Here is a 64,317-nt window from a genome sequence, read left to right on the forward strand (position 1 = left end):
TATTGCTTTTATGTGTATACTTATGTATTTTGAAGACTTTCAATTGATAATATATAGATTGTTGTGCCTTTGCTGTTATGATACTAACCTTTGCTTCGTACATAACATATTTTACAAGCAGTTATTGTTCAAGAGGCAATGTTTCCTCAATCGACAATTACACCTGTTCAACTTAATGTTTTGTTTTTGTTTGATTGTCTAGAGTTTTTTGCTTAATTTAATCGATTAATTATTGTTATATTGTATCCATATAACTGTAGGAGATTTTATATTTATTTGTGTTAAATATTTAACGCAGAATCTCATCTTTTTTAAACGTTTTTCTAAAAATAACTAACAAATGTACACTAGAAATATAATAATTATAAATCATCATTAGTTAAACCACACTGTTATATTTAACAAAAAGTTAATCAAGTGAGACAAAATGGACTTTTACTTTTAATAGTAAATCAAACGAAGCTTACCACATAATCAAATTCCTTTTGTGTACATTAACTTGGCTTAAACAAGTTTATCAAAACATTTTCCGTTTTTATAGGGTCATAACAATTTTCACATTAATGATACTAAACAAAGAGATGCAGTATTTTCCATACGTTTTTATTTTTATCAAATTCTCGCTAATTGCATAGTTTTTTGCAGCATTTGTTATTGATTTTGAAATTTGAACATTTCTTCTCGTTTAATAAGTTTCGAAACATTTTCTTTGAATCTTGTCTTAAAATGACATGCAGTTTGACCTATGTAGATCCTTTGACAGGAACTGTTCAGTTTTGTCCAAACCGAGATCCCATTGCAACTCCATTTACCTGGCTATATTAAATACTATCCCATTTAGGTTGAATTTAACCTTACTCTTTGCAATTCGTAGCATATTTATGAAAAAAAAAGTTCCTGATTGTTAGCTTTCGCAACCTGTATAACATATTCGTATTAAATCATGGAACCTCTTTGTATGATTTTTAGCGCCACCTATAAAATTGTTTTTAAAACAAAACATTTGCCATTGTTTTGTATTTCAATGACTAAGTAGCTCACAGTTATTTAAAAAAAAAAAAATTCAATGCTCAATATTTCTAAAAGTATTAAGTTAAATAAAAAACTGTGCATAGTAATAATGCAGATTAATTAGTTCTGTGTGGATTTTTAAACATTTTTTTTAGTTCTATATTTATTGAGATATACCATAATATACTGAAAACAGTAAATTGACGATATCTTTATAAATAATTTGTTTTATAAAAAATCGTACAAAGCGAATGAGCAGTATCTTTCGCACTGTGTAGGTACTTGGTCTGATGGACCAGTTTAATTGCGCTGCAAAGAGTGGGTTGGGTCAATGGGCCGTTTGACAACGCCTGCTTCTTTTAGCCGTTTACTCTCTCGAGTCTTAGAGTCGATGGCCTTACTTAAAACAGCTTGCATGTTCTCTCTAGAGAACATGTTGTCATTGGGCTCCTTACTATTCTTAGACTTGGTATTCTTACTCATTATACTATCTAAGTGAGAAGTTACTAAATCTATACAACTAATATCTTAATGTTTGAGTATCTGAATGTCTGACCAGTGAATAATGCCTCTCTTTTGGTTAACAACTATTTCATTAAGTTAATTTATGATTAAGTGATAAGTATTTATAAAAGGTATATAAGCTGCTTGCTGTTCTTAATAAGTTTTAACAACAATGCTTAATTTATTAAAACTTATACAAAACCAAGTGTGCAAATGAAATATATTAAAACTTGTACAAAACTAAAAACTGTAAATGAAATCTATTGAAACTTATACAAAACCAAGTGTGTAAATGAAACCTATTAAAACTTAAACAAAACAAAAAACTGTAAATAAAATCTATTAAAACTTATACAAAACCAAGTGTTTAAATGAAATCTATTAAAACTTATACAAAACCAAGTGTATAAATGAAATTCTTAAGCTCTAGTAGCTTTCACCACAAACTTATTTATCCAAACTTGTGTAAGCAAATACAATAATTCACACTCAATTTATTAATATACAATCTATTTAAGAAAAACAGAATTAAATTGCAAAAGTATAAATAATACTTACGTATTCAACATATAGCATAAGGCGAAGCTGATAACACCAACTCTCTTTCCCGCTAAAACAGTTCTAGATGTAAACAAAATAGAAAAAAAAAACATATTATTTATAGCCAGAGGAGTTACAGCAGATTATAGTTTTATGTGTATAATAAAAGTTTCAAGGAAAAACTATTTGATTTTCGTTTTCGACAGAAAAACTGAAAAAAGCCATAATGTACCACTTTTTCTATGGGATACAGCACCATTCATACTAACCCAATAAAAAAAAAAAGGATTTATTCAAAAACTAGATACTCTAAGCTAAAAGATGATGTATGAAACATTATTGTAGAAGTAACAACAAAGATGCAAGTAAGCGTGAAAACTAAAGAACTTTAGTAAAAACTGTAAAAGTTGTACCGTAAATGGAATGACGCTCGTCTTTAAGTAAACGAAATGAACTTTTTAGTTAATTGTAAACATTTTTCAAGCTTTTACTTTAAATAATTTTGAACAGTATGCAGACTTAGTGTGTCTTATACCTTTTAATGATTTATTTAGTGACTTAACAATCCTTTAAGTTTTTGCTTAATTTCATGTACACTTTGACTAATGTTTTAAGATATTATCACAATAAACAAACCGAAGATCTGTTCTTTTTAACAGAGTAGTGAAAAATTGTATTTGAAAACTTTTTGTAATACTAATATTTATTAGTTTATATTTCAAATCAAGCACAAAAAACTGGTCAACAAAAATACAGTTGATAAGTATACTCTAAGCCCTAAGAAATATAAAAATAGCTTAACTTATGGGGTGATGTTTAAGATAACAAAAATAATATGAAAAAGAAAATCTGCACTTGAAATAAAGTCAAATCATAAGAGCTCTTTTTAGGATACAGAAACATGAATAACTGTAATTCTTTGCAGAACTTAAGTCTTTCAATAAATTCTGAGCTGTATACGATTTTTCATTGTATTATCAGTTAATATGCCTATAGCTTTTTTTTGACAATTAAAAAAAACAATTTTTATTCTTATTTCTAAATGTACAGAGGTCCACTTAATATAGCTGTTTGCGCAGTAGCATTTTAGTTATTAAAACACACAACAAGACATTAAAAAAAATTTTTACTTAAATAAATTATACTATGCTTTTATCAGTTTTTAGCAACTTTATTCTAATTATTACTAAACGAAATTAGTAATCAAAGCTTCCGAACTTTCAAAATGAGTGATTTGTTTATAAACTTTAAAAAAAAGCACATTATTCTTAATAAACAAAGTTGTTTTAGTTAAATAAAGTTTGTGAATTTAAAGATTTTTTCATCTGCTATCAAAAAAAAATTGTTAGACTAAAAAGAATTTTAGTTATGTTCATTTTTATTATGTAAAATTTACTTCATGTACATAACTACTGACTAATTTCATTAAAATTAACTTAATACTAATAAACGTAATACTTCATATTAAAAATAAAAGGACACTCTAAAAATTTTCTTGTTAAATTGTAATTGTTAACTACCTTCTTCTTTTTAACATTAATTTTCTTATGCTCTTTTATTGGGTTTTCTGGTGTGTCTTTTTGATTATTTTTACGTACTTATAAATATAAGCCATTCTGTAATTGAATATCTTTCTATTTCTTGTACTAAATCCCATCCCTAATAAAAAGTAAAAAGTTTCATTGGCTGTACAAATAAATATTTTTCCCGCGTCTGCATTCACTAGAGATTTTGTTTTAGCTTATGATTTTCATTACATAATCTTTTTAGATGTTTATTTATATATGATTAAAATTGTAATATTTAAACGTAAAAAGATAAAATATCGCTATCCAACACGTAGACTAAAACAACTAAATATATACACTTAAAAGTTTTTTATTACTTTTATCACAGTCTATAAGTCTAAAAATTTATTCATTTGTTATTAAAGTGATTTAAACTCAGTCAACAAAGTAATTGATTACACAATTTTGATTAAGAATTTTATTATGTAAATTTCTAACTTTGGGTCTAAAATATGATACCATATTTGCCATTAACTTAAATAGCTTATCGTCACACTGTAATGAAATTTTAAAGCTGGGCTGTTTAAGATCAATTTTCTCTTATCTAGAGATCGATTTTTTTTTTACTTTTGCACTTAAGTTGTTAAAACAAATTAAATTTACAACAAACAGTTTAAGTGTAATAAGTAAATCAAACACAACCGCTAGATTTAATAAAACTGTTAGTCTGATTTTTTACATTCACTGAAAAATTTCACACGACAAATATATGTTTATAGTGTTGTACTGTAAAAAAAAAATATCAATAATCCATTTTTGTTTTAGTTGATTTTTTTACGAGCATAAAGTTATTGTTATAGGAAAATTTATTAATTTTTCAAAAAACATAAAACTTTAATGTCAATTATTTTCCTTATCTTAAAAGCTATCTAAAATTTTTTTTTTTTATTTTAGAGAACGCACTTTTGCCTTTAATTTAAAAAAAAAATTATTTAATTTGGGGTTGGAATTATTTCATGGGGTCCCTCAAAAAATAAAGGTTTTTTTTCGTTTTTTTTCATCAAATGGTATTAGAACCAATAATAAATTTTTTTTTAATTTTTTTTTTTGATTTCCCTTATTTTGCATGTTATAAAAACTCGTAAATAGTTATTTTATAAATAATGTTAATATCTTTTACGATTTGGCCCAAAATCAAAATGTAGTATATTACACTATCATTTGCCTTGGCCATTTCCTAGATAAAAAATTGATAAAAGGAAAAAAAAAGTTAATAAGAATGTGAATTACATCAAACTAAATTAAAATAAAATAATTCAAATAAATTTGTTGTATATTCACATTATTATTAACTTTTTTTTTCCTTTTATCAATTTTTTATCTAGGAAATGGCCAAGGCAAATGATAGTGTAATATACTACATTTTGATTTTGGGCCAAATCGTAAAAGATATTAACATTATTTATAAAATAACTATTTACGAGTTTTTATAACATGCAAACTAAGGGAAATCAAAAAAAAAATTAAAAAAAAATATTTATTATTGGTTCTAATACCATTTGATGAAAAAAAACGAAAAAAAACTTTTATTTTTTGAGGGACCCCATGAAATAATTCCAACCCCAAATTAAATAATTTTTTTTTTAAATTAAAGGCAAAGGTGCGTTCTCTAAAATAAAAATAAAAAATTTTAGATAGCTTTTAAGATAAGGAAAATAATTGACATTAAAGTTTTATGTTTTTTGAAAAATTAATAAATTTTCCTATAACAATAACTTTATGCTCGTGATTTTTTTTTGGTTTTAGACATGTTTATATAATGATTTTGTTTAAGTACATCCCCTAATAAGAAACATTTTAAGTTGTTATCCAAATTTAATAAATGATTGAGTAACTTTGATTCAATTTTGATCACTTTTAGTATAAAGAATTCATAACATAGAACATTAGCCTTTCAATTTTGAAATTATTCAAAAGTATGGATTCAATAAAATTTCATTTGAAATGTCAATATTGTTAAGAGTTGAATAGAAACTTAAGCTAATTGTTATAGAAACATACAGTAATTTAAGCAATAGGAAGCATATATATTGCGATATCTTTGGGCCATATTACGTTGTATTTGAGTATTTTTTTCTATTTAAAATTGATAAATTGTAGATGAAGTTATGTTGTACATACTTGTGACAAATGGGATTCAACTTCTAGAATAACTATTTATTTCCAATAAAAAGCATCCTAATGGTATTTAGTTTATTATTTAGACACTTTTTTCATATAAACTCATGATTTATTTATTAATTTTAATAAAGTTCAATAGTAGAGGTTTACCATTTGTCAAAGCATGTTACTTTAAAATGAAGCAAACAAGTTACTTTTAGCTTAGCATTAGCATTTTAAGAAAAGTTTTTGTATAAAAACAAAAACAAACTCACAAAACTAAAGACCATTAAGAGTCTTTGATATGTTTTATATTGGAAATAAATAGTAATTGTAAAAGTTTAATCCCATTTGACACAGGTGTGTTTCTTTTACAAAGGACAGACATGTTGATTTTGGCCAAACTTTAGATTGAAAAAAGTTTTTTAAAGTTTTTCTGATAAGAACAAAAACAAACTTAGAAAATTACAGACCATTAAGAAAGAGTCTGTTGATATGTTTTAATTGCAAATAAATAGCTATTGTAGAAGTTTAATTGCATTAGTCACAAATGTGTTTATTTTACAAAGGACGTATAAATGTTAGTTTTAGTCAAACTTTAGCTTAAGAAAAAGTATTTAAAGTTTTTATGATAAAAACAAAAATAAACTTAGAAAACTACTGACCATTAAGAGTCTGTAGATAGGTTTTCAATTTGAAATAAATAGTTATTGTAGAAGTTTAATCACATTTGCACAAGTGTGTACAACATTAATTTATCTACAACTTATGATTTAAATGGAAAAATTACTTGAGCAGAATTTAATATGCTCGTTTTTGCTTAATCTTAGCCTAAAAATCTTAGTCCAAACGGATCGCAATAAGCATGTATAAGCAGTAACACTTTTAATTAGATTAAAAAAGGGTTGAAATGACACTATCTTAAAATGTAATTTGAAGATTTACCAAAGTTTGTAGCTAAAATGGGTTCAGTAATATTTCTGTTTGTTATAATTTTTTTAAACAAAAACTAACTTTTGCCCTTCTATAAAAGCAAAAAATATATACTATTAAATACTTTTAACAAAAAAGTATTTATGGTATATTGTCAGTTGTGTAAACAGTTTTTGAAACAAAAAAGTTATCATGGTTGCCACAAGCTCAAGATACTCTAGATCAGGGGTCGGCAAACTGCGGCCTGCGGGCCACTTTAATTTTTTTTAAACTAGTTTAATATACTAATTATCAAAAACAAAAATTAAGTTTTAGTGTTATCTTTAAAGGATAATCTATTGCCTAGATATTTTCTGTTAAAAAAAATTGTCTATAACTATGTTTTTTTGAAGCACATAAAAAACGTTCCTTTTTTAACCTGCCAACCCCTACTCTAGATATTAAATAGATTTTGGAAATCTCAGGATGACTCAGAACTCAAAAAATTGTGTTTTTTTCTAACTCAGGATAGTTTTTTTTTTTAATAAATAGCTTTTTGGATAGGTCTTCACTCCTCTTTGTGTTCACTATTTTTAATTAGAATGAGTAAGAACAACTTAAAAGCGTAAAAGAATAAAAATTTTATACAGTAACCTCTCGCTTATTTACGCACATTGTGTCCACAGAAAAAGTGCGTAAAGATATGAGAGATCGTAAAGAAACGAGAGGTACCAAATATACTCACTATAATTGCTGTTTTTTAATATTGCTTCTAGTTAAAAGCAGACTGGGCACTTTCCCACTTTTAACTATTTGTTTACTTAATTTATAAATATGAAAACAACAGATAAAACTATAAATATATTAAAAAAAAGGATTTGAATTTCTATAAAATAATAATACGAGTAGAAATAGTTTTACTATTTTAATAATAAGTAAAAATTATCTTTATCTTTATTTATATGTGACATTTATATACTTTTCTACTTAGCAAACTCAATTTATAATTAAGCAGTTCTTTACAATTATAAAATGGTGTTTTTTAATATATAGGGCAAGACTGCTGTGATATTTCTTTGTGTTTTAAACTCTCATTATTTTATCATACTTTCATTACTAAACACAGTCATGTTTATTTAAGAATTTTTATTTAATCTCTTATTGTTAACAAAATTTCTGATATACTGAGGTATAACTAAATGTTTATCAATTAGTCAAGGAACATAAATTTACAAAGTCTAAAGATGGAAGTCTAAAGAGGTGTGTTAGCATTCAAAAACATATTTTAATTCAAAAATATAAATTAAACCTAATTTGTGCAATATTAAAAAAAATGAAAGTTTTTATTTTCTGAATTTTATAGAATTCTAAAATGCGTAACTAAACCAGAGTGCGTAAAGATCCGAGAGGTTACTGTATTAGATTACATCGTTTCAGATTTTTAATATTGAAGTTGTTAATGAAAAATTATGCTTTAAGTTTCTTAAACTTATTTCTATTTATCATGTGTTTTGAAAGTATTTTTTTATAAATCTCAAATGATTTAAAACATAAAGATTTAATTTGCAAAAACACTATTTCTCATTAGTTTAGTAAGCACCTAATGTAGAGCATATATATGGCTTTTTTTAATGTTTGAAGAAAAATTAACATGAGGTAATAAGTAGTTTGCGAAGAAGTGAAATTTTTAAGAGCATTTAAAAACACTTTGGATTACTCAGTTTAGTTTAAAGTCACTCTAGACAGTTTTTGGTCATTCAAAATCGGAACATTTTTTTTCTAACTCAAAGAATACAGCCCTCAAGTATTAAAATTTTTTACATAAAAGATCTAACTTTTAAGTACTAAAGTTGTTGCTGTATCTTTTTTTTTCCTATGATATGAAATCTTTCATTGTTATTTCTCTTACAATTTTGAAGAATTTACTATAAATCCATGTTTGCCTAGATTTATTGATCAATTAACTTCAAATTTTTTAAGTGATTTATAAAAGTAAAAATAATCCACTGAAACAAATTTAAAATAGCTAAATTTTATTCCAAATTTAAAATATATAATCAATATATTTTTAAATGTTTTTACTCAAAAAAAATCCTGCAATTGGATATCAAGTTTACCTGACTTTTTTAAACAAATAAAAATTAAACCAGGCACGTAGCTTGGTACGTTTCTGCAGAAACGTATACTTTTGTGTAAAAAAAGCTTTCTTAGCTTTTAGTATTCATTTATACTTAGTTATGCACTCCTGAAAGATAATTTAGATATTGAAATATATGTACTCTTTAGCACTTTTAGCGTCATAAAAACTAAACAAGTTAAAAACATCTTAATTGTATACATTTAGCGCATTAAAGATTTAATATGTTAAAAAGCTGTATTGCAAAATTGATTCTAATGAAAGCTGTAGCTTGTTCTTCAAAATCATACAACTTTATGTTACAAAAATTTGCATAATTTGATATTGTATCTATTGACTGTATTAAATATTTGATTTTGAAAACAATATAAATTTTTTGATTTATATTGTGATTTTCTTATACTTATTTTCAATGAAAGTTTTATTGGGTTTACTCAAGTGGCAACACATAAAGAGTCATAGGGGACGTGGAGTAAAATAAATTGCATTGTATACAGTTATCACTCATACTTCAACATTCCATTTTTGAAGTATTTATATAACTGCATATTTTCATATTAAACTCAATAACATAAGAGGTAGTTTAAATTGCTGTGTTCCCGCCAGGATGTTATCACGCATCATTTCAGATGTTTAAATTTTTGCAGATTTGTAACTTTTTTGAGCTACCTACGTCCCTGGTATGCAAAATAAACTTTAGGGTTGTTTCAAAGTCAGGATATACAAACAAAAAAAGACAAAAGTCAGGAAAAATAGGGATTCTTAGAAAAATATCAGAAACTTTGATATACACATGCTCTTTATGTAAGTAAGAAAGTTTATCATCACCATAAACTGTATTTTGCTAATGTTATTTTCTGAAAAAAAATGTTTGCAATCCATCTTTTTTAAGGTCTAATTGAATTTTTGGAATAAACTAAAAATTTTTGTGATCTTGCATGTGCATTTAGTATGTAGTAGAGATGAAGTTTTTTAGGTTTTAGGGGCATAGAGGGGGGTAAACACTTTTTTTTTTTGAAGTTTTATCTTATTTTATATAGTTTTTACTAAGCTACAAGATGCTTTTTACAGATTAAAAAAATTCAAAATAATTTTTGAGATATAGCCGGTCAAAGTTGGAGGCAACAATAAGTTCTTTATGGGAGGGGCAAACTAAAACGACAAAATTAGACTATTTCATTAAAAATTATCTTCTCCTACGTTTTTTGAGATAACTACCTCTAATTTTCAGAAAATGTTCCTTGATATATTTTGAACATTCTGTCGGAACAAAATAAAAAAAATAAAAATTTAATTTTAAAAAATAAACAAAAAAAACAGTTATTTTTTTTTGGTTATAATTTTTTTTTTAATTTTGTTCCGACAGAATTTTATAAATATTGCAAGGAACATTTTCTGAAAATTTGAGGTAGTTATCTCAAAAAACCTAGGTGGAGATATATTTCTAGTGATTTCTAGTTATTTGCTGTTTAGTTTGTGCCTCCCATAAGGATTCTATTGTTGCCTCCTACTTTGACAGACTATATCTCAAAAATTATTTTGAGTTTTTAAAATCTGTCAAAAGCATCTTGTAGCTTAGTAAAAAATTTATAAAATAAGATCAAAAATCAAAAAAGGGTGTTAACCCCCCTATGCCCTTAATTATAACTAAATCTCTTACAGAAAATTAATACTTAATATACTTAAAAAATTAAAACTTGCAAAAAATAATAAAAATTACATAAATTAGTAAGAAGCGCCTCCATAAAATTTTATTCAAACCATCTTAAATTGTTAGGGTTGTCACTTACCCAGAGTACTAAGGATAACTCAGGTTATTTTGAAACTCAGGATATTTTAAAAATTACAGGATAGCTCAAAAAATTTTGATCTTTTTTTAACTCAGGATGACTTAAGACAGTTTTGATTAAAAATTAATCTCAGGATAGTTTTACTTTTTTTTTAATCTCAGGACAGATTTTTTATAGAATGAGATTTAGTTTGTTCAACAACATGATTTTCATTGATTTTGAAGTGCTTATTTGAAATTTTTTATCCTTATGGCTAGCTCTTCACTATTCTTAGATATAATATTGTAGTTTTTGTTTTAAATCTGAAATTAATGTTTTAGTTGATTATATTTATATTATAACAGAAACAGTTTAGAGATATAAAAATTTAACTATGAATTAAAGAATTTTGATATACTTTATAATTTTAATTACTTATGCAGCTTTGTAAAGTTATATTCTTTTGTATGTATTAATTCATAGATAATTTTGTTTGTTATATTATAAGTTATAAATAAATACTTACTTATAGTAAAAAAACTAAACAATTAAAATAGACTAGTGTTGTCTAATCTTCAAAAACTGTATTTCTCATAGGTTTAACTAAAATCTAATGCAAAAGCATACACATACAACCTTCCTTTTAATTATTAAGAAAAAATTCAACATTAAGTATAAGTAGTTTGTACCAGAGGCAAAATTTGTTTTTCAACAATTTCAAACAAGTCACTCTAGACAGTTTTTTTGACTCAAAGAGTGGCAACTCTGCAATTCATGTGACAAAGGGAAAGAGTTTAGCAAACAGATGTATCTTGACAGTGCAATAGCACAGTTATGCTACATGGCCAGAACCAAATTGTCATGTATGATAAACTTGGGCCTTTGACCACATTTCCAAAACACCTTGGTAAAAACAATAAAACAAATCTAGGTGGTACAGTGCATCTTTTGATGAAAGTTACAATGACATCATTATTAAAGTCCAAATGGATTTTTTGGTTTGTTACAGTGTCATAACTGAGTGGTTTCACAATACTTAAATTTAGAATTTTTGTGTCACACCACCGCTAAGGACCTCAAAGAAAACCTTTTATTAGAGTTTTACAGCTACTAGATGAATAAAAACTGGTCCAAATAAGTATTGCCAGACCCAATTCAAATTGGTCCTTTTTATAGAAAAACAAGGTATCAGAGGAAACAAGAAGGACCTGATTGAGCTTATTAACATAAGTAGCTGCAGTCTCGCTCACACACCTTACACCACATTGCTCACAGAGCTTTTGAGCATAGAGCTAACACTACCAAATGGAAGCTAGATAACATTTTAAAAAGTCTCCATAAACTTCTCAAAAAAAATGGGGTAGGGTCAGGAAAAAGTTAGGAAAAGTCAGGAAATTTTTTTTAGCTCGATCTGTGGCAACCCTGAACTTTCATTATAGAAATTTTAAATTGTATTAAAAATGTTTCCCAAAAAGTTCTCTTTGCCTATGTGAAAAATTCACAAACAAAAATTAAAAAATGATATGTTATCTAATTTACTCAAATCAATGTAAGTATAAGGTATTTTTACTAGGCACAGACAAGTTGAATAAAGAAATCGTACATTAAATCAAATGCTTCACGTAAAAATTAGTTTTGTAGGTATCCGTTTGTTTTTATTAAATAGTTTTGTTATTTTCTCTAAGTTTTTAAATTAGAAACTGAGATTTTTCTCAACTTCTTTATGAATAAAAAAGTTTGAAAGAATTGAAAAAGTTATCAAATACTATAACTTAAATACTATATGCATTAGGGTGCTTATAAAGAAATGTGACCTTTGCATTTTCAGTTGAAAATTGTTTTATACATGTTAATTAACACAAAAAGACATTGTGCAAAATTTTAGCTGATTTTGAAAAACTTTCATAGAGCCTTTTTTTTGATTTTCTGAAAACAACTTCAATATAAACTGTATGGGACCCAACAAATTCCACCTTAGAGTTTTTAGCTGGTTTTCTTTTTTCCATGTGACAATCATCACATAAACTCATTGCACAGAATTTGAGATGATTCAAAAAAAGTTTCATGGATGATTTTTTTGATTTGTGATAATGTTTATCATTTTTTGTTATTATTAGTTATTTAAATTAAGAAATGCCAAGATAAAGTTTTTTTTAAATTAGCTTTAATTCTACACAATGTGATTTTGTAATAATTGCCACATATGAAACTAGTTTAAGCTCAAAAATCAAAGGTTGCATTTTTTAGGTCTCATACAGTTTACGTTGGGGTTACTTTCCAAAAATCAAAATACCCTTTATGAAGATTTTTCCGAATTAGCTAAGATTTTGTACAAGGTGTTTTTGTAATAAATGCCACATGTAATTCAAGTTTAAGCTGAAAACAAAGGATGCATTTTTTCAATCACCCTAATAGGCATTTAATAAAGTTAAGAGATATTTCTGCTTTATAAATAGTCATTACAACAATTTTAATAGTATTTTACAAAGATTACTTTAAATAAAAACAGAAGTATTGCTTTAAAATTTTAGATAAGTATATACTTTTGTTTAGTACTTTTGCATATTTAGTTACTTTAAGATGCTTTTGGGTTCTAAGATTTGATCACCAAATCAAAATAAATGTAGTTTTTTTAAGTTAAAATATTTATAAAAAAATTCCTATAGAAGTCTTCGAAATATAATTGAAACTTGTATTTTTTAAAAATACTTATTTAAAAATCTATAATTCATAATTGACGATTGTAAAAAAATTCAGTTTCTTTTTTTTTTGAGTGTTTTTGTTTTCTATGTATATTTGAAAAATATTATAATCTATAGAAGCCACCATACTATTGTTACATACTTATAAGCAACTTATAGTTATAATTTTGATAAAAATACAAAACTTTTAAACTCTTTCCATATAAATTGTTTTGATGATTTGCAGGTCAATGAAGTATAATGTCTAAAAATAGGTTTATGGACTCTGATGATGAAGATGAGTGGGATAAAAACAGCAGTGCTTTTTGGAAGGAACCAGAAGATTTAATGAATGAAAAAGTTGAGTTGGGTAGTGAACATGATGATTTACCAAGCTATGAAGAGTTGCAACCAGAAAGTATTATTATTTCTAGTGATGATTCGAATACATCCAAAGATGAATTTATATCACCAAATAATCATAATCAGCTTGCAAAAAATCAAAATATTTATACATCTAACTTTACTAAAGAATGTTCTAAAGATAGCTTGAAGTTTTCTTCAAAACAAGGTAGTTATCTGAATTATTAAAAAATATGTTTGCTTAATGCTCAAGTTAAATATAAAATGCTTAATAATCAAAAGTTATAATGTAGCTATTCAACTAATCTGTTGACTAATTTACCACAAGCTGTGTATACTTTGCGATAATATTTTAAATACCTTCTAGTTGAGGCGGCTGAACTTAAACAAATCTATGCTAGTTATTATTCAGGTTTTTTTCTAGTTTGAATAACTGAAGTATTGTTTACCATAAATAGTTTTAGCAAACATTTAAAAAATTATCAACTACCTAAATGTTGATTTAGTTTATGTTAGATACAAGTACACCATTTAAACTGATTTTTGTATCTCTATTGTCAAAGTCGTAACTTAATTGGTTAGTATTATGGTGTGACTATCATATAGATTTGTACAACATTAATTAATCAAAATTTTATTTGTAAAACTCAGTTTCACACTTTAAGGGATCTTCAGTTACAATTTAAATCTGAAAAATAAAAGTAAAACAAAACATGGAAGATACTAAAAAGTAAAACAAAACAAGTAAATTAGGATTTGTAAATTATGGTAATTAGAAAGTTTCGAGTCTTAAGCATGAAAATTGTATGTACTAGAATTACTTAATAAATTGAAAAGTTTAACTTAGGTATTTGTCTCCTTATTTCCAAATAAGTTGAGAACTGTATTTGTTCAATTTAGAACCCTAAATATAGATATATATATATGTTTGTAGTGACTATAGATATTTGTATAAAGAGTATGTGTATTTGTAATTTAGTTAGATACTTTTGTCAACAAATTTAAACTAGCAAAAGCTATTCACACCTCTAATATTTTTAGTATTTAAATGAACTAGTACAGTATTTTAATCAATATTACATTTGATGTGCTTTTTATAAAAAACTATTCATAAATATAAATTCTAGATTAGTCATGATAACCTAAAAAGAAATCACTCATACCAACTATACCCCAAAAGTTTTACTATAACGTTTATACAAAACAAATTCAGGAAATTTTAAAAGTAAAAATTTAAGTGGTTTTTCTGCTATAGTTTATAAAAATTTTATGTTGAAAAGGTAATCCCAAGTTCACAAAACTATACTTTAGTAGTTGTATACATTTTATAATGAATTTAGTAAAATTGCAGATGTATAAATAATAATTAGCAGAGTAATAAATTTAAGTTAAATATATTTTAGGTAATGTAAGCCGAAATAGGGAAGACTGTAGTGTGCCTGGTGATATAGATGATACCAATAGTAAAACAACAAATTTAGATTCTGATAATTCCTGTACAAAAACAAAAGAGGAACAATCCAAGATTCATGAACTTAAAATCAAGAATGTTGAAAATAAAAAGCTTAAAAACATGACAAAAAATACAAATGAAATTAGTAATGATTCTGCCAATACTATAAAGAAAACATGTTTAAATCTAACAAAGACTCAAACAAAAGAAGATATTCAATTCTATAAAAGTGAAGAACTTAATAAAGACTGTGAAGTAGCTTTTGAGTTATCATCTGGGTTATACCAAAAACACAATTTAAAAGATGAAAGCATAAAAAAAGAATGTAATGATATAGAAAATGAAGCTAAAGATGTAATGTTAGAGGTTGAAAATACAGTAAGTGCAGTGTCTAGCAGGAGCACTGGAATAGTTGAAGAAGTAGTTTCTCTTAATGATGATGCTCAACTTATTGATGAGTATAGTATTCTAGAGGCAGAAAATAAAGCACTTAACTCTCAAAATAAAATAATGTTTGATAATGTTAGTCATAAACCTGAGTTAAAAATGCCTTTTCCTAAACTCGAAAATCTTGAAAAAAGTTATAGTGATAGTCAGATAGCAAAGGTGCATGGTACTGAAAAATTTAACTCAAAACAGTATTCATTGCCACTTAACAAATGTAATAAGAAACAATTGAAACCAAAAGTACCTTTAATAAAACTAACAAAAATTGATAGCAGAGGTTGCTTTGATAATGGTTTAAACTCTCAAAATGAAGAAAGTTTAATTGAAAAAGTACGGGAGAACACTTTATCTTTACTAGACTACTTACCAAATGCTATGGATAATGCTAAGCATATCGCAATGTAAGTTTTTTTTTAATTTTAGAGTAAATAAGATCTACAAGTATTTAAATTTCTACTAAAATAGTATCTAAATTTTTAAATCATCACTTAGAAATTAGTTAGTATTTGTTTTTCAATTGAAACCTTAATTTTTTTTTCAGCAATATAAGTTATATTTCTTTTTTAGCTTGGTAACACAAGAGATAATCCATTTCACTAATTTTAAATTTTAATAATTTTTTTAATTTGTTAACTATTAAATTATATTTTTGCAACTTTTACAAGTTAAGAGAAAAAAAATCACAAAAAAAACTCTCGACATGCAATACTAGGACAATTTGAGGAACTAACATATTAAAATATTAGTATTGACTTTGTTATATAAATAAATATATACAAATATACCGCATAGCTTCCTTAAATTAATTGGTACTTATTAAAGTAATCAAGTTAAATCCATAGGAGTCCGTCTTGTTTTACAAGTTTATCGATTTTGATTAAATTTTTGCAGCTACCAGGCACTTTCTACCGCTTAACAAAATTCAAACTATCTTTAAGTATATAAAAGCTAAATTTGGTGAGGTTTAATAAGTTTCTTATATAAGTGCGCAAATTAAAGATACTGAAGAACTACTGTATAGTTAAATTATACTTTCTCCTATAATTTAATCAATCTTCTTTGAGTTTTTACTGCTTATTATCAAGTAGTTTTAATACATTTATGTTAAGATTTTTTTTAACTAAAAAAAAAATAATATCTTTTAAAAACTTAAATTATTATTTTTGAAAGTTTTCAATCAAAATTATTTTAAAATAAATAAACATCATTTACAAAATTATTTTCATCTTTCTAAATCTTCTGTGTATTCTAGATAATTACCATGCACAAAACTGTGCACAGGTTACACTGTTAGAACAACTAGTAGGTATTTTTTTTTACTTTATAAGTAAAGAGAATAAGTTTTTTTTAAATATACAAAATTTTAGCAACACCTTCAACCAACAACAAGAATCTAAAAAAAATTGTAATGAACATAATGGTCATGGAGGTCATCAAGTGTTCTCATCATCATTAGTTAGTAAATTGAACAAAATGTGGGATTTTTTACCATCTTGCCTTCAGATATACGACTCAGCTTTAACAAAAGCAAAGTATCCTCCTCCTGAACTTATTGGAAGTGTAATAATCAAAATCGTATTAGTAAGTTATTATAACTATTTAAGATAAAAAAAATTGTTACAAAAGAGCTAAGGTAAATTTATTAATTTATGATGAACTATTAGAAAACAAGTAAAGTAGAAAATATCAATTTTTAAAACTACAGGGTTGCCCAAAAACCTTGGAAAATCTGGAATTTTTAACAAAAATCACTAACAAATCTGGAGTTTAAAAAATTTTTTACATTTGATTTAATAAAGTTTTAATTAGAACTAAAAATCTATAATATTATACAACGATTTTTCTAATATCATTTAGAATTTTATTGATTCTATAACTCTTTTAAAGTAGCATTACAGTATCTCTTCATTATTTTATGCACCATTTATCACAGATTTTTAGTTTAATTCTAAACTAAAAATACACAAAAAAACTTGTACTTTTAAAAACGTGAACGAAATTAAGAAAACCTAGAAAAAAATTTCTAAAAACCTTTGGCAACCCTGATAAACAAGTTCTAGCTGTAGATAAAGTTTGAAAAATCACAGTGGACCAGCAGCTTGACAAAAAAAAGTTACTTAACACTGTTTATTAAAACTCAAAGTAATTTTTTATAGGTTCCTATAGGAGTCTTTGTTTAAAATAGAAACAATTATTTCATCAAAAATATACACTCGCCTACAATTTTTGAGCAGTTTTTTAGACTTTCAATCTAACTTATACACCTGAATAGTATTTTGAAAGATTTTTTTTTTGAAATAAACAAAAATTTATACTTTTTATAAATTTTTCTTTAAGTTTTTTTAATGTGTTCTGAAAATTCGTTTGTCTATTTGTCTTTATTTAAAAAAAAATTGTTTTACTTATAGTAATATTTTAAGTTTCTGAGAAAATTACAATGAATAAATTTTATTCCATATCATTGTTTCGAAATAATTTTGTCTCAAAAATTAGTATCCTATTAAGTTGACTAAAAGTGTTTTTTCTACTTCAATCTTTCGTATAAGAGCCAAAGTTGTTTAAAAAAAGACTTTTCTGTATTCATATGAAATATGCATTTATTTAGTTACTGTAAATATTCTTTGATAATTTTTTTTTTTATTATTATAAATTATTTATTTTTTGTTGCTTTGTAAATTTATTAGTCATTTAAAATTTTAGTTATATATAAAACCTTCGACATTTTATTTAAAAATATTTGTAAACATTTGTACGACTAAAGAAAATATTTTGTAATTTTCGTTTAAACTGTAAATTTAACTTTTATCCTACTATAAATTTTATCGTAAGTAAATATTAGTATTTCTAAATATAACTGTTAAAAAGATTTAAAAAATCCTAAGCAAGTAATTTTTTTTACTAATAATTTTCTCACTATGATTAGTACTATATAAGTTTTTAAATCTATTGTGAGTATACTTAAATAAAAATTTTAATACTTCAAATTTCAAGAAAGCTGAAGAAGAGCCAGTAGCACTACGTGCGTTAAATCTCCTCAATAAAACAATACTTTACCACCATCCGTCAGAGCCAAAAATAAAAAGTATCAATTTGTATTTAGAGGTAAACAATAAAATACTTTATAATGTTTGTAAACATGATTTTTTACAAGTTTTAAATAACTGACTCTTTTCTCATAACATAGTATAATTAGCTCTGTATCTCAGATTTGTTTATAATATTACCAAAAAATACTCTTTTTTTTAACTTTTATTTTAAAAAACAGACGATGAGATGTTTGAGCGACTTTGAGTTTGAAGGTTGCAAGTCTAGCGTTGATAAGAACAAGACCATTAATACAACTTTGAGAACACTTACAATGTCTGACACTTTAAGTACTCATGCTAACATACACATAAAGTTTTTTATGACTGTTTCCTGGTTAGTAAACATTTGATTAAAACAAATAAAATGTATTTTTTTAGATAACACTATTTAACGACAAGTGTTTCATCTTTGCGCGAGTTATGATTACACATGATTTGTGTTATAATTTCAATAATATGTATAAATATCTCAAATATACGTTGGTAGTATGTGCTTTTTTTATCAAAAACATTTAAAAATTTCATTATCAACATTTAATTTATTAAAAAAAAAGTTAAATACACTGATTGAGCTTATTTTGGTGATAGTTATATACAGTCTTATACAGAAACTAAAACTTTTTAGATTAGTAATTTTATTTTTTTTTAATGCTTGCATAAAATATATTCTATATAGTATGTTAATATATCTCAGATTTATTAAAAATAACCCTACAAAATTAGTGTGAAAAGCACCTTAATATCCTAAATTAAACTTTATACAGTGAAGCTCTAAAATCAGCAAGTTTTATTCAAGAAAGATGCGTACTTTTAATAACCAAATTTTTGTCACCTCTTATTTGTAAAGACGTAAAGCTACTACGTAAAATGCTTCTATGGAGAAAACATCTTGTAAAATACCGTCCACAGTGCACAAAAGAGTTGCAAAAGATGTGTTCGTTTTATAGAAGTTCACTTGAAAAATTAATTAGAGTAGAAACCCAAGGAAAAGTTTGTTACTAAAAATAGTTTGTTCATGCTAAAGGTAATAATTTAAAAATATATATAACGTGTAAATTAGATGACTCAATTTTCAAACTTCGTGATACGCTATTTGGCTAACAAGTATTTAGTTTATAAAGAAAAAATGCTTCAAATTATATTTTTTAAACTTTACAGAGTGAAGAAAAACAGCAGTCAAGTACAAATGTCAATATTTCAGGTATATTATTATCAACAAGTTGAACATTTCTAAACTGCTATATTAGTTTAACATTATTTCAAATTCAGCTTCGAATGGAAAAATAGTTTATAGGAGTTGCATCAATCTGTTTAAAAGCTATCGATCAATATTGCTTTCAATCATTAGCTTAGTAGAAAATAGTGATAAAGGTTTCATTTCGCGTTGTTTTAAGGATTTTTTTAGCAGTTTTTAAGCATTAAATAGTTTTCAAATTTATTAATCACAAGCAAGTATGTAAAAAGTATAGATTCGTATGTAATAATTTCCACTTTCATTAAAACAACTATTTCACATATAAATTGAAGATCAACAGAAGTACGAGGAGAGTCGCAAGCAAGGTCTGCAAGTGATAGCCAACATGCTCGTATCCGATCTGCTGTCGTCAGAAGCGCATTCTTCGGGCGAACCGAGCAATCCTCTGCTGATGCGCATGCTGGAAGATTTGCGACACACTCCTCTGCATCTTCCTCTCGCTTCTACGCTCTTCACCAGAATCAACTCGTCTCAATTGGACTCTCCAAACAGCAAAACCAGTAACATATGTTAGTTTGATTTGTATTTTTTTAAAAGTAACACTTAAAAAAAAAATTATAAGTTTGCTAACTAAGCACTAGACCGCACCACACGACTATCAACAACAATCTACGATACATTCTGCGACCTGGTGTGGTCCTTACTAGGGAGATTTACCCACGATCAGCTGTTGTACCAGTCTAACCAAACGTGCTTAAGTGAGTTAGCACTGACGCTTGTTGTTATTGTATTGACGCAAAAATATCTTAACTTATTTCGTGCTTAAGATAACCAAAATAATGCTACTAGTTTAATGATCAAAATAGCGTAAGCTATAATCTCACATTGAAAATAACAAAGCCTTAGACGTTGAGTTGTCAACGATTTAATTGCAATGTTTTTTACTTTACCAAGAAACGAAGGCATGAGGTCTAAAGTGTTAAAGTACGTTTGATTAGATTGTTAAAACGGTTAATCGTAGCTATGTTACTTGGTGAATCTCAATGAACGCTAAACCAGGTCACAGAGTTTTGTTGATGGCCGTGCAGTTTAGTGTTTTTTGTATGATAGCTAGCGATCTACCGAGTCCAAAAATTTCGGATTTGGCCGAATCCGAATCTTATTTTCTAAATAGAATTCGGCCGAATCTGAATCTCAATTTTGAAATTTGGATTTGTCCGAATCCGAGTCCGAATCCTATTATTTTAATTATTGAAATCGTAAATATTTAAGCTGCTGTAAATACAAAACAAGTTTATAAACAATTTATACTTATTATATTAATACTTATTTAATAATTAAGTTTGAACAACATTTTTAACGTATCAATAAACAAATACATTTTTATTTAAGAATAATTTATTTCAAAAGCGAACAAAAACAAGTGTCTTGCTGAAAATAAAAAAATAAGCTACATACACAAGAACTTAGTTTCAATATATTGATATCCATGCTAGCAACATTAACAATTAACTTGTATTTTTGTTATGCAAAATGAATAGATCATTGTCTTGAATAAATTCTTAAAGCAGAATACAAATCACAAACAAAGTTAAAACATTTTTCGTTTAACTTAAGAGTTAGTTTTTATTGTGACCATAAACGAATTAGAACATAAACTTTTGCAAGTGTTCATACTTATAAAACAAAGTGCAATTGAAAATAACATGGATCCGTAATAAAATAAAATTATTACCAACTATAGTAAATGCCTAACAAATAATAGGAATTACAATTGTTATAAGAGGATTTTAAATTCTAATTATGATTAGTTTTTAACCATTAAAAAATCTGAATATAAATTATAACATTAATAAAATAAATCATATGTTAAAAGTATAAAACGAGCTACAATTGCAAAAGATATCTTTTTTATTCTACAAAAAGACTTTTCTTGTTTTTTAAAGTTGTGATGGAAAAATAAAGTATTTCGCTGGTCTTTGTAAGCAATCAATTACGCTTTTCCTCGTACAAATTACCATTTTAGAAAATAATTTTTCTGAATACACAGAAAATGATAGTGCAGCAAAATATTTCCTTTCAAAGCTAGCAAGATGTGGGAATTTTGTCTTGTTCGAGTTTCACCATCTTAAGACTTTATCCTCTTCAGTTTCTGCATTCAAATTCTCTGTAGCAAAAAAAAACTTTATTTCTGCTTTAATTTCTTCATCAATAGAATCCCGTTGCTCGTCCTCCTGTGTAGCCGTGTTTGATTCTATTTCAAACAAGGAAAAGTAAGTTGAAAACTTCTTCTGACAAAATTTACAGAGGGTTGTGGTTTTGGTTTCTCTGGTGGCAATATAGGAAAATAACCTTTTTGATCAGCTTCGAAAGAAATATGCTTTTTAACATTAAATTTAGCTGCTCTTTAATATTATTTTTGAGGTAAGAAGGAAAAGCGGAAAGTCGATATCGTGGATCAACAGCTGTTTTGACTAGTAGTAATTTGTTGTCATTCATGTTTAAGTTGTCGTTATTGGTATAGAATAGGGGTGGGCAATGTACGGCCAACGGATCCGGCTTGCAGATGAAAATGACCGGTCCGCGATAGAAGTGTCTGGCCTGCGAAGTTCAACATTTCAAAAGTTTTATAAACTTTTTATCATATTTTACAAAACAAAATTGTAGGATTTTGACATAATACATGTTTAAAAATGGCTTTTCAAATTCATGTCTACTGATAAAAAATTTGTCCTAATATTTTGTGTTGTTCTAACTTAGTTAGAATATATTTTTGTTGAATTACCTAAAGCAAATTGTTTTTATAAATCTGATATTTTACATACCAACCTTTGTCAATTACCTCGTCAATTCTATGTGAAGTAATTACATAAACATCTGATATGTCTTAATCTACATCTTAAGTTGTCACGTTTGACAATTTTTTTGAATTAGATGGGTTTAGAAAAGTGATCAACCGTATCTACAAAATTAGATTCCGGCTAAATCCGAAACTTTTGTTCAAGTTGATTTAAAATTAGTTTCAATCAGATCCGGATACTGGATCTGGTAATTCACTAATTCAAAATGCTCGGCCTGCCAAAAACAAAAATTTTCCGGATCCGGCCCGGTAAAAACGTTGCCCACCTCCTAGTATAGAACCTTCTTTGGCAAGCCTCTCTTATATTTTTAGCTAAAGTTTTACAAGCACTTAATAGTTCTTCTGAATTTTCATTAGTTTTCACAAATTCGTCAGTGATCTTGCATGCGACATCGCGCTTGAGAACAATGCCTTGTTTTTACTACACATCTTAAGTTGCCATTCTTTAGCTGTAATAATCGAATCTTGATCGTTTTTATAATTAGCCACATAGTACCGGACACCTGATTTTACGTTTTAAGTATCTCTAGCATATGATACGTTGAGTCCTTGTATCCAAATCTTGAACAAGAATGATTTTGTTTGTGCTTTTTAATGTTTCTTACATTGTTTCAAAAAACGTGAACAAGATCCAAGGTAATATTCCAATTACTTAGCATATCCTGAAAGTAATCACAAATATTTTTGCCAGTGTGCTCACCCTCCATTTCTTGGCAATGCCAAACACGGTGTTTGCACCCAAAATTTTCATTAAACCAATGCACGGTTAAAGACATGTATGATTTGAAGATTAGTAACAATTAAAGGTTATCGGTTGCTAAAGAGAGTAATATAACTTCAATTATTTTAAGATTTTGTTTTCATAACAATCTTTAAGTCCAAAAAATTAAACATTAAATGAAATTAAAACTTATTAAAAGTTAATAATGTTTTTAGTATTAACAGATTATTTTTCTTTAGAACATTGTTTTGAAAATAAAATATTTAAATGTTTAAAGTTATAACATATATGTAACAATTTAAAGTTATCAATTAAATAAATAAAAAACATTATCATAAAAGTATATAGCTAAAAGTATGTTAACATCTGCTTTAATGATACATATTTAAGTTAAATAAATTATATTTCTTTATATAAATTATTGACTGTTATATTAAATCTCTCTCAAAAAAAAGCCTTTTTATAACTAAGATTTTTATTTCAACTACCAGGCTCTCCAAGAAAGACACAATAACATGATTTCTTTTTAAAATATTAGAAAAAAAGTAAAACAAAATATATAAGTCTAACAATCCTTGTCGCAAGTCATTTATGACTCAATTAAATAAATACTCAATAACATCTAAATAGAGACTAAAAACCATGTTAACCAAACAAAACATACTTTAAATAATTACATGGTCTTTGTAAACTAGGCCTTCCTACTGAAAACTGCATAAATTTATCCATAAAATGTATGTCATATGTTAAGATAACCTTAATGAAAGTGCTTGGAGAAAAATATCTTGGTAAGGCCAGAGCTATGCAGATAACATTTTACTGACCTGAGGAAAACCTTACTAAAATAAAATAAATTAAATTACGTACAAGTGTATTTATTTTTTATACTCTCGTAAGAGAAAAGCCAAAATTTTATTTGAACCGAAATAGATTCACGAGCCAACATAAAAAACTAAACATATGATGAATAAGTAAGAGCGGTTATCTAAAAGCTGAGACTAAACGCCTTAACTATGTATGTACTTAATTTCATTTGAGAACCTAAAAAAAAAACTAATCATAGTTTTTATACTTGGTGCAAAACTCAGTATAAAAATTAGCCTCAATTCTACGAAAAAGTTCTTTTTTTCTAAAAAGGTTCAAAAAATTTTTAGCTATGCAGAGTCAACCTGAGTTTTGTCAATAAACATTTCAAAAGTTCGAAATCGCCTTAGTGAATAACGTATTTTTCGTTTTGAAGCCTGTAGAAAATCTAAGTAAATAATTTTAACATTGAAAATAGTTTTGGATTTAAAAACAGTTAAACTGTGCTTTGCAGTACATAAAATAAACTAGTACTAATGTTTAAGATTTCTTCACCTAAGCTGAGAAGTTTCCGCTATCATTAGTGATCTAACGAATTCAAGATTCTGACTCGGGTTTGGCCCAATCCGAAAACTTGGATTCGGTAGACGTTTTTAAACTTTTAGAATTTTACTTAATTGATTGTCAAAAGTTAAATGAAATGTTAAACTAGTTAATGATTTCACGCTTGATGGGATAGAAAAATGGTTATTCACACTTATAAAAGCCTTATCAATTTTTCTGCTTAACTTATTTTAGTTTATACAATTTTTTTTTTAATCTAATCACCAAGTTATAGGAATATAATCATTAAGTTAGCACCACAGTTTAATCGCCATACTTGTAAATAATTATTAGAATTTTATATTTGTTTTGTACAAACTTTTATAACTCAAAAGTAGCAGCGAGCTGTATTTTGGCCATCACTGACATAAACAATAAAATTTAGGCTACTCAAACAGAAGAAAAGCAATAGAAATACGAAAGTGCTGGTTTTTAGTAATTTATAAAACACAAAATATTTATGCCTTAGTTTTTAAAGCACCTTATTTATTTTGGTATTAAAATTAAATAATCAAGATATTTTTCTTAAACTTGTAACTACCTTTTTTAAATAGATATTTTATAAACATTTTTATAACTCATCAACTCAGACTTGATTTTTTTACTTCAAATAGTGACAACCTTATTCATTAAAAGCATTGTGAGTATCAACCATAAGTGATACATCAATGTATGTGTCTTACTTAGTTAACCAGAAAATTACTACGTGTCTACAAACTAGATAAAATTAGCTCTTAGTGTACCAGTTTAATGTAATTCTGTAAAGTTGATAAGTTAAAGTTTGACTGTTTTAAAAACAATTTAGATATTGAACCTGTTCTCGAGGCAGACCTACTTAAACAAGTATCAGTATTTCTGAGCTATGTTCCCAAGTTGAATATGTATAAAAACGTTAAATCTCCTACAAAGAGTAGGTACGTGTCAACAAGTGATAGATTTGTAAAGATCTATGATTTTGTGTATTGTTTGAATAACTGTACATAAAAACTAGTAAACACAAAAAGAACTTTAAAACTTTGTAGTTAATGCATATATACATTTAAAAATAAATTAATCATAAAAAATGGTAATAATTCGTTAATTATTTTTTATATTAAATACTATCTGACTAAAAAATATAGCAGATATACTAGTACAAAGTTTTACTATTTAATGAAATTATGCCTTAAAAGTAAAATGTTTTATATAAAGGCATAACTAATATATAGAATTTATATTAAAATTTTTTGATTTAAATTATCTCTTTTTTTCAGAGGAACTTCAACTCAGAAGGTAAGTTATTTTTACTTATTGGTTTTTTTTTTTAATATCAGTTTGTTTTAAGTTTTCTTTTTAGCTTTTCTGTCTAAAAATAAGCAAATAAAATAAAAGGTACAACACTGAAGGTACAATTTATTGCAACCTTTGTTGTTATTGTTAACTAATTATTAATTATTTCTTTTTTCATATTGCAAGCAGTTTAACACTGTATTTGAAAACTCAGCAGTCGTCGCAAATGAGGCAGAAGCGAGGCGAGAGGAGCAGCCTGCCGATAAACAAAGTGAACATGAAAGGCGAAACCAACCTGCACAAGGCATGCATGAACAACAAGCCGCAACAAGTGGCGAGCTTGCTGAGAACCAGCGGCATAGACGTCAACTGCGTGGACAACCTTGGGTGGACCCCGCTGAGCGAGGCTTGCGCGAATGGGTACGTGCAGTGCGTTGAAGAGCTGCTCAAGCTGCCCAAAGGTAAAGCGGATCACGGTGTCAAAAGTAAGTTTGTTTAGGCAGTTTTTTGACAGGTGCGTTGATTTTTTAAGTTTTCTTCTTTTTTTTTAAGTAATTAATCTAGGTTGGAATAAAAACTATGTTTGGTGCTTTTAAGACATGTGAAAAATGTTTGTTCTATAATTTTAAATACAAATAATTATACTATTGCTACTTATCAAAATTTAGACGGAATACCAGCTTTGGTAATCGACTTGGAATTGTCACCACAATATGAAAACACACCACTTCACGATGCGGTATCTAACGGACATGTTGAAATAGTTAAAATGCTTTTACAGAAAGGTGGCCTAGCTTTGATGAACAGGCCGAAAACTATGCGTTCTGGCAAAAACAAAAAAGTTAGATAAGTATTGGATATAAATAGATAATGCATTCTACTTAACTTAAGTTACATTTCTTGAATCAACAGTTGTGCTATTATAACTTTTGTCATGCAAATTAAATTTTAAGTAGTTTTTTCAGCTGTTTTGGGTTACATGACAATTCAAGTTACGACAATTCACATTTCTATAAAAAAAACTTGAGGCCATATCTAAAATAGTAATTTAAATTAAAAAAAATGTTAATGTAGGCAGTGACGTCGCGTGGTCTTTTTGTTAGGGGGTGCTGCAGATTGAGTTTGTAAAATTTAAAAATCCCCTAGTTTGAAACATTGAGTTTAAAATCATAAAGGTAATATGAAGAAATAGCAAGTTTTTTAGAAAAAGAAATTTAAAATGTTTGTTTAACTAAATAATAAAAAAATTAATAAAAGCACATATCTCATACTTTTGTATATCATCACCCTTTCTTAACAACTATAGCTTTTTTTTTTTATTTATGTCCATATCAGTTTTTGTATTTGCACAATTATAAACTTACTAACTTAATTTTATGACTTATCTTGAAAAAATAATAATTAAGTAACTTAAAAAAATGAGGTTCCCCCTGCTCGAGTTACCTCTGCTCGAATTTTCCCTGCTTGAATTGCTCCTGCTCGAGTTTTCCCCGCTCGAGTTTTCTCTGCTCGAGTTATCTCTGCTCGAGTTGCCCCTGCTCGAGTTCAACTTGTCTTATTGTTCTCGCGTTGTAGTAAATTTTTAATTACAATCATGATTTAATTCATATGGTGTTGAAAGTTCATGCAGCTCCAGAATTCAGCTTTTCAGCTTTTTTTTTGTATTTGAAACTTGTATACGTTTAAAATGCAGCTGACATAGATTGAGCTTGCAGCTCCAATTTTACGAACATTATGAACATCAAATATAAAATTAAAAAAAAAACTAATTTAGCAGGGAAATTACTTATTTGGCTGTATCTTTTGTACAACTTCATGATAACATATCTTTCTTATATTTTTAGTTAATATAAAAAAAAATCATTTCAAAGCTTAATTCCTCAGCTTTATTTTAAGTTTCTTTGGCGTAGTTTGAAGTTGTACAGCTGAATCAGGGGCCCATTTAAAGCAACGTGTTTAAAGGCATAAACTCTAAAATAGAATAAAAATGCATAATTTTTCATTTTTAGGTGGAGCTACAGCTCCAGCGTTCCACCCACCCCACGCGACGCCCCTGAATTTAGGTCCAATTCAATGGTCTTCAACCTTTTCAAAAGCTGTGCCCAATAACTTACTGAAAGTTTTATTCAGTACACACCTATAAAAGATTTAAATTAATAACAAAAACGCAGATTTTTAGTGTCTTAATTTTTAAATAACATGTTCAGAACTGTTATTTTAATTTTGATAAGCTTTTTAATAGTAAAAGAATCAAGCAAAAATAATTTAAAAAATTCTTTTACATTTTACTAAATTTTCTGTGCACAGTAAAATAATTTCTTTGCAAACTAATGTGCATAATTGGACACCTGGAAGATCTCTTGTCTAATTGATAAGATATGAAGTCAAAAAACTTAAAAATAAAATTTATTAAAATAAAAAATCATGTTTACTAAAAACGGTCATCTTTTAATGAAACTTGTTTTAGCCATACCTCAAATTACAAAAAAATGTTAATGTAGGTCTTACTATAATTGTTAGAATTATAATAGTAACAAAAAAAATGTTTATTAAAATGTTTACTTAAAGAGTTAATTCACAATAACTCAGAATTACTAGAGATGGAAAGTCGAAATTTGGCGTGCAACCGCTTTTTTAATGTATCTGATATTAACAAAGTATGATAAAGTTTAAGTAAGGTATTCGTGGTCTTTTGATCTTATTTAAACTATATTTTTTTACGTATTAAGTCCATAATATTTATCAAATAATGTTGATGACAACTGTGTATGTGTAATATTAGTCAACTTTAGAATAAGTATAGAATGACTACTTATATATATTAAAAAAATGTTGGGTACATTTTTAGATAACGTACTATGAATTGAACACAGAACAATTTTGGAAAGTTTTAAAAGTTACATATTGCTGAATATATTATAGAATTACCAATTTGAAGAAGTTACTCCAATGGACCTTATAAACGAGCGAGATCGTGATGAAATTCAACAAGTTATTAAAGTGGTTGGCGAAAACAGATCAAAAGTAGATAATGGAAACGAAGATGTTACTAAATTAGTCGACTTAAAAACCTATAAAACACTGTCGGATGGGTTTTTGTCAAACAAATCAGTGTATAAAAAGGTAGCACTTATAGTTTTATTCATAAATTAATATATGTTTTTAAAACAAGGAATTCCTATTTATTTTTTGTTATAAATTTATTTAAAAATATGTTCCAAAATTAACACTACTTCGCATAAACAAGGCTTATCAGAAGTTATATTAGTTAAGCTCCCTTTTTATTTATTAGTTTGAGCGTAATACTTAATATACTTTATTTAATTTTTGATTAAGTATATGTAACCTATTCTCAACGCATAATTTAAACATACTTTATAACTGAAAAAAATATATAAGACCGTATATTACTATAACAAATATAAATACTACTTTGCAGATAATAAAAAAGCTGAAATTAAAGTGTGATAAGCATAGCTGGATAGACGCTTGTCATTGTTATGTGACTCTTGTTCGTCACCTTCTTTTGTCATATATAAGAAGAAAACGACTTGACGAAATAGTCAGTGTTTTGACAAGAAATGATCACAATATGTATTCAGAAGAAAAAGATTTTGAGTATAATTTGTTCAAAGAAATGAGTTTCAGTCCGAATGGTAATAAAACGGAAAACAATATTGATGAACCTCCACGTAAGAAATTTAAAGCAATGAAACAGGTTTAAAATAATGATTTGGTTACACATAAGCAAGCTAACCTAACTTTTAATATTTTTTAAAGTATATAAAAATTTTGCTAAAAGATTATATTTTAGGCTTTACAAAAAATTTAATTATTTAAACCAGTTGTTGATTTATAAAACTAAAGTTTTCAAAAATTTTAAAACTGACTGACTAATAAATTACTTTTAAATCTATGATTTATGATAAGCTATTTGTTTACCTTTTATCTTTTTATTATAAGATGTTAAAAGTTAGTGATCTACCGGATCCACTATTTAAGATCTGGCCGGTTCCGGATCTTTTTTTAAATTTAAGATTCGGCCGGTTCCGGTTTTGGATCTTTTTTCTAATTTAAGATCCGGATCTAGTTTTTCAAATTAAGATCCACCTTGTTTCAACGTCTTGCACAAGTAACAAGGCTTTTTGCATCGTCACTGATGAACCTAAAGTGACCTGGATTTTTTTTCGTTTCTCGAACGCTGTAGAAGAATGGTTTAAGTTGCCAATAGTTTGACGGGCCTTGGCTATTAACACACTTATTAATCTTTATGTTTCTGAAAACAGTTAATCTTTCATTATCAGTTGAATCGTGTGAATGAAACAGGGTGCTGAAGAGGATTCTAAGATGTAAAAATACCAGCCTTCATGTTAAATGCATTGTCGCGAAGAAAAACGTGAATGCGATTCATAATAATACCCAAATTTCCAAGTATCTCCTTTATATTTTCACAAATATTAAAGCCAGTGTGTGAACCTTCTATTTCCTTATAGTGCAAGGCTCGGTGTTTGTACTCAAAGCTTTCATTTAACCAATGCGCTGTTAAAGAAAGGTATGATGTCTTTATCTTCGAATTTTCCCATATGTCATTAGTAAATGACAAAAACTAAGCTTCTGATACATAACTCAGTTTGTATTTTTATCTTCAAACTTTCATAATTCTGAGGAAGCATTGTATCAGTGAAGCATTTAGTGCTCGGAATCAAGTAATTGGCTTTAAAGCAGCCAACAGGTCTATGGAACCTTGACCGCTAGTAATTTAAAATGGTTGGTTGTCCATAGCAATCATGTTCATATTTTTTTCATGAACTATGATTGCTTTTTGATCGTTTATTTTCCATTGTTTAACAGGGCAATAACTCTCAACACTAGCTTGGTTCATAGCTGTTAGCTTCCTTTGTTTTGGAGTTGAAGACGAACTATCGCTGACTGCTTTATTGGATGATGATGATTAATTTAAAGCCTCTGAAACTTCACTTTGATGTTTTGAGTTCAAATGCTTTAGTAAAGAAGAAGTGTTGTACGAATTAGCATTAGCTCTTTTAAAATGAGCTTATTGTAAAGACTGCAAATTGCATAACAAGGATCTTCCTCACTTACGTTGAAAAATTTCCACGCAATTGACATTTTTAATTAAGGAGAAATAAACTATGTAACTGTTACAAATTAATTATTTTAAAAACAATATATTTAATCTTATATTTCTACAGGGTTGCCACTATTTTTTCCAATGAAACTGTACTGAGTCATCTTGAATTTTATCAAATGCTTAAAAAATAATTCTAAATTTTCAAAGTTTTTATCAAAAAATATGGTTATATAAAACAGAATTATAAGAAATTGAATTTAATTAAATCTTACTTAAATTAAAATCTAGAGTATGTATTTTCTGAAATTTTAAAATGTCTCAAATTTACAAAACTATCCTGAATATCCTGCGTATCCTGACCGTGTGTAAACGCTGTTTCTAATTACTTATTAAAAAGAAGAACCAAATCATATCTCCCTAAATTTATTATAATGAAACTAAAAAAGTATTTTCTAATCCAAAACTTTTTCAAATTGATATCAAAAGTAGATTAAGGCCATAGGGGGGTCCAACATTTTTTTTACAAAAGTTAACTTTGGCTTTTATATGAAAGCTTTAAGTACAAACTACCAGCCAGTTTTTATAGAATTCAAAAACGTCATTTAACTTATGAGATATTTAATTTTTTGTAAAAATTTTCCAATATAAACGTATGGACCGCAATTTTTTCGCGGTCAATTTTCTTAGAAATTTTAAAATTCACTAAAAGTCTATCTCCTCCTTCATTTTTCAAGCAATCTTCTTCAAATTTTCAGGAAACGTTCCTGATAATAAAAGGAAAAAACGTTACTTTAGAATTTTAGTGATTTAAAAAAATTAAAATTTTATCACAAAAATTAAAATAAAAAGTGTTTTTTTTTCAATAAAAATATATTTTTACAAAAAAATTTCAAATTCCAAAATAACGTTTTTTTGTTATTGTATAAAGATTAGACTGTGAAAGTTTGAAGAAGATTGCTTGAAAAATGTAGGAAGAGATAGATTTTTAATGAAATAGTCTTTTTTCGCTGTTTTAGTTTTCCCTTCCCATAGGGAACCTATTATGCGGCCCGACTTTGACTGGTTATATCTCAAAAATAATTCGTTTTTTTTTAAACGATAAAAAGCATCTTAAAGCTTAAAAAAACTCTATAAAATCAGATGAACTTGTAAAAAAAATAATTTACCCCCCTATGGCCTCAAGTAATTAGAAATTAATATAAGAACTTAATTTTTTTTTGTAAACTACTGTATGCACCTGCATTTTTACAACAAATGGTTGATTAACTAAAGTTTAATTAGTGTGTTTCGCTTGACTGATTATATATATATATATATATATTAAATATTCAAATCACAAGAATTTAAGTATATAATAAATTTAAATGAAGTTGATCGCGGAAAAAAAAAGTCTTCCCAAACTAACTGGTTCCGGACCCGGCCGGTTCCGAATCTTTTTTTAACTAGAATCCGGCCGAACCCGGCTCCAAGCAAAAGATGGCTGGTTTCGTGCGGTTCCACTATGAACAGTATAACACTAACGGGCATTGTATAGTAATTCAATAGAAAATATCAATATCATTGAATCATATCTCCCCAACATGTATTGTTCATGTTTTTACATTTAGCGTTTAGTAAAAAAGTGTAAAATATTTGTCATAAATTTAATTTTCAAGAGTTTTTTTTTAATTTGTCTCTATTCCAGGGATCGGCAAACTGCGGCCCGCGAGCATGTTTTTTTTATAAGTAAGCTTAGCCCGTAGAGTAAAACTGCAGCCCGCGAAAGGTAAAATATCACCCGCAAGGATGTGGATTTTTGTAAGCTACACTAGATAATCTGGGGTCTCATTGGTAGAGTATATAAAATTATTGGTATAGTTTACGGGAGATTTGAAAAAAGGTGACGTTGTAACTAAAACCACAACTGCTGCCCGAAAAGATTTTAGTATTCAAGATTTCGCCCGCGACTACATGCTAAACTTGAACTAGTTTTATTATTCCACATCTTTTGTATTGTGCTTAAACACAATCACTTTAGTTTTTCAAAGGCAAACTTTAAACAGAGCAACAAGCAGCCGTCAGACATGGAGGTTTGGAAAGAGCGGGGATGCAGTGATCTTTTTGCACTTCTTCGACTGCGAGAAGTTGAAATGATGTTCCAAACGCACGTTGACAGGCTCATTGACATGGCTTGCGACGGTAAAGTTATTGTTAACATGAACATATTTAGCTGGGACCTCCTAGAAGAAAAGTTACCAAAGGCGATTAAAACTTGTAGTAGTTTTTAAACAATTTGCTGTATGTAATAATTTTCGGTAATTTTAAATCGAAATTAGTATTTTCAAATGTTCTTTTTTACAATTTAAGGTTCCAAAAAAAAATAAACTTTTTAAGTTGTTTTATCATAACTATAGATGTTAATATTGAAGTATTGATTGTACTTGAGGGTTTTAATTTTATGAGTATAAACAATTTAAGAAGCAGCTTGATTTATTTTTTTTATGTGTACGAAAAACTTTAAGCAATAACTAGCCTAATATCAAACATATATTTTTAGATCCATAATATTTAAAACAATTCCAGTTTTTTGTATAACTATATTTGCTTTTTAAAGTATAAAATTTTCGTTTGTTTTGAAATTTTAACTTTACATTAAGTAACAAAAGTACATTAGTCTGCTGTTTAGCAATTTACACAGGGTTTTACAAGTTTATCAAGTCATAATTTAATTTTTATAAGTCAGGCTAAACTAATATTTTAAATTGGATAATTTTTGGATCTTATTAAACTTATATAGAACACCATGAGAAAAATATAGAAAATTGAGTCTTTTAATTTTTTAAGCAAAGTAGTTAATTGGTTATATTGATTTATACATGATTACTAACGAGTCTGTAATGTTTTTGTTTTGAAAACTTGTCAGTGAAAGTTTAGGTTTTTGTAAGCTATCTGACCTTTGGGTCAAGCTCTAAATTTTAGTGCCAACTTTTGTTTATTAGTTTTCAAATATAAACTCAATGGAAAACTTAACTTAACGAAAAAATTCTACTTTCTTCTTACATTTGATATGTATAATACAGTATTTACAATGAGCAGGGCTGCCACAAGGTCAGGAAAGACTAAAATAAATGACAAAAGACAGGAAAAAATAGGGGTTTTTGAAAAAACGTCAGATTTTGTCTGTTCAAATTTACAAAATTTATTATTTTTCAAAGCCTTCAAATGGTAAAAAAATTAATAAAAGTCCTTTAAAGTTCGACTAAAATTGCAAAAGTTTTCTAGAAATTTACAAAATTATTTAATTTCCAATGCCTTCATCCAATGAAAATTAATAAAGTATCCATTATAAACCTGCGAAAACTTTCTATAAACATATTGAACAACTACCCTACTTGAACAAGCAGTTTTTGTATTGTTTTCAGTATTTTGATCTGTGGCAAGGGCACTTCCATAGTGAAACTGTGATGTATACACAAAAGTTTATCTTGCAGAATTTTAGAATCGAAGTTTTTTTTTGTTTTTAGTTAGAAAATACAAGTATTTTGCTGATAGAGATGTTTATTGCAAATACATCAATCATACACAGATGTTTCAATAAATGTAATGAAAGTTAGATGATTGAATTCAACAAAAAAATGTTGTTTTAAGCTGTATAGAAATAAGATGAACGCTTTATATAGTTTTAAGTGTATTACCATGTATTTTAGAATAAGTTTAATTTAAAATTTTGATTTAGAAAAGTCAGGAAATTTTTCTCAGCCTGATCTCGAGCAGCCCTGAATGAGTTTAGTGTACAATAAATATTTTCCACATGTAACTAGGAAAAATTCCGTTTCAAAAACAGGAGTACATACTATGTATAAATACTCTCTTTTTATATCTATAGCTTTTAGTGTGTAGTTGTTCTTAATAATCAGAGTAACAAAACTTTATTTATATGCAGTATTTTACAAATCAACCAAACTCCTCTTTGCGTGTTGTGCTCAAAAAATTATTATGTACGATATATGCAAAACCAAAAATTAAGTGATGCAAAAAAAGATAAATAAAAAAATAACAATGTATATCAGGGTTTCCAAAAAACTTGTAATTTTGGAGTTTGACAATTTACGCTTAAATAAGCTGTAATTTCAGAAATTAAAAAAAAAAATTGAAATTTTGAAGAAAAATCACTAAAAAAACTAGTAATTTTAAACAACTTTTGAATGTAAAGTAATTAAATTTCGATTTAACACAAAACATCTATCATAAAGGTTTTTTTAAAATTTTTCATTTTTTTATTAAAAAACATAATTAAAGTTTAGCCATCTGTATAGCTTTACAGTTTCTTATCAATATTTTTATATTATGGAAAACAGTTTTTTTTTTACCTTAAACGTAATTTTATGCTAAAATTAGACCCAAAAAGTTGTACTTTTAAAAACTGAAATAAGTTTTAAAAACCATTGGCAACCCAGATATATTCTTTGTCTGATTCAGTTTTTTAAGTATTGCTTTTATCTTTCTTCGAGTTTTTTTAGTTGGACGATCGCCAATCGAATACCTAAATTTTTGTTATCCCAAACTGTTGCAGTCAGACGAACAAATGAGCTTACCCCGCTATACCAATAATACTATTGATATTCGGTCTAAATGATGCATTTGACGAAGAAATAATCCATGGTGTTTTGATATTTATTGATGGTAGCATATTTTTTCCTTGGGTTAGGACCTAAGTTTATTTTAGGCTATTGGCGAGGCCGAAATCTGAGCATGCTGAAAAAAACTGAATTATAAGTTAATGAAGATTTTGGGAAGAATGAGGTACGAGTGCTGCAATATCAGCAGAGACAGTATCTCGTACTGTGAAGTTTTTTACCTCTTGGAAAGTCGACCATCAATTATTGTAAGGACCTTAAGTGATGCAGTTGAGGATCCGTAAAAGTGCGCATTAACAGCATCGAGAAGAAAATTCGGAGCAAGTACGCAGTCTTTCTACACTCGGCTTTCGGTTTCAAATGACTTTGAAACGCTACCATAATACTATTGGAACGGGTCAAACATGCTCAAAGGGGAAACTTTTGCACGGAGGATCATTTTTGCACGAGAGTAAAAAAAAATCAAGAAGAAAAAAAAATGAACTAATAAAAAAACAAAAAGTATGTTACTGACTGAGGGTAACGGTAAAATAATGAATAACTTATAAAAATTATTAATAAAACAAAAATGAATTAATAAAAAAACAAAAAAGTTACCGACCGAGAGTAAGGGTTAGTGGTAACAGTGATTATAAAAACAAAACTAATTCAAAATTAAATAACTTAAAAAACCCGTGCAAAATTGACGCCGTGCTAAAATATTCCTTCGTGCATATTTGATACCTACCAATACTATCTAGTTGTGTTTTTGTAAAAAGACTTCAGTGTTAAAAAGACTTGAAGGATATCTTATATTTAACAGTTACCTTCCCTGCTTACCAAGCCATGAGCTCTAGTAAGGTAAATGAAAGAATTTACAAAAGCACATTTAGTCTCTTTTATTTCTTACTACTGTTGTCCAGAAAAAATAGTGCCAGTGGTAGATTTTTAAACCAAATGCATATTACAACTCAGGATATACTTTTTCAGCTATCTACTACAGTCAAGAGAAAATTACAAGTGTAAAAGTTTTATCAGCAGTTCCATGAAAGCGAGATAAATAAATGGTTATAGAATAGTTTATCTGTATAATGATACAATATTTTTTATAAAGGCTTAAGTGATCGTTTCCTAAAAATTAAAAGATTTTATCAAAACAAGAAAATATATTAAACCTTAATAAAAACTTATTTCTATAGTACTTTAAAGATCAAATACAAAGGTAGGTGTTTCTAGATCAGGGTTTCCCAAAGTGGGCTAAGTGGCCCTATTGGGGGCCATGACAGATACTCAGGGGACCACGAGCAACAAAGGGGTAAGAGTGGGGCCATGAGCAGTAAAGGGGCTACAGGGGGGCCATGAGATCATAATTTGAAACTTACACTAGATATTCTTGAGTTGCGTATGAAGAGCAAAAAAAAAAGATCTTTGGTGTTTTTTTATCGTAGTTTATGAGTAATCTTGTTGAAGGGGGCCATGGCTTTTTCAATTTCTTTAAAGGGGCCATTTGCAAAAAAGTTTGGGAAACGCTGTTCTAGATAGTTTTTAGTAAGGTAACCAAGTAGAGACAATAAAAATGCAGTGAAAACTGTCTTTTTACAAAACAGACTTTTAAAACATTTTATGAGCAAGTAAATTTTTAATGTTTTTATGCTCCGATTAAATGCAAAAGAAAATTGTGAAATTATTTCTTTACAAATGATGATCACAAGAAAATAAACTAACAATTAGCAATGGTTAATTACTATGTAAAGTCTAAGTTTAGTAGTTATAAAGTTTAAAGTCGAAATTGAAGATGTAATTTAGTATATTAAGTTTCAAAAAAAAAGTTGTTTTGTTTTTTTCAGTGTTGAAAAAAAAAGTTTAAATTAAACAAAAGGCTATATACTCCAATGTAACCAAATAATGCAAAAACTTAAAACAAATTACGTACAAAAAACAAATACTATCAAGTAAAATGAAATGAAAGCCTGAAAATTAAGATATTGAATAATCGGGGTTGCCAAAAAACCTGGAATTTGACATTTTAGGATAAAAAACCTTAATTTGAGAAATTTTGAAAAAACCTAGAATTTTTGACAAAAATCACTAAAAACCTGGAATTTCGAACAAAAATCACTGAAAAACCTGGAATTCTAAATAACTTTTACATGTTAAGAAGTAAAAATTTAATTTGAAACTAAAACTCTACATTATAGATTTTAAAAGAAAGTTTGTCATCAAAAAAAAAAACATTTAAAGTAGCTTTACAGTATTTAATAATTTTTTTATACTACTTAACATAGTTTAACTTTAAACTTAGCTTTAAATTAAAAATAGACCCAAAAACGTGTAATTTTGAAAACCTGGAAGAAATTTCTCAAAAATAATTGGCAACCCTAAATAATGCTTTTCAAAGTGCTTGCATTTTTCGACTAATTTTGATCTTAAATTTAATAGTTTTTATTACCTGAGAATACAATTTATAGTCTTAACAAATTGCAAAAAAAACAAAACATTTCCAGTTTTTCTTAGTTTCTTAAATGTAGGATCTTTTATTTTAATGTTATTTTCCAATTAACATTGTTATTTTTTATTATGTGAATAAATCTACTTAACCTTTTATATTCTTTTTTATTACTCCTAAACAATTACATACGCTCGTAGTATCTTTTCGTAGTTGTCCCCGGTGGATCCTTTTTATATCATTTACTTTTTTTTTGTGATTGACTGTTGCGTTATATATTATCCCTTAGGTGAGACATTTCTTTTCCGCAGAAAGTTAATTTTTAATCTGCAATTGCAAGATTTATTGTCAACATTCGATGTTTTATTTGTTTTATTAGAGTTTTGCAATTGTGTTTAAGTATTTCTTTCTTTATATTGGATATGCATGAATAAAAAAACATTGTTTTTTGTTGAATATTGCTCGATAGATACCGAATTTAGAAAGTTAACAACTTTAAACTTATAAAGGAACTCTTTTCCTATAATAGTATTTATAATATCGTTATAGGAAATGTTGAAGTAAAATAACTCTCTTACTTCGTGTTTTTCTTCTTTTGCTTAGTTTATTGTTATTCTGGACGTATGACAAAGGAGTTATTAAACCACAACTTTTTAAATCGCTCTCATAGGGAGATTTTATTTCTTTAAAGATCTCTTTGTTGATATTGATATTTTTTTTGTATCATTGAAAGAGTTTCTTTTTTTAGTAATTGTGGGTGGTTAGGACTAAAATTGGTGTAGAACTTTTTGGCATTATCTTCTCTGTAAGAAAAAAGATGCATTTTTTTACAAAATTCAATGATCCTCACAAAAGTATACGTATTTATACCCAAATCCTCCGAAAAACACTTTAAGTTTTCTATTTATACTAGGTTACCAAAAAAAAACATAATGTTGATGATTTTTTTTTTAATTTTGATAAAACTATCAATAAAACTCATTTAACGAAACTTTGAAACACCTTCTTTTCTTTTTAGTTTTATCTGTTTAAAAAAAGACTTTTAAGTAAAAATAGCTTTTTAAAAGTATTATATATGAGAGTTGATTTTCTGTTTTTATAGACATCAAAATTTTATCTGTGGAAAAACCATGCAAATAGCCTCGCGCCAACTAGCATCATTTGTTGTAAACGGATTTTTTAATTGGTTCGAAGCTCTAATGAGAACCTTGGTGTTCCGACTAAAATTTTCAAAAAAAATTCAACAAGTTTAGTTTTTAAATATCAAGCTACTATTCGACTATTAACAATTTATAAAGATAAAACTAGGACAAATTTATTTTTACAGCTATAGAAGTGAATAATGCACATATTTAAAAAGTTTATTAAATACCGAAAAGCTTGGTTTTTTGTAAGTTATTTCCTTAATTCTTTTTGTTATTTTTATTAGTATTTGATACCAAATGTTTAATATTTATATAAGTTTGTATAACACACATTTCTACATAACTTCTCTATGTATTTTCTACTCCTTAAAATACTTATATTTTTTTAAAGTGTAGAACTATGTAATTCTCTTAGTCAATTAATAAAAATAGTTTTTATTTTTATAAACGAGCACTTTAAAAGTTACTGTTAAACTTTAAAAAAAACTTTAATAGTTGTGGTAAGAATGTTCTAAGTTTTTCTTTCACCATTTATAATAAAAAAACACCTGCTTACACTTTATTTATAACAATCAAACAATTAATTACCAACTGCACATATAAGGTTTTCATTAGTTATAAAACTGTTACTTTTTCACATATATATTTTTATTTATATAAGTACTCTAATACAAACTAAAGTTTGTATTATTATTAAAACTGTTAAGTAGTTTTACTTATATATTTTTAAATTACATTTTTAAAAGTGACAGTGGAATAATAATAAAAGTAGTAAAAATATATCTATAAATATGGTGCTAAAATATAATTGTACAGAACGCTTTTAATTAGCTTTTTGTGCAAGCTGAAGAGTTTTTAGATAAGCAAATAGTAATTATTTTTAGTCAAAAAATCGTTTTATTATCAAAAGTTTGATTTAGATAATTATTAAAACATAATATTAACTTTAAATTTAAAATTTTTGCAGTTTGTTTGTAGGTTAGTTATAAAAAAATACTGCATGCCAAGTATAGAAAAGAACTCGTAACATCTTCATAGCATGCAAAATTCAATTATATTTTCGATATAATTGATATGTTTTTAAATTAAAGATAAAATATAAAGACACTAATGTGAATAACTTAAAAAAGAAATATTTTTGGTAGTCAGTTATTAGTAGGAAATGTGAATAGTATTTATTCTACTAAAAAGTGAAAGTATTTATAAATAAAGTAGCGAAGCTTAGTTTTATAGTAACGACTAAATAAATTTAGCCTTAATATTGATTATACAAATTTAAACGCAGATTTTATACTTTGACGTTTGACTGTTAGTATTTTATTCTTTAATTTATTTTAGGATATTTTTAATGACCACGTTCTTTTGAAAAAGGGTTTACTAAAGTGTTCCAAGTGACCTCCTTGGGGGCCATTACAGAAATTTAGGGAGCCATAAGCAGCAAATGGGCCACAGGGGGTCATAGAGTCATATTTTAAACCTACACTAGATATTCTGGAGTTGATGATGATTAGCAAATAGTAAATAAAAAAAAAAGGTTCTGGGCGTTTTTAAATTTAGTTTTTTGAGAAATATTTCCCGATAGGGCCATGGCTTTTTTAATTTCTTTAAAGGGGGCCTTTTGAAAAAAAAGTTTGAAAACTCTGCTATAATTATCCTTATAGACGTTATTGTAAAGGTGCCGGTATAACAAAGCTGGTTTCTAAAAATTGTCGAATTTCAATGAATTTAAATTATAAATAAACAAGTTTTTGGTCAAAAAGTTAGAAAATTTGCATACAAATTCTGCTTAATTAAATTAGATATATCTGGTAACTTTACTATATTCTGCAAAACTATTAAAAATTATAAACAATAAATAGTAAAAAAAAATATTTAAATTTAATTACTTAAAGTTAAAAATGTTCCAAACATAAACTTTAAGACTTCATACATTAATAAAAGCACTGTATTAAAAACCTATCATAAGTTTTATAAATACAGAAATTTTAGTCACATGTACTTTAGTTTTAATGTACATCTTTTTTTGAAATCTAAACAGCTTAAAATTTAGTTTTAATAAAATGTTCTATAATACAAAACAAAATATAAATTAACTATGACAATACTTAATAAGTCACTTGTAATTAAAAATATATAAATTTAGATATTAAAGTAATATTTAACAGTTTATAACAAAGATTAAATGATAACATTAAACTTTGATATGTTTCATATTAGAACAAAACTTGTGGCAGCTTATGTTGAAAACTATTTCTATTTTTTCGTCGATATTGAATTAATCAAGTAGTAGTTTTAGTCACGCCCATATAAAAACATCATTAATCTTAAGTGTAAAAGTATTTATAAACTAATCTTAAGGTTTTGTGTATATTAAAACTAAACCTAGGAGAAAACCTACGACAAACGAAGAAAACTTGGCAAATTTTTATCTTCTTAAACGATAATAGAAGAGTAAAAAAAAAAACAATAAGTCCTATAAACTAATTAACAATCTTACAACTTATTAAATTATAGCAAGTGTTAGAAAGTTTTCATAAAAGAAACTTATACTTTATAAGTAAATTAAAAACTATATAAATATTCTAATGCTTTTAACTTAATTCTATATGATACTTTTTTTACTTCGGTTTATTAGAAAAGGAATATTTAAATATGTAAAAAATTTGCGTAGATAGAAACAAATTTTTAGTAAACCGCATTGAACAAAAGTTAAGTATCACCATGTAAAAAAATTAACTTATCAAGTTCGCGTAAAAATAGTTCGAACAGGTTTAGCAAGTGAAAAGCATGTTATTTAGTAATCAAAAATTTAAAGTTCTTTTTAAACATTGATTATATACTAACTGTAACCATATTTTAAAGAATGTATAAAAATAAAACCTTTTAAATAAGTTAAAAAGTCTTCTCGGCAAAATTAAAATTCTAAAAAACAAATATTATGCTTAAGAACCACACCAAAATTAAAACTTACTTTTAACGTGTTAGAAGTAAAGTTCAAAAATACGTTTTATCAACAAACATATAAACGTTAAAGCAAGTTTACAAACAATGGTGATTAAAAAAGTATATTGTTAACATTATCATTAACTACTGAGTTCATTTTAACACGCTACTTAATTACGCCGCAAGCATTTTACAGTTTTTTAAAGCCATGCTCTGGATCCTAAAAAATTTACTCAATCAAGTTTCTTACTCACTAAAACTGTTGTTATCGTAAAACTATATGTTCGTTGATTTGGCATTATGTGTTACTTTAATAAGCAAGAACTTTTTGTTAATAAAAAAATTCAAAGTTGCAAGTAAACTATTTTGTTTGTTTTGAGTTTTTTTTTTTTTTTATAAACATCTAATTTTAATCAATAATTCTTTACTTTTCAAAGTTATATATATTGCAATCGTTGCAGTATAAATAAAAAATATGTTTTAAAAATCATAATCTATAAGTTCAATATATATATATCTATATAATTATATATATATATATATTTATTTGTTTATACTTTAGGTGGGCTCTGTGTTGAAAAGTAAAATTTATTAAGTTAGTCAACTTATTTCTATATATAATTTTATATATATAAACTTTTTAATTGGTATGAGTCTTAGGACTATGTTTAATCTTTTAATTTTTTTATTGATAAGTTTTAAATGATTTTATTTAACGGGTCTTAAAAACAAAACTTAAACTATAAGTGCTAAATATTCAGGTAATTTATAAATTTAAAAGTTCATTTAAATACTCAAAGACTTTTTGTAAAATTTGCCTGTTGTTCTTAATTATTATTTAGTATAACTTTGTGATAAACATTATGTAATTTTATTCATATATATTTAAGTACTTCTGATGTTGCTAAAAATAGTTTTGTTTTTAATACCCATCTATTTGAAGCCTACGTTTAATTTAAATGAAAAACTTACTTGCAATTTTTTATTTGTTTTTTGTACTAATTTAGTTTATTCTTCAATTTTATAATAAATAGTAAAGGATATATTATCTCGCTTTCCTAATCAGTTATTAAACAAGTAAAAAAAAAATTTATACATTAAATAAAACATGAAAGTTAATTTTTATAAGTAGTATTTAGTTTTAGCCTAACATTCTAAACACTTTTATCTAAGCAAAATAAACTTAAAAACAAATGAGTTCTTTTTATCACAGTTTTAACCTCTAACTTAGTTTATGAATTCCAACCTTTACTTTTTAGAAAATAATATATAATTCAAGCAAAATGTAATTTTTTATCTGTTTTTTTTCCAGTCAATAAAACTATAGAATCGGTATTAAACTTAAGTATTCAAAAAACATACAAAAAATATTCTATAATGTAAATATTTTACAAAACATCGGAAACAGGGGCTAACTTATAGTTTAAGTTTGATATGGTTGTGTATAACATTATCTCTCGATTGTTTGAAAACTTGATATAACTGACAAATAAGAAAAAATACTTATACGAGATTTTTAGGTATTTATCTCTTAATAAAAAGTTACTTTAAGTTCGAACACCTTTATAACTTAAAAACAAGTAAAATGTTTTAAAATTAGAAAAATTAGTTCTAAAATCTATTCTTTTTTTACAGTACTTATTTTTATACAGAGCTCCGTTGAAGTGTGTTAACGGGTTAACACACAGAAACATGTGTAAGTGTAATAAAGAAAGAATACTTTTAATTTGCTATTTTTAGAAATAAATATGTTTTATGTAAAACTTTCTTAACTTATGTAGTTTTTTTCTAGAATATGTTTATAATTTTTAAAAAATTTGTAGTGAGAAACTTTTGTCGCAGTAAATTTTTTAAACAAATACTAATACCCAAGCTTTTTCTAACCATATAACTATTTTTAAATAAAATCGTTATTTTTAAAGTATTACATTATGTAAATAGAAACACAGGATTATTTGTCTACATAAACTTCGTAAATTTGTAAATACTCTTTAGAATTTAAAATGCTTGTTTAAAAAAATAAATTAGCTTAGTTTTTTTTAAGTTTAAAAATTTAAATATAAAAACTTTAGTCTGTTGAAAATTATGAAAGAAAAAAAACAAAAAAAAAATTGATTTTACTAATTTTCTTGTATTTTCTATCCGTTAACAGCAAATAGAAATAAGTTAAGTAATATGAAATTCACTTCAAACAAATTGAGAAAAATAAAGTTTTGTAAATGGACGTTTATTATTTTAGTTCTACTATCTAGTTCTTATACATACGTCATGGTTGTATCATCAAACGCACTTTTATTTTATGAAAAATTAAATTTAATACTACTGGAAAACATAACACGCACACCAAAATATTATGATGTTTTAAGTCGAAACAACAATTTAAACAAAATAAATTCAAAACATGTTTACCCAATGGTATCAAGTAAAGTCTTTTCAACTGTAAAACCACCAACTAAAACCTTAACATCTACAATAACAAAACCTGCAAGAAGATTACAAGCTTTTTTAAATAGAGAGGTAAGAAAATGTTTTACAAACTATTTTTTAAGTTTTTTGTTGTATTCTTAAAAAACGTTTTTTAAGGGTATAAGTTTGCAAAATAAAACATCAAAAACATTTATATTAAACTAAAATTAAATTTTAGTTTATTTAGTGTTATGTGCTATATATTTATTTTTTATTTTAAAATACTATAGTGTAATAAAAATAAGATTTTTAATAAAACTGAGAAGCTTTAAATAAAACAAATATATAACTACCAAATCTCTTTACAGGAACTAGCCAAAGTTGTTTTGTTAGTTTTTTACACTAGCATCAGATAAATAAATAATTGCGAATTAAACTCTCAAAAGCGTTTGAACTTTTAATGAGATAAAAGTATGTAGAGTTTTGAGTTAAGAGTCTTCCGATTATTTATTCGAAAATGAATTAAAAATCATTTTATATATACAGAAGTTATTATCGCCTAATAGGGTCTATATGGGAGCTTTAGTACCTAAAGTATATCAAAATGACAAGAAAGCTTACACCGAGTACACGAAATATTTAAACACAAAACAACCCGAGTTACCACTACAAAACAAAGTTGTAATTATTTTTACAAATCATAGATCAGGTATAAATGTAAATATGTAAGTATGAAAGTGACGTAAATTGTTATTGATATTTTTTTTCAAAGAAATTGATTTTTTTTATCGAAACAGTGCTTAATTAACATTAAAGTTTATTTTATTTTCAACAAAACAGTTTTGTAAACAAAAGGTTCTTCTTTTTTCGGAGAGCTTTTTAATCAACATGAAGACGCGTTTTATTTATTTGAACCACTGATGGGGATAGAATCTGAGAACTTGGAAACTCAAAAAAGTGTTTTTAAAGACATATGTAGATGTAAAATTCCCAACTACTATAAGTTATTCAAAGAAACTAGTTAGTTTTAAAAACATTAGATTTTTACTTAAATCATGATATAATTAAAGCTTTTTATAACTTATGAGAAGTCGTTTATAAAAACAAGTATTAGCTTTAATTTGGTTGTTTTTGTGCTTTAAACGTTTAATATAATTAAAATCGTAAGTATTTCTATTTGATATACAACAACTGTAAGTGTAAATTTATTTGTGTTGCTTTTCAAAAATTAACACTTTAATGATGTTTTTAATGTGTAAATATAAAGTAGTTAATTATTTTAAACTATTTTATAATTGATTTAAAAGTTAAATTGATTTTCTTAAAGATTTATCTACACCAGCGCTTTTTTAACTACATACATGTACTAATTTGTAGTTACATGATTATTAAAATTCCGATAACAAATTATCAAAAAAAAGTTTAAGGGACCACATCTCAAAAAGTGATGTATATCGAAAACGATAAAAATTTTTTTTGCAGGTCTAATGTAAAACAGTATGATAGTAAAAGAATTAATAAAATATTTATCAAAAGACTGTTTTAAAAATTACAAATAAGTACTATAGTTTTTTATTTAACATAAAAAAATAACTTTTTTTAGCCATATCTCAAAAATACTTTAAATTTTTAGAAAATAAAAATGCGCAGCATGTACATCTAATTATTAAGATTAAGATTAAAAGTTATGTTTGTTTTTAGAATTTATGAAAAGAAATACAAATAATAACACATAATTATTAAAGTTTAAATTCTACGATTTTGAATAGTCGTACACACGTAATTTGTGAATATAGTTATTTAAGTCCACATCTTAAGCAACTTTACTATCAATATACTAAGTAATATGTTTTTCAATGATCTTTAAAACATTTGATTAAATCTGTTTGATATCTTATCTTATCTTATATGGAATTTTGTATATGCAAATTTTAATTATAAGGCCTAATGAACCAAATGTTTAATACAAACAATGTATAACTATAAACTAAATGAACACTTCAAGTTTATTTTATGTTTTTCTGATTTCAAATTATTTTAATTTATCTATTCGTTACTTAATTTGTTTTTATCAGCTTTTATATTAAACATAACTACAATAATCTTGTTTCATTTCATAAAGACTAAGATAAAAATTACAAGATAACTTTTGTAAGTAAACTTTGTAACCGTAAAACTTTAATATTTTTACTGATTTAACGAAAAAAGGATAATTTAAAAAAAAATATGTTTATATGCATCAGATCGAACGAGTGCAGAAGTAAGACAAAATAAAAGTATTAACATATGTGTTACGAAAAAGATTTGTTTTCGTTCAAATACTAAAGAGTTGTGTGGTCAAAGACATTGTCCGAGGTCATCTAAAAAGCAGTAAGTTTTAGTAGTGAGATTGCTTTAGTGTATCTACTTGTAACAAAACTCGATCGATGTACACATAGTTTTTATACAAAAGTTTTCATACACACTAGTACTAATTTTTTGTTATGTTAAGTATTATTGTAAGCAAAAATTGTTACCAACCTTTTCAGGATAAAAGTAGATATTATAAAATTTATATTCATTGCTGTTATTAGAGTAAGCTTTGTTTGATATCTTATATCAAGTTTTACTTTTATGTGTTTTGATAAAGTCAGTAACTATGTTACCTGATATTTATTATTTAACATATAAATATTTATAAACATTTTAAATAAGTTTGTTTTCGAGTCATGGTAATATGTATTGCTTATAGTAAACAGAAAGTTGACATAGGCATAACTATAAAAGTTAATTTTAAGATTTTAAGTTTTATAGATATCGTACATTTAACTGTGGAAGAGATTGTGGAATGTTGAACACTAATCTAGTACAAAATGAATGTAGAAATAAAAAAATTGTTGTTTTAAAAGTTATACGATATGAAGAAATTGAGCAATTAAAATTCCTAAAAGAAGAGATGAACCTTGATGTAAAAGTATTTAATTTTAAACATACTTCAAGGTTTATTTTTAACCTGAGAGTTTTATCTTATATCGAATTTTTTACCACGTATTAGAAATTACTTACAAATTTTTACTCAACACTATGAGTATTTGTGTTATATTTGTTTATCTAGTAGTTTTTACAGTACTTAATTCTTATATATAAATAAACTAAAAAAACTGCCAATATTATTAATTGTTGGAAAGCACCATAGTTACTTTAAGTAGTTATAATCGCAATGAGTAATTATAATCAAAAGGCTTACGCCGTTAAAAGACAAACAGTTTAAAGTTTATATAAAACCACAAAAATACTAAAAAAGTGAAAAGGGCGTGAGCTTATTTTTAATTATTGTAAATTAGTTTTTTTGAGAAAACTTGATTTATTTTAGTGGTTTAAGCAATTACAAACTACTTAATTACAATAATAAAATACGAGTAATACAATATACTCATATTATTGTAGATACTAATTTAGATACACTTTAGCAGCTAAAATAAAATTAAAGAAATTATGTTTAACTAAATTAAAAAACTCATTTTGTTCGTAAAAATTGTACCTGCAGTAACCGCTTTATGAAAAGAAAATGAACTATTGTAGGTATATTTTATCTTAATTATGATTTCATTATTTTATCATTTTTTAATGATTCAAACTAATTTGTGCTTAATTTAACTGAGAAAAAAAGTTACAGTTTTCATCCAAAGTTTTATCTATAAAGTGCAATTAGTTTTAATAAATTTTTGTACTGCTAAAATAGTGTTGTAACTTCCTAAACTTAAAATATATTATTATGTAAAAACAGTTAGATATAAATTTTTGTACTGGTCTAAACAAACAACCTTGGCTGTTTAGTACACGGTTTTGAATGGTGTTCCACATGGCTTTTGTCTCTAAATTTTTTTATTCAAAGCTGTTTGACAAATCGTTTCTCATTACTAAATAAAAATTCAAAGTAAAACTCGATTTAATTTTTTTTTATTTTTTTTACCTAAAAGGTCAAATAAGACTTTTTGTCAGTTTTAGCATCGTATTAGACTTAGCCTACTTGGTTTTTTATCACGCTTTTTTGTTTTCACAACAAAAAAATACCTTGTATATGCCAAAAAAATCAAAATAAGTTTAAAGTCCATAAAACTATTAAAACAATATTTTTTTATGTTTTGCTAATGAACCTAAAAATAACTTTCTGTAAAAATGATAATTAATAACTCTAAGACAGATTTTTTTAGTTTAAGAAATTTTAGTCATACGACTTTAAGAATAAAAAGGTTTAACGAGTCCGTTATAACAGACTTCTTTGTTTAGAATAAATAATGAGCCTTCTAAAACTGTATTAATGCTTATTTATATCATGTAAGCACCTATTGATTACCTGTATTATTTAGCAACCAAAATGAATATAATACTTTTATATCTATAGAAATGCTTACTGACTTAACTTACAATTTTAACATTATTTTATAGTTTTTACATAAATTATAATTAAAAATTTTTTTTCTTGACTCACCTGTAAATTTAAACCAAACAGTACTAATTTATGTTCTTGTTAAGAGATTCTTAAAATTAAAAAGGTATACAGTTAATAAAGAGTATTTATGATCTGAACTTGAAAGTTTTCAAATTTATCGTTTAAAGTTTTAAATAGTTAATTAAGTTTTAATGATCTTAAATGAGTATATTTTTCAGATAATTCACCTTTTAAGAGATCCGAGAGGTATAGCTTATTCTAGAAGCTGCTTAAAAAATTGGCTAAAAAAGAAAAACGTGCTTGATTCGATAAATTTAACATGTCGAAAACAACTTAACAATGTTCGTTTTGCTCAAAATCAGCCTAAATGGCTTGAGGGTAATTACAAGGTGACACTTTTATATTAGTATTTATCATTTTTAAACTTCGGTAAAAATATAATCAATAATAAACGTTTTTTATTAAAGAAACTATGAAAATCTCTTTATAAAAAGTCTATATGTTTTTTGTTAGGCTTTAACTACAATACCAGACTAAATTGCTATGAAATAAAAGCAGTTCGTGCAAAACTTAAATAAATTTGATTAATTGTTTCTTTTACTAGACTATATTAACTTAATTTGTATTCATGATAGGTGTTGATTGCAAAATGGGTTACTTTTATGCAAATTACTTTTAAGTTTTGCGGTATTCATCGGTTTGTTGCTGGATTTAAGTTTTTTGATTTTATGTTATATAAAGTTTAAGTACTTAAGATAGGTAGTTTTTTTTTTTCGTTTTATTTAGAGAAATATATGGATTTAAAAAGTGACATTTTTTTTTAAACCATTTTACATTAAAATGAAACTAAGCTTTAATTAGTACTAATTTTTTCAATTAGCTGGAAATTTTTTTTTAAATAGGTTTCCCTAAAGTGCCAGTTTAAAATTGTTAACTTTGTACGAGCTGTAGACTTCAAAACTTAAAAAGATAAAATTGTCTATAAAATATAAAAATGAAATTTTTAAATACTCGTCTTTTTTTATTTAAAAAAAAGTCTTATAAAAACCAAATTTTTGACTAAAATAATACTAAAAAAAATTATAACAGAAACATATAGTTTTAATTTACTTAATTTTTATTTTTGTAAATTTAAATCAATTTAAACTTGATCAGAGCTATAGATTAAAAAAAAAATTGATACTTAAGTTATTCGATATTTTTAGCTATGAAATAATTTGATTTAAATCTTAACTAGTATTTTCCTAAAAAGCAGCTGGTAATAATTTTCATTATGCTTTTTAGAAACAAAATAACTTCTACTTGGTTTTTATAAAAGACTAATACAGTACAACCAAAAAATATAATTACACGGTACTTAAGCATTTTTTTGTTTAAAATTTTACTAGATTTTTTTTTGCAAATGAAGTAGCGATCCTTTTACAATTTTGGACAGTAATATCGTTAAAAAAATGTTACTAAGCTTGATATATACATTAAGATACAAGCTTTTAGTTTTACTAATAGTAATATGGTCGTATTTCATCTTATTTAGCAAAACTTAAAATAAGGTGTTTTTTTCATTATCAAAAAATTTTGTTGTAATAAATATAATTTGTCAAAAAAGAAGTTCTCAAGTAAATTTGTGTTCTTTTAGTAGTTTAATTAGTTGGCCATATTTTTTAACTTACATAAAAAAATTATTAAACCAAAGTAACAAGTTATAAATTTTGTTTTTTAGCAATTTTTTAAAGTTGTAAGTATAACAATAATATAATAATTTAATTTAAATACCCTAACAAATTAAATAACTCCTATTTTTAATATTATTGTCGGTTTTTTTGCGTTTTGTCCTTAGAACTAAAATTTAACTGAATACTTTTTTTAGTGAGTTTTAGTATCTTGAAAAAATAAGATATATTTCTTAAATTTATTATTTTAAAGTATAATTTGGTGTAAAATAAATACAAATAATTTAACTTAATCTGTAAAATAAATTGTTTTTTGTTTATCACACCAATCATTTGAATTCTAAAAGTAATTTTTAGTCGAAATCATCGTAGTATTTTTGTAAAACTTATTTTATTTTAACAATTAATTTAAAAATACCGAATTAACTAAAAAAGTATTAAGTAGTTTTTTTAATATCGAACTAAAAACGAAACTATGTTGTTGTTTTTGAAAAGTAACACTTTATAATGATTTTCAAGTTTAAACTACTTAAAAGCTAAATTTATATTATTCTTACTAAGTAAATTTTATAACTACAACTTTATAACATTTATCACATGAAATAAAATACCAAAAATTAGAAACTTTAAGTCATAATGATTTAGAATTATAATTATTTGTTAACAAGCATATAATTTTAAATTTATTAAACCTCGGAGTTTTGACATTTAAAGTTGCTGACATAGAGTAAAAAAAAAAAGTTTAAAAGTTTTACACGAACAAAAAACGCTATGACATTTGTTATGTGATTATAAACAGTTTGTAAGATACGAAGACACTGCCTTAAATCCTTACGAAACAGCTGAAGAAGTTTACAAGTTTGTTGGTTTGAATATGACATCTCACATTATTGAATGGATCAGGCAGAACACTGGTGTAAAATCAGAAAAGTAAATTTCTAGTAAAATCGCTTTTTTATAAAATCAAGACGTATAACTTAACTTATATGTAAGTACATTTAAATTTTTAGCAAAAACATTTTTTTTTAAGAATTTTAATAGTAGATTTAGTAAAAGTTTTTCTTATAACATTAAACACAAAAGTAAAGTATGAAACTATAAGGTTTATAAGAAATGAAATAAGTGAGTGTTTGTTATTGATAAATTTTTCTACAACTAATAACAATTATAATATTAACTTGGTATTTTATAACCACAATTGAGAGTTTAAAACAATCCCACAGAAAGTTATCAGCAACTGTTTGCTTTGTTTTTATATATTTTTATATTTAAAAATGAAAATTTAACAAATTTGAGTAAATATAGACTGTATCTATATTTATTCTTTTACTTTTTGTACATATGAAACTGATTCAGTTTATTAAATTCAGAAAAGTGTAACAAAAACTTGGTCAAAAAAAAACTATTTTAAAATCTATTTTTAACTTGTTTTTCTGTTTGTTAGCAAACTACCGACAATTTCTACTTTAAGAAAATTTAAAATAAAATATGATTTTAGTTGCATTAAAATCTAAAGAACTATTTCAAAAAATAAAAACTTATCATTGGCAGAACAGCAGCGCAAAATTGAAAAAGCTTAGGAAAATACATTTTAGAATTTTTTTAATCAAGACTATTTATTAGACTAATTGCACTATTTTATTTTTGATTAAAATGTCCAAAGATACCTTTCATTATAGTATATATTAAATTAATTTACCATTGAATAATACTTTAAAAGTTGAAGTTTAAGTGTTTTAAATAATGAGTCTTTTTTATTGAGAAAAAATTTAAAAACTTTATATTAGAATGTTTACGCAGATTTAGTTTTGATTATAAGGTCCAAAGATACTCTTTATTTTCTTTATGTTGAATTAGTAAGCTGTTAGATAGTATTTTAAAAATTTAGATGTTTCAATTTAAGAATCTTTTTTAAGTAAAAATCAAAAGAGTCACCCAATAAAATACTTAGCTATGAGAAGCACAATTTTTTGTCAGAAAAATATACTACGTTAAGTTGTATTACCTTTAAACAAATAACTACTTTTTATTTTTATAGGAGTATAAAAAGAAACGAAATACAAGAAGAAATGTTAGATAAAAGAATAACCTCTTATATACGGAACCAAATAAGAAATCCATACGGTTTAAAAACAATTTTATTTTTACAAAATAAATACAATTTAATTTATTTTTTATAACAAACTTTTGTATCTTAAGCTGTAAGTTTTAAAGTAGGAGTTACTAATGTACGATCCGCGGGTCTTATTTACCTGAATACAGAAACATCTAGACTGAGATATACTTTTTAGCTTAATAACAACTTTTAAAAATCTGAAACAGAGATTTTCAATACTTTTGGTTGTACGCTTGTTTTGATTTTCAGAACAGATTTAAAATATAATTACTTTTAGCATTCTACTTTTATAGAAGTGACTTTCATATTTTTAGTACAATTTAAAAAAACCACGTGACTTTTTTTAACAATGCCGACCCACTAATAAAAATTTTAGTAAATATGACCCGCCGACTAAAAAAGGTTAATTTACGTACTACTGCAAATGAACATACTAAATTAAACAAAAAATTATGTTTGATAAAAACTTAATATTAGGCTCTTAATATTATATGTTTTGGTTTTAAGAAAAAAAATAGAGAGATCTCAACTGCTAATTTTTGAAAGAATAAATATATTAGGCTCTTAATTTTATGTTTACTGGTGCTTTGTTATTGCGTTTAATGTCATTTATGTGGTTTAAAACAGTATTTTTTATCGATTACTACAAATATTTTATGTAACTGCGGTTGCAGAAGACTTTTTTATACATTGTGGCCTACGAACAGTTTTTTCTTGGGAAAAGTGGCCCGTTAATTATAAAAGGCTGTCGACCCTTATACTATGTAATGTACATAAGATATACAACTAAAATGAAAAAAAAACTTATGTTTTTACATTTTTGAAAACAATATGTTGATTTAGGTTTCTTTAAAGTGTTATGCTTCTTTTTTATTTTAGCTACATTAAGAAATTTATAAAACAATTTTTTTTAATTCTTAATGCATTGATTGTATAAAACTTTAAAGCTTCAGTGTTAAGTAAAGAATCAAATTTATAAAAAGTTTTTTATAAAATGTAATTTTCAATTCTGTTTGTTTTTTGACTATCTTTACATCTACATAAAATCATTGCACTTAAAAATGACTTACCTTTTTATATTTAAAACAACAATGGTATTTTTATAAAATAAAACTAACTAAAACAATATTGCATCAGTAAAACTTCCTTAATTTTTAATCTGAAACAATTTTTTGATAAGTTATCCAATAAAGCAGTAAAAGAACCTTTAAAGTTTTTTCAAATGCAATTTTTTTTTTCAGTTTTGATTTTTAGTTACTATATTAGTTTATCTTTGCACTAACATTTGAAGTGACAAAGACAGTACACTTATATAAATCAATTACAATAGGGAGACCGTTAAGTTATCTGTTTAATCATAACTAAAGAAGACTAACACCGAAACTTTGTTTGTTAAGTTAACTAGAGTCTATTTTTATGAACTTTACGAGACAAAGTTATTAGAGGTAGTATACCAAAAAAGAAGTTAACCTTATGTATTAATGACCGTTTATTTCATTAGCCTAACACATAAAACAAAGTAAAATAAGGTGTTTTATATTTAATTAAAACTTATTACCGTTGTTTACAATAAGTAAGTTTAAATTTTATTAAATTTGAATAAAATAAAAGGTCGAGCTCGTATTTCATCGACAATTGTCCAAAAATGGAGCTTGCATCTTCCATTCAACAAAATTGATGAAATACAGCGAGCATGTCATAAAGCAATGAAAGAATCTGGTTATAAGCAAGTCCTAAGTAGCAGAGCATATTCAAACAAAACAATTAATTATTTGTGTCCATTATCGCAAGTATCAAAGACTTATTAACTTATAAAAAATTGCATAGTTATTTGTTGTAAAAAACAGAAAATGTTTAATATTTACTATAATAGATGAATTCAGTCAAAAATTTTTGTTACTTCGAGCATCGTTTACATGAGTCTAATAATATTGAGTAATGTCTGGATTTTTTTTATTTAGCACAATTGTGTTTTGTGTTTACTACTTGATAATAAATAAAAGTTTGTCTTTTATTTATATTGGTTGTATAAGTTTATTTTATTTCACGCTTTAAATAGTTTTAGCGTCTTCAAAAAATACTTACTCACACATGTGTTTCAGGTTGCAATGATGTTTCCTAAAACTATTCATACATTTTTTTTTCCTTTGATAAATATATAAAAATATTAAGTGCAGTTTAGATCTTAGAAGCTTTCCAAATAAAAAACATAAAATCTTTTTTATTAAAAATTTAAGAAATAGATACATAATTAATAGCAATGTAATTTAAATTTACTTAAAGTTTTTTTTACGACTAGAATTATTAACTAACTGGTTTCTTTCTGTTAAAAGATGTTAAGTTAGTTTTTTCTATAAATTAAAATAAATTTTAAGCTACCCTTATTTCTTTTTTAATTTTAGGCGTTGTAAAATGTATACATAAAATCTATTTATTAGTTACTTTAATAGTTACTGGCTTCATAGCTGAACGGATTTTCAAGCTTCAATACTTTAAAATTTGAAATTCCGTTAAGTGGTGAAACCGGTAATTACCAAAATCAGTAACAAATCATTAGTATATTTCTAACATTCGCTTGGATTGATTTCTCTACTAAATATATTTTAGTCAGAATATCTAATCAAATGAAGTATTTTAGAGTAGACAGTAGACTAGAAGTATGTCTAACTAACAACAATTAGACATTTAACTTCAGTTTTGTAATATTTTGGTTTCATTAAATTTTATTCTTTTAATCGAGAAAAAAGCTAAGTAAAAACGTAGCTCGTAAAGTATATAAAACTTTTTGTTTTATTGTTGTAAGTTTTTTGTCCTAAGATAGACCCAAGCATCAAAACCTGGACCATTTAGACTTACAGGCACATAAGGTAGTCACAAAAAAAGATAATATTAAATAATTGAATTATAATTTTTTAAGATCAGAAAACTTAATAAAATAAAAATCTAAAGGCTAATATAAAAAACAAAAAAAAAGTAAACATAAAACTTATACTAAGCATCAAACACTAAAAGTTTAAGTCTATTGACTAAACTTAAAACCCAAAATCCCAAGCATAATAACAAAAAATAGGCAAAAAAATACATTTATCGAACTATTTAGGACTTATAATTCATAGAAGAAAAGTGCTTCTAACAAATTAAATCAAACTATAAATTAAACCAAATTTACAAATTAAATCTATGCTTGATAAAAAATTATAAAACAACTTATTTTTAATTTTTACAGAAAAAACATTTTATTTAAATCAGTTTTTTAATTTTAATCAAAATTGTTAATTTTTTTTGCAAAAACCTAATTCGTTTGAAAGCTTGTTCCACATTTCAACTAAGCGATATAAAAAGAATTATGCCAAACCTCATTATTAAAATGATATCTGCATGTAATTTTTTTTTTATTACCTCTCAGTAAATATTTTTTATAAGGTTAAAAACGGACTTTAAATTATTTGTAGCTTGATAAATAGTTAAAAAAAGTAACGAGGTCAAATTCAAGTATTTATTATTCTAAATATTTTTTATCAAGCTTTTAGTCTATCAAGGAAATGCGTATAATAAACATTGCACCTGTTGAAGATTACTTCGTAGGTTTTCTTTACACAGATTCTATATGGTTTATATAATTTTTTAAGAATGGAGGCCAGATTGGTGTGTTGTATTCCAACTTTGGACGAATTTATACGAGATACAACTTTTTTAAGTCCGTAGATTTACAACTCTTAAAAATTTGTAAAGATTTAGATTATAGTTGATGCAATTAGGTAAAGATAATTAAAATGTTGGTTCAATTTTTAATTTTCAGCAATAAAAGTTCTAAGATTTTTAAACAACTTAGTTGAAGATAAGTTTTTATTGATCATTTTAAAAGTACAAGTAGAGATAGAAGTATTTTTTTGAATGTTTAGAACATTGCAATTACTAGGGTTTAAGTTTTTTTTTTCGCCAATGGTAAATTATATCTAAAGATTTAATTTACCATTGGTGGAGTTGTACTGGCTGTACAGTTGTATTGGAATAGCTAAAATGTTTTGAGTTGTCTGCGAAAAGGTTAATATTACTGCTAACTTCAACTTTTAAAGCTATACTATTTATATAAAAAATAAATAAGAATGGGCAAATAGTTTCTCCTTGAGGGACTCTACCAAAGATAGGTAAAGTTTCTGAAAATATGTTACCAATTTCTTGTTTTTGGGTTTATCATGAAGAAAGTCTTTAAACCAACTAATTAGACTATTTTGAATTTTGTATTGGGATAATGCATTAATTAAATTAAAGTTAGGGAGAGTCAAAAACCTTTCAAATATCTGTATAAATTTTATTAGACTTATTGCTTAAAAAAGACATCAATCATAAGTGTGAGCATTCTTATAATTGAAATTGGCATGTTGATTTAGGCAGAATAAAGTTATTTAAAAAAAGATGATAAAGTATTTTTAAATAAATTATATGTACAAACATCATGCAAAATAAAGTTGTCTATAACTCGGAGGGTTGTGTTCGTTACCTTTTTTGTGTACTGGTACAATATATGATACCTTCTATTCGTTTGGCACAAGATATATAGCCAGAGAACAATAAAAAATTAGTGAAATTCGAACAACTAGATAAAAATATTACATTGTATAATATTCTTTATTTTGGTTTTTTGGTAAGTATTTAATTTATTTTGTTTAGAATTTACATTCATAAAATATTTCAATTTTAACTATTTTTTAATATTTTCTCAAAGTATTTGCAAACAAAAATGTTTTTTATCAAAAATAGGCCTAAAAAACGTTTTTGAAGTTTTAAATTTATTTACTTATTAAATTTTTTCCAATTATCTTAAATTTTATGTTTTTCTTGATACATCAGTTTTTATCTAAAAATCTACCGAATCTGTTTTTTAGTAAAAATCTACCGAATCTGACCTGATCCGGCCTTTTTTGCTAAGACCTGGATTAGACCGGGTCTAAATAATTAAAAAGAATTAGGTATCTTTTTGTTTAAACAAACCGTCTATAACTCTAAATGTTTAAAAAATATTAAAACTTTATTTATAACGAAAAATTCATTGAAAAAACACACGTAAACCAACCACCAAGTATGGAGAAATTCACAATATTAGTACATTGAAAAGTTATAATTAATGTATATTGTAGATTTAAATATATTTATAATAATTTTTACGTTTCTTTAGAAGTAAAAAGTTAGTTAATGAAATATCCAAAAAAAAATTTTCAATTTGCACTTAATTTTTTTTTTCTTTGGTAGAAAAATAAATGTATGTTGATTGATTCTAGTGATGTACCGGACCCACAATTTCGGGTCCGGCCGGACCCGGATCCGGACTTTTTTTTCAAGTTAGAATCCGGCCGGAACCGGACCCGGACTTTTTTTTCAAATTAGAATCCGGCCGGAACCGGACCCGGATTTTTTTTTCAAATTAGAATCCGGCCGGAACCGGATCCGGACATTTTTTTCAAATCAGAATCCGGCCGGATCCGGATATCAGACAAAAATGGCAATACCCGGCCGGACCCGGACCCGGATAGTGAGTCCGCTACATCACTAGTATAAACTAGCCTGAGTCAGAATGAGGTTTTTAAAAACTAAAAAAAAAGAACTTTAATCTAATATTAAGTAGAACAGCTAGCCACAAGGTTTACAAACTTAGGTGTTATTTACAATTAAAAATCTAAAATGAAGTTCTTGAACAAAATACACTAGAAAATTACCAAATATTGAAAACTGGATCAGCTCAAACTCATTCAAAATTTAAAAGAAAACTAGCCTGAGTTTTTATAAACAACTAAACTAGCCTGAGGCAGTACAAGATTTTCTAAAATTCCCAAAAATTTTCAAACTAGCAGGGTTGCCACTGTTTAAGTCAATAAAACTAGCTAGAGTGAGTATAAACAAGCCTTAGTCAGAATGAGGTTTTTAAAAACTGAAAAATTACTTTAATCTAATAATCAGTAGAACAGCTAGCAATGGTTGACAATTTGGTAGTAAAGTTGTGGACTGATTGTAGTACACTTAACTTATTAGTACTACCCATCATATTTAAATCCTACCTTATTTAATGAATATCTAACAAATACTGAATTCTAACTGAGACTACTTTCTATAATCAGACACGACAGTTTTGAGTGATGAATCTTTTATATAAAACACAACAAGAAATACTAGCATATACAAAATTATTAATTACTTTGGTAACACTTTAAAAACTAGAAGCTATTTAAATCTATATCAAAAGACTTAAAACAATAAACTAAAAATTAAATAAAACTTTTAGTAAACAAGAAACTGTAATATTTATAATAAACCATTAAACTATAAACCTGGCTTAAATATTTAAATAATCAAACACCAGTTGAAATATTCACTTTTAAAACAAAACACTACTTACAATAAACATTCACAAAAAAGTTCAAGATACTTTCTTGCTTTTAAGCTGCTCACCAAACTAACTAACTGCTTACATATAAACTGCCTGTCATGTTCTGATGTTTTGTTGCATCAGTATTTAGTTTGAAACATTTCGTCATATGATTCTCATTGGCTCGTACATTCAACCGTATCAACACTAAATATTCTCTGAGCTCAACTTTAAACAATAAATAATGCAAGTATTCATTCCAAAGTTTTCAATTTTACAACATATGTAAAGAGTTGCATTTCTGAAATGTTTATTTCATAGTTTAAATGTAAACAAATGTAAATTAGTCACGTGTACAAAATGAGAGAATCACGGTAGGTGTTTTATTTTAACTGACGAAAATAAATCTTATTAATTTACACAGGGTTTGTTTTTAACAAAAAGAACTTTTCAGTATGCTCTTTTTTACTAACTAGATCCGGGTCCGGCCGGATCTCTGTTAGGATCCGGCCGGACCCGGACCCGGACTTTTTATTCAAATTAGAATCCGGCCGGAACCGGATCCGGACTTTTTTTTCAAATCAGAATCCGGCCGGAACCGGATCCGGACTTTTTTTTCAAATTAGAGTCCGGCCGGATCCGGATATCAGACAAAAATGGTAATATCCGGCCGGACCCGGACCCGGATAGTGAGTCCGGTACATCACTAATTGATTCATACTAATTTCGCTTCTTTCATGACACTCTGTGCTTTTCACTGTATTTCTGTACTGCTTAAACATTATTTTAATCTCCAAATCACCTACACTTTTCATACTTTTTTAATGTTCTATAGTAGCGTTTAAACTACTTTTCTGGTCGGTTGTTAGGTTTGGCCGCATTGTATGCACAGAGAGCTAGATTTATAAGACATAAACTTTAGCCGGTTGCTTTAGTTTTTTAAATTTAAGGACCACTTTTTTTTCAATTAATTTTATATCATGCTTGTAAGCTTCTATTCAAAAATGTTTTTCATTTTATTAGTTAGTAAAAATTTACATAATCGAAAAATGTTTAATTTTATTTACTGATGCTTTGTTAATAAAGATCCTAACAAAACAAATTCGTTGAAATATACAATAATAAAAACGATTTTGAATTGATCAACTTTAACTTGCTCAATTCAGCTGACGTTTTAAACTCTATCTGCTTTAAACGATTAACGGAGTACCAGGGAGTTATTAATTAAATTTACTTTTGTTTTTCAATACATTTTCGGTTTTTAAGGTTTATAAAAAAATTTAGCATAATAATCTAAAATTTACCTAGAGTTATTCTTTGATATGTCCGGCCATCGAATCTGGAAAATCTGTCCCGCTGACTAGAAAAGTTGTTCACCCCTACTAAAGGTGTATAGGTAAAACGTAATTTAGCACTAATAATTTCTAAAACCTTGTTTTTTCTGCATCCTGATCTGGTTCCAGCCGGATCTTAACTTAAAAAAAAACTTTGAATCAAGTTCCGGCCTGATTTGTGTTTTTATATAATAAATATTTTCTGAGTCAATTATTGCAATTAAGTTGTTGTAAACTTAGAAATAGTTTTTTTCACTTCTAATTTATAAAGAAATACTACTATATTCAAAAACCGTACTTTGCTTTAGGTTTCAGTAAATTGATAATTTTAATAAAACCAAAAGAAAGACTCGTAGTTTTACGAATTTAGACTCAATACAACTTTTAATTTGTTCACGGGTATTGAGTTAACAATATTTCTAACAATAGCAAACATTAAATGTTAGAGTATGGCAGTAAAATATTATTTTTTTATTATTTTTAAATAAAAACACCATCCATAGTAAGAACTAGTTTTTAAACTCTATGAACTTATTTAATATGTATAGCTTGAAAAATAATTTTTAAAGATTGATAGACGAAGTGTATAATTTTTTAAAGTCATTTATTAGTCTTATTTTTAAATATAGTGTCACAGTTTATTTCATAGTACCAATTTTTTTCTTATTATGATATTGATATGTTGCCAAATGTTGTATAAATAATTTCAGAAGTTACTCTTGTAAAGTATTATTAAAGTTACACATTCGTTAATTTACATGGACTTTTTCGGACTTAACAATATTTTCTTAAACTAAATATTGTGGTACCGTATATTTTTAGCGGCTAGTTTAACTATTATTTTCTTTACTTCTTAAATTATTGATAGCTATTCAGTAAATTTTAATAAAACCAAAATTTTACACGTAAAACATTAAAATCTAACTAAGAAATGTTTCATAATGGTTTGAGATATCTAGCTTAAAATAAAAAAGTAGAAAAAATTTTAGTTAAACTGTTATACTTTCAAGAAACCTGACAAAATAAAAATTCCATTTCATATGTACGTGACGAATTTTTTTTTTAAATTAACTATATCTCAAAGTTTAACCTTTTTATATTAAAAAAAGTACCTTCTAATTCAAAATTTAAGTTTTCATATAAAAAATGATTGTTAATTTTAATAACGTAAAGATTCGTATAACTTTAACTATGATTTCACATTAAAACTGACAATATCTGAAGACGTTGAGTTGTGATGATCTAGTTGCTCACTTTTTTATGTACACACAAACTTATATTTCATGTTAAGGTACTTTAGTTCGCTTATTTAGAGTTGTAAAAACAGTAATCGCTACTGTATCTGCCTAATGAGGATGAAGACTGTAGAGTATACTATTTTTGATGGTTGTGCGGTTTAGTTCATTGCTGTTATTTGTTTTAAAAACCCGTTATCTGTAACTGCTTCTACATTTGATGGTACTGTCTTAATATTTTCGTTTCGAAATAGCAACATTTTTGGACGTCTGTAAGGATTACGAATAGTTTGAATTTTTTGTGATCTAAGAAATTAAATTAAAAGTCAATTGCAATGTCAGTTCTAAACTTAGAAATAGTTTTATTGGAACCTTTTGTTTTTCTATCCGCAACAGCTCCATTCAAAATCGATTCCCACGATGGACTAAGGAGTTCAAGCGGCAATTGACTACAGAAAAATAGTTTTAGTTGAAAAAAATAAAAAAAGGTGTTTAATATAATTGGATAGAACTGATTTTTATTTATTTTAAAACAGGTTTTGTTTCTTTTTTGCTTAAAGTACTTCAATAGTTGTGAAGTTAAAATGATATGAGTTTTTAGAATTTTCTGTTACTGATATTCTTCAAAAAAATTTATATAAAGTTACTTGCAAAATATACACAAAAGTATTTAAAATACTCATTTAGAACTTATCAACTACTATTTTTCATTACGATTTAGTTATTATTAAATTTGTGGAATTTTTTTATTATTAAAAGTTTTTTCATTTTCAAAAACTTAAAATGTAAGTATACTTCAAAACATTACTCACAAAAACCTTAATCAAAAATTAGAAAAAAAAATTGCAATTTTTCTATAATATATGCTCTAGCCTTAAAATAATTTAAATTGGGTTTCTTAATGGACTTTTCAGTTATATAACTCTTCGTAATTCCCAAATTCCCTAAAAACACCCCTGAGTTTTTAATATTTAGGAACTTTAAAACAAAAATATATGCTCAGACTTTTTGAGTTTTCAATAAATTATGTTTTTTTAAAGGAATTAAACAGTTCAGAAAAATAAGGTAAATTTATATATATATAAGTAGTTTAGTAGTGTTGTATAGCTTTTTGGAAGTTTTAAAGTCAAAAACTATTTCTAGTTATTTTTAAATGAATTTTTTTAAAGGCTCAAAAAGGCTTATATAACTTTTTGAATAATTGAAACAGAAAAAAAAAACGTTTTTGAAAAGAAAAAAACAAGTTCAATTGAACAATGCACAGCTCTTAGTTTAATTTTCGAGTCACTACAAAAGTTAATTACCGCTTGCCAACCCATCAACTCGTTTAGTTTTTTTTAACATAATCCTTCTCAATCGCTTTTTATACAAACAATTGTAGATGTAACGTAAATATTTTAAACACTTAAACAACATCTTCAAGTTCTTTAAAAATATTTTTATACTAATAAACTATAATGTGCTTTAACCGAGGCTTTGTCAGTTTATAATACTTTACGATATACTTTAATATAGTTTTTTATTCTCAAAGTTAAATTTTCACCTCAACAAGGTTTTGAGGGCTTATTATAGGGATAGAAGAGGAGAATGCGGTCTTAATTGATACTGTGTGTTTTTGCTATTGAGTAGTTACTTTACGCAGTTAAATTCGAATCGTTTGTATAGACACGATATTTTATCAAAACAAAACAAGTCTATTTTAGTTAACTATTATGAAAAACTGCACAACAAATAGATGCTTTTCTCCATGCGATGAAATTACACAAAAAATATGATAAGTAAACAGTTTTGTATCTAATATTTTTAGATAACTATAACTTTGACTATGAAGCTATCCTACATACTGTCATTAGCCTTACAAAATACTGATTTATCTTAAAGGCTACCTCTGTAATAGATTTTTTACAGATATTTTATGTTTTGATTCTAAAGATGTTTACATATGTAGATAAAATAGTGCTTTTATTACTTTCTTAAAAAAATAAACTTTTTTTTTAATTGCTATTTAACATGTTAAACAAAAATAAATGTCTATTTGTTTCTTAATAAACAAAAGTAAACTTAATTCAATTATATTATAACACTAACCAAGATAATCTATGGCTAAAATGGATTAATATAAAGCTAATCATCTAATTTGATACAAATCAAAGTTAAATACACCTTGAACACTACAGCATTAGTTAAATGTTGCACTTATTTTAATCTTTGCCACTCTTTAATGTTTTAAATCGATTAAAAGATATGTTTATACTTTAAACTTGTAGCTTTGTTATAAGCTTAGGTAATGTATAAAAGATTGTGAATTTTGACGTAACTGATCCGATGGAACAATTTAGGGTGAGACTTACTAGGACGAAAAATAAACGGTTCCATTTATACTGCACTTGAAGTGTAGAGCTGGCATTGTAGTTTGCTTTTTTTTACTACCCTTACTAGTAAATATTGCTAGATGTTCACAACTTTTTTTACTTCTTTTGTTTTTCAAGAAACCTTATTTTATGTTGGCTAAATTAAGAATT

The 64,317-nt window shown here is 26.0% G+C and overlaps 2 protein-coding genes across 3 annotated transcripts; both read left to right on the forward strand.

Moving 5' to 3' along the window:
* Window positions 1–13,480: 13,480 nt before the first annotated feature.
* On the forward strand, window positions 13,481–33,589 carry LOC145843949 (uncharacterized). 2 transcript variants are annotated; one of them, XM_082951234.1, is made up of 16 exons: window positions 13,481–13,793; window positions 14,989–15,886; window positions 16,853–17,066; window positions 18,477–18,587; window positions 18,751–18,905; window positions 19,336–19,561; window positions 19,730–19,772; window positions 19,841–19,942; window positions 20,099–20,335; window positions 25,560–25,668; window positions 26,008–26,026; window positions 26,238–26,508; window positions 26,692–26,864; window positions 28,946–29,146; window positions 29,463–29,741; window positions 33,155–33,589. In XM_082951234.1, exons 1-16 carry the CDS (start codon window positions 13,484–13,486, stop codon window positions 33,377–33,379), a joined length of 3,573 nt encoding a protein of 1,190 aa, XP_082807360.1. In that variant the 5' UTR covers window positions 13,481–13,483; the 3' UTR covers window positions 33,380–33,589. The 2 variants fall into 2 exon arrangements, with proteins under 2 accessions (XP_082807360.1, XP_082807361.1); XM_082951235.1 differs by having other exon boundaries at window positions 26,241–26,508.
* Window positions 33,590–45,220: 11,631 nt separating this feature from the next.
* Window positions 45,221–51,683, forward strand: LOC145844851 (carbohydrate sulfotransferase 1-like). The gene is made up of 6 exons (XM_082952272.1): window positions 45,221–45,356; window positions 45,503–45,604; window positions 46,891–47,017; window positions 47,441–47,600; window positions 49,298–49,468; window positions 51,549–51,683. Exons 1-6 carry the CDS (start codon window positions 45,221–45,223, stop codon window positions 51,681–51,683), a joined length of 831 nt encoding a protein of 276 aa, XP_082808398.1.
* The last annotated feature ends 12,634 nt before the right edge of the window (window positions 51,684–64,317 follow it).

This window comes from Thalia democratica, chromosome 9 (genome assembly GCF_965202585.1).
Source record: "Thalia democratica chromosome 9, ktThaDemo2.hap1.1, whole genome shotgun sequence".
Lineage (NCBI taxonomy): Eukaryota > Metazoa > Chordata > Thaliacea > Salpida > Salpidae > Thalia > Thalia democratica.

Excerpts from the sequence above, each read along its gene's own strand:
- LOC145844851 (XM_082952272.1), top strand. The coding sequence starts at position 45,221 with ATGGGAGCTTTAGTACCTAAAGTATATCAAAATGACAAGAAAGCTTAC. Across the intron at positions 45,605-46,890 it reads GAACTTGGAAACTCAAAAAA|ATCGAACGAGTGCAGAAGTA; the intron begins GTGTTTTTAAAG and ends TATATGCATCAG. Across the intron at positions 47,018-47,440 it reads CCGAGGTCATCTAAAAAGCA|ATATCGTACATTTAACTGTG; the intron begins GTAAGTTTTAGT and ends TAAGTTTTATAG.
- LOC145843949 (XM_082951234.1), top strand. The coding sequence starts at position 13,484 with ATGTCTAAAAATAGGTTTATGGACTCTGATGATGAAGATGAGTGGGAT. Across the intron at positions 19,943-20,098 it reads AGTAGAAAATAGTGATAAAG|ATCAACAGAAGTACGAGGAG; the intron begins GTTTCATTTCGC and ends TATAAATTGAAG. Across the intron at positions 26,865-28,945 it reads GTTCTGGCAAAAACAAAAAA|AATTACCAATTTGAAGAAGT; the intron begins GTTAGATAAGTA and ends AATATATTATAG.